Source organism: Protopterus annectens, chromosome 15.part0 (assembly GCF_019279795.1).
Source record: "Protopterus annectens isolate FY-2018-M chromosome 15.part0, PAN1.0, whole genome shotgun sequence".
Lineage (NCBI taxonomy): Eukaryota > Metazoa > Chordata > Ceratodontiformes > Protopteridae > Protopterus > Protopterus annectens.
In genome coordinates, this window is record NC_056749.1 from 463,407,617 (window position 1) to 463,479,705 (window position 72,089).

A 72,089-nucleotide genomic window follows, 5' to 3' on the forward strand; every position below is an offset into this window, starting at 1 on the left:
TTCTGGCATAAACAGAACTTGTCCACTGCCTTCATGCTTAGAACTGATATTTTCATTGGACTCATCGGAAGCATTTGAAAAAACAAACTTGTAGTACTTTCGAGTAACTGGACTTTGCGAAATAAACTTCTTGGCCTTTTCAATACTTTACTGAAGTTTGTGAAATAACTTTTCAATGCTTTACTGTACTTTACAAAATAACTTCGGACTTTTTGATGCTTTACTGAAATAACTTTTCGGGCTTTTCGATGCTTTTGGAATTTTATCAGTAAAGGCAGAAATGCTAATGTAATTTATCATCACTTGTTATACTTTTGAAATTTTATCGGTAAAGGCAGAAATGCTAAAGTCATTTACCTTCATTTGTTAAAGATGCCACTCTAAGAAACATTTGAGAACTTTACAATGTGACTGAATAACACATGAACACTGTAATACTCTTGTAATATCATCTTTTGCAAGAAAACACCTCTTCTCAGTATAAGGAACATGTCAAGCAATTAATTGCACAATGCGAGTAAATCTAACATCTGTTGCCCAAAACTCAATAACTTTCAAAGTAATTTCACTTTGTGAATAACTGCATACAGCACACTGAAATGTCCCCAAAATGGTAGTACCTTGCTAGGCAAGTCTTTACAGCACAAGAAGCACTTTGTAATGGCGGCACTTTTGCGAATAGACATACCCAGCACAAGAAAATTTCGAAATAGCTATACTTTGACTGGATTGCATGAATAGTTCCACTTTGCACACAATTAACTCTTTTAAATACATGCACAGTAATAAGCACACACTATAAGCCCTTTACACACTCTGAGATACTTTGAATACGTTTAGTTACACCTTTGATACGATACGAAGTCATAGTTATATCCAAAAACAGCACTGTGCCCAAACATATGCAGTTGCCTTGCTTTATTTTGCTTAATGTGCCCTTTTATTTTCTTATTGTAATCATTTTGCTCATTTAAACCCTTTTTATGCCCAATGTACTTTTCTTGTGCTTGTTTTACTCTAAACATGCCCAACTTTGCCTCAAACATGCTTGTTTTGCTTTAAACATGCTTGTTTTGTTTTACAGTTAATCGTTTCATCAAATACTTTTAAACATTTTCTTTGGTTAACAAACTTTTTGTACTTTCTGCTTGCCTGATTTGCAGTTTGTGCCCTTGTAATGCCCCTTTATTATCTTTTGCATCAAGTAAATAATTTGCTTTATTTATCATTACCTTTGATTCTTTCTGGTTATGTTTGTGCTCTTTTCTCTTGGTTTTATCTTCGCTGTCATCTTTACATCTCATGGCTCGGAATATTCTTCTCTCTTCCATCCCGGTTCTGACACCATGTCACTTTCATGTTAGGACACGAATAAACAAATTTTCATGTGTTCTGTTCAAACAGCTTTATTATATACAAACACATTACTATTGTTGACTATATACTGTAACTTAAGTAACTTATATACAGTTAATGACTATGAACATACACGCTCACTCCCTAGCTGCTCTTTCAAAATGGCACTAAGGTTGTGCACGTGTGCGGGTTATATACATGCGTGTACAGCCTTGCATGCTTCTTAAAAATACAAGCACACACACTTTACACTCTGATCTGCATTAAGCATTGTACATAAGTTATGTGTATATAAATAAAAAAAACTACACTTCATTGTTGTGAGTGGGAACCATTTTGAAGGCGTACTTCCTGTTTCCATTCCAGATGCAGAGGCAGCCCAGACAAACAGGGGGGCAGATGGAGTGAGAAGGAGATGATGGTGTACTGAAAGAATTGAAGGTGAAAGCAAATATCAAGACTAGAGAATGTGTACAGGATTCTGATGGTGATGAGTCAGCAAATGATGGATATACAATTACAATTTTCCAGTCAGGAGGGTTGTAGGATGTTTTACTTAAAGAAATGGTGGTGTGGTGCATCGTGATCCAGAAAATGATGGAGATGTTTCTTAGGGTTGACATTATGGGGAAAATACAAAAGGAGGATGCAAAGAAAATCCTGAAGAATAATGGTGAGATGGAAAAGAAAACATATGCAGCGAAAGTAAAAGAAGGCAAAAGTGAAGTGGCAGAAAAGAAGGCAGAAGAAAATGAAAAATGGAAGTATATGGTAAGGATTCAAAGTAAAGAAAACAAAGAAATGGACAGGTATGTCATGTGGGACAATGTAATAGCTCCTTTGCATGTAAAAGCACATGAGGTAAGAGCATTTATTCTTATTAACAAAGACACATTTTGTGACACATCTGAGACTGATTTTTTCCAATGGAAAAAGATTATAAAGGTAACAAAACTGGACATTTATGGATGGGTTGCAAAAATGAAAATAACAGTAAAGAAAAAGAGAGAAGAAAATGAACAAAGAGAAGAAATTTTAGTAGTAGTAGAAATAGAAAAATTAAATGAGGAAAAATAATAAAGGGGATATAGAAGAAGGTACTGAAATAAGTGATGATGAAGGCAAACTGGGAGGTAGTAAAAGGAAAAAAAATCAATGAGTAAAAGGTTAATAGACAAAAAAGGAAAATTTAAAGGGATAAGTACAAAAGAAAAAAAAGAAATGAAATGGATGAAAAAATGTATACAGCTAAAGATGGGGCTTGGTATAATAGTTAAGGTGTTTGACTCACAACCACAAGGTACAGTGTTTAATTCTCACCTTTGGGAGGGAAACTGGTTAGTCCTACAATGGACTGTTAAGAAAGCTAGCCTAGTAATTGGCTATGAACTTATGAAACCATGAATCTAAGGAAAAGGGAAAATGAAGAATTTCAAGTGCTTTCTGTAAATGTGAATAGTATTAAGAATATAGTAAGAAGATTAGAAATTGCACAGTGGTGTAATACATGTGATGTAGATGTAATTATATTAGAAGACACAAGATTTATAACAAATGACGAAAGATTACAAACAGAGAAACTATGGGGTTGAAAGATAATTTGGGAAATGAGAAATATTCTGGAATAGCCATATTCTATAGAAGTACAGTAAATATATTAGATGTAACTTCAGCAAAACACCATCTGAGGAGGGTGGGCCTTGGGCTAGCAATCTGAGCCCATAAAACCCGTAATTGCTACAGAAACAATGAGTGCTGAAAGGTGCTTGTTGCCTGATGTACCACATGTTGCATAAACAGGAAAGAGAGAAAGAAAACTTCAGCAAAATGGGAAGATTAACCATTGTAGATTTAAAATGGAAAGTATATAGGATTATAAAATTATATGCTTATACTAACTGTAAAGAAACAGAAAGCTTATTTCATCAGATTTTAGACTATGTAGTGATAAATATAAATATGATAATGACAGGAGACTTTAACTGTGATTTAAGAGGCAGCCATTAAAAAAACGAAATGATATAAGAAAAATGTTAGAAAAATGTTAAAAGTTATAAGATGTGGCAAGTAAAAACTTTGGGACAAACATTCATGGACTTACAAAAGGGGCATATATAGAACTGAAACAGATTATTTTATAGTATCAGAAGGTTTAGTTATAGGAAAAAAGGAGGTAGGTGATACAGGATTTTTTGATTATTTTGCAATATGGATAGAGATGAAAGAAAACAAGGAATATATAAAAATAGGCAAAGGAATAAAAAGGATAAACGAGAAAGCATGGAATGAAGAAAGAAAGAGGTTAGTAATATAGTCATGCAAAGATCATATTACTTAGCTCATTGATCAGAATGTGAAAGTTATTATGTGGGCAAATCCATCAGATGTTTTTACAAGACAATCTATGAACATCATGCAGCAATAAAGAAAACATGATTACACTAATGCTTTGGCCAAGCATGCCAGTGAATGTAACAGTTTTCGTAAGTTCTCATTTCATGTGTTAGTTTTTATTGACATTTTTAACACTGCTATAGAAATAAAAGAACTAAACAGGCAGATTGCTGTAAGAGCAGATCACCCACCTAGATTAAATGGGCTAACAAATATCAAGTGTTTGCTTAAAAACAGAATTATTTAAAACACTTTTAGTTTGTTACTTTGTTTTTATTGTTTCGATTGGATTTCACTGAAATTTAATCAATGTCTGATTTTTATTGGACTTTCAATTACTGTTGGTGTATATAATGCTTATTTGTACTTATTCTGTTATCCTCTTCTGAAGAAGTTCATCTACTAAATGAATGAAAGCGCTTAACAATATATTAGTTTGAGTGGCTCATTTCTAAGTTCTTTTGACAATTTTTTCTTTATTAAAGGGGAAACGTCAATAATTATTAATGATAGAGAAATTGTGGATGATATGAACAGAAAAGAAGAAGCTAAAATCATGATATAAGATCTTAATAAGGCATTTGACACAACTGGACATGAAATCTTATCGATAATAATGAAGGCATTTGACACAATTGGACATGGAACCTTATGGATAATAATGAAAGAATATGATATAAATGAGAATGTTAGGAAATGATATATGTCAGCATATAGTAATAATAAAGTAAAATACTTTTAAATTGCTGGTTAAGCCAAGAGGTACATATGAAGAGTGGTATAGGACAGGGATGCCCAATGATTTGTATACTTTTTCCAGGAGCTATGAATGTGATAGTATGTGAAATAAATTACAAAATGAAGGAGATGGGGTATATAACACCTGAAGGGTTGAGAATTCCAGTTCTGTTAACATATGCAGATGACATTATAATAATTGCAAAAAAACAACATTTGGAAAAAAGAAGTAATAATTTACACAAAAGGTTGTCTAGAGATGATGGGGATGGCTTTAAATAAAGAGAAAAGTAAATGTTTAGGTGATGTAGTAAAGATTGGGGGTATATATTTTACAATGAATGAAATTTCTGTGTTAGGTATACAATTTGGGAATAAAGATGTAAGTACAATTCAACGGTAAAAAAACATTAGAGATAAAGCAAGCATGTCTTTCCTGGAGAATATATAAATTATCATTCAGTAAAAAAGGCTTATTTGATAAATTCAGTACTGATGGGAAAGATAGCATACTTAGCAAGTGTATTTATGTTGCCAACCACATTTGAAAATTAATTATTGCAGATATTTTTTCATTTATATGGGGTCCTAGTTTGAACCTACTAAAAAGAGGAGTTTTGTATGTAAATAAAGAAGGAAGTTTAGGGTTAAATAACCCAGTGTTATACACTTCTTCTTCTTCATTCGGCTTTTCCCGATTAAGGGTCACCACAGCAGATTACCTTGTCCACTCATGATTGGCAGTGGAGTTTTACGGTGTTGAGTTGCCAGCCTAGCACCCAACCTTCCACAGAAGGCACACGCACATGCACGCACTCACGCCTAGGGCCAATTTTGAGTGTCCAATCTACCTACAACATGTCTTTGAGATGTGGGAGGAAACCGGAGCACCCGGAGGAAACCCACACGACCACAGGGAGGACATGCAGACTCCACAGAGAAGGCAGCCCAGCTGATGATCTTACCTGAGAACCTCTTGCTGTGAGGCGACAACGCTAACTGCTGTACCACTGCGGATGCTCTAACCCAGTGTTATACACTGCTTCATCTTTTTTCATTTATCAACTTTAACAATTTCTACAAATTTAATGAAGCAGTGTAACCCAGTGTTATACATTGCTTCATTAAATTTGTACAAATTGTTAAAGTTGATAAATGAAAAAGATGAGAGATTAGTAGTAAAACTGTATAAATCTAAGTATGATAATTTTTGGGGTATGGTAAAAAGAGAAAATGAGTGTATAAATGAAGAAATAAAATGTTACTAAGAAAAATATTTTTGTGGAAAATAAAAGTTGATGATATAGAAAATGATAGAAAAGTATTTTATAACAATGTAATGATAAAACATTACTATGTAAAGCCTTGGGAAAAATCTAACCAATGAAAAAATTAAAGCTATAAAAATAAGAAACAAATGGTGTCATCAGAAAGTATAATGCCAATGTTTTTTGTGGAGATTGGTAATGGATAAATTGCCAGTAAAAGGAAATATGCCATATAAAAAGAAATGTGATAGAATATGTTTGCATTGTGAAGAAGAAACTATGGAATGTGTGCTTTTGAAATGTAAAAGTGTAAAATGATATGGGTGAAACTATGTAAAGAAGATTTTTTTGAAGATCTAGGAGAAGTGGATAAAATAAATATGGATATGATTAAATATGGATATTATAATAATAGAAGTAAAGAATATGTTAAAATAGTAAATAAAAAATTATTTTATGCTATAGGGGTTATATGGAATGAAAGAATAAATTAAATTATGTTTAATGGTAAATGGATTTTTAGCAACAATATTAAGCAAAATCAGATGGTGATTATGGAAAAAGGAGTGGGGTCTAATAGGGCCGAATATTTAGCATGATTGTAAAGGAAATTATGAATATGTGTAAACAGATTTGTATATTTATGTATTTGTACACATGGAAATATTTTGTAAATATGAGTTATTTTTGTATACAAATGAAGGACTCCTACTCTTTTCAATAGGTGCCATGGGATCTTTTACATCCACCTGAGCTACCACCAACTCAGGCAGATGGGGCCTCGGTTTAACATCTCATCCAAAGCACAGCACACTCTGAAGTACAGTAACCCCTTATGCTGCACTGCAGTGTCAGCAACCAATCTACCTGGTGTGGGAATAGAACCCAAAGCCTTTTGAACCAAAGGCAAGTATACTACCTGTTGCACCACTGACACTGACAATGGAAATGACACTTCTTGACTAACTTGCCTTTCTGGGTCTTATGAAACCTGAGGGCATATTTCCTTTTTATATGGTAACATATGGGGAAAGTGAGAAATATTATATAAGCAGAATCCATGGATTTTACACTGAATATTTATATGTAAAGATAACTGCTTAGTGCAGATATTACAGAGAAGATGCCACCAGTCAAAAGAGACCTCTCCATTCATAAATTCAGCTGCATTTAGCTCTATACTGAGGGTGCATGAAGCCAAATCAGAAAAAAAAACTGTATCATGGTTTTATACATTAGTTTTTACTATAAGACAATTTATTTTGAAATATTCCATTCGTGAGCACAAATGCTCCCTTTTACAGTAATTAACATTAGCTGGTTTCAGTAACTCATTTTCATCACTTGTAAATAATGAATGACTAATGAGCTAAGACAATTAATGTGTTGAGTTCTGACAGGAATATGCCTGCTGATAAATCCAATAACAATATTTCATCTGATCTGCTCAGCAAGCCTGCTGGCCATATTAATCTCATTTCATTGAGCATTAATATAATACAAAAAATAATATTTCCATTAATAATATATAGTGATTGTTTTTATAAGAACCTAAATAATGTACCACATTTGATAGAAATATGGGTGTTGCTTAGTTGATGCTACATATAAACACCAAAATATTTCAATAGTTCAAAACAATTAGTGCTTGTGCCTAAAGGCCAAGTAGAGTGACATCAGACAGTTGCCTGTTGTCCTACCATGCAGGCCAAGGTGAGGGACATGAACAGGTGTCTGACGATTTTTGATTTCTTCTCTTTAATTCTGGCAATATGATTTATTAAGAGTGTTTCTAATTTTCTAACACTGGCTAATGTATTCCCCTGAAACTACAACACATTTTGCTATGGATTTGTTCAAAGAGAAAACAGTATACATATATTGCCCAAACTGTGTGGGGTTTAGCAAAAAACACATTCATTTAATGAATTATAAGAGACAAAGAGACTGTGTATTTATTTTTTAATTAAATGCAGCCAATACTTAGTGCATTCTGTATTCATATGGTATGTTTGAACACATTTCACAAAACACAGTAAATATGTGGTACAACTATGTGTCAAATTTGGCTTAGGACCATGTGTGTGTGTGTGTGTGTGTGTGTGTGTGTGTGTGTGTGTGTGTATGTGTGTGTGTGTGTGTATGTGTGTGTGTGTGTGTGTGTGTGTGGATATTGTTCTGATGTGTAAACAAGTTAGTTCATGAATGCCAGTGACAAGACTTGCCAACACAATAGATACAATCTGAGAAAAGCACTACTTCTGCAGTATTCAGCCTTAGACTGAAGATTTGTTTCAATCAGAAGTGTGTTAGAAACTTGCTCTAGGAAAGCAAGACAGTTGCTAAATAAATAAATAAATAAATAAATAAATATTAGAACTCTTCTGCTGTAGATTGCTAAGTCCATCCCACCCAGGTTAACTGCCACCCATCTTAGTTGGAGCATCACTTCATTTCCTGTCAGCTGTTGACTGCTTTGATGCTTCCTAAAGGATGATTCATCAACCTCTCTCAGTACAAGGACATATTAGCACTCGTATGCCTTTTAACCTAAATGTGCTTTTTTGGGGGGGATGTTCATCCTAAATCAGGATCAGATCATTTCAAACAACAAAATGAGCTTGACAACATGCCCATCTGCCAGTGTATAAAGCTAACACCCCTGTGGAGTGATACCCTGTGTGTTCTTTGTATGTCTGATATTGCTTGTTAGATTGCAGGCTCTTTTATTCACTGATGACAGATGTAGCATACACAACTCTGATTTCTCTGCCTGTATCCATGTCAGAATCTTGGACTCCCTGACATCTCTTATACACACAAGGCTCAGATACTGCCTTATGAGATGCAGGTGTGCTCACAGATCAAACTTAGTCTGATCATTATATGCATTTCAGCCATTAGAATGGTTTCACTGTTTCATCTACGTGGTGTAAACTCTGACACTAAGGTACTAGGTTTAAACAACTTTAGTAAAGGATGAGCAAACTCCTGTTATCTAAAATTTATTGATAATATAGACCATGTCATGATGGTTTCTTTTAGTATATTCCTTTCCATACAAGCCTAAATCCATAAACAGCTGCTGCAGCATCCCTACTAAATCTAATCTCCATTGATATACATCAGTGAGTAGGAAATGTTGAGGTACTCCCAGGTGCTCTAGAACAACTCCTGACACCTATCTGAGTCTTAAAAACAGCATGGGAGATGCTGATGTTATTGCAGTTGTTACTTAATGCACCTTCTGTTGGTTCAAGCAGCAATTAAAGATGTATGAAACATATCTCCATGCTTGCATGTTATTATTTTTCATGTTGTGCAATGCAGAATGCTAGGATGGCTACAATCGTATGCCCTGATCATACTGTAGAAACTTTAAACATTGTTTTTACAGCCTACCCCTCATCCCTTCTGACATTTGCTATTTACGTGCTCTATAACAAATTCCTTCCATTTAAACTGAGTGTGCCGACTTCTATTAGCTTCATGGTACAGGTCCTGTGAAGATTTGATGTCACCACCACCATATAGCTGACCCACAGATTTTCTTTACTAATCTTAATGGAAGCACTTGTCACTTCACTTTCTTCTTCAACATTAATATCTGGTGTAACATTTCTGTGTTGAATGAAAAATAGACTGTAAAACCCCTACCATAAATGTGCAGATTAAACATCCTTTTCCACTTACCCTTTTATCAGTACAGGCCTTGCAGTGAGATTAGTCACCCAAATTATCGAGATCTTTGAGAAATTAAACGTACTGCATTCTTGGGAATCATGGTCTTCACACAGTACATGCTAACATTACTAACCTTCATAGATTTTAAACTGTATATATGGACTTCAGTATAGCAGCTATTATTTATACTGCCTTCTTCAAGATATCTGACAAAGTCATGCCCCAACATCTTGAATGTTCTCTGTTTCAACACACATATCCTAATAGATATAGCCAGTGATGGAATAAAATGGATGTCATCCTATATCTCCATAAAAGCATAGTTGGTAATTAAGCCCAGGCTGAGTGCTTCACTAGGCCTGAATTGTTATACATTTCTCTTCTTTTCTGTCTTACTGTGCAGCATCCATTTGTATAGGATTATTCTAGGCTTTTGCTTATATAAACACTGACATGCTCATTCTTTAATCTAACAACACCCCTGCAGTACTAATACTACAGTTAGCACAGAATCTGCATATACCCAACAGTAGTTTTCCTCCTGTGCAATAATAATAAACCCAGGAAAAATATCTGAAATCATTGTGGGTATGTGATTGAATAGCAGTATACTGAAAATCAGAATACTGAAAGCAAAATCCTGAAATGTCAAATGTTGAGTTCAAAATACCAACTGATAGCATACATGTAATATATAGATACACTATGCTAGTACACAGCCAACCAACAAACAATATCACTCCTCTTTTAATGAGTCCTGGAAATGAGCATTATCATGGTCCTGTGGGGGCAGAGGGGTGCAAATCCAGTTCTTTTCACTTGGAGGGGAGTAGGTATTTTGATTTCAACATTTTAACATTTCAACATTGTGCAGTCAATATTATGACTGTCAGTATATGCCTTTCAGTAAGTTAGTATGAACCTGTTCTTATTTACCACCCAATACAGAAGTATGGATGGGATCTACCATTTCACACAGTGTAAGATGTTCATCCTAAGCATGTGGAATCATGTAAAAATGTGGTGTCCCCCACAATGCCACTCATCTCTTTCTCTGTCCACATACATTTTCACATCAAAGCACTAGAATACTGAGTTATCTATATTGTCTTCAGGACTTCTAAATGCTATTTACCTTATCTCTATTAGCATTTAGTTCTTTCCTAGACTCTAACCACTTGGGGCATGTTACCTACATTCCACCTTCACTGACTTTCATCTGTTTTAAAGAGACTTGCCTGCCTTCTCACTAACTCAGATACTCATTCCCACACCTACATCTTCTACTCTTATTTCATCTAGCTAAAGTTATGCACTCACCTCCAACACTGTATAGGTGTATTTGGTAAAAGGTCATTCTAAGCCTCACCTGGCCCATTCTGTTGTTCTACATCCTAGCTTTACAACATTACAACACATCTTCCTGCTTGTCACATGTCATTCTTCTGCACCTGCCATCATTAGTGCTGCTTTAGTGATGCACCCCGTATGAGCACATTAATCCTGTACCTGGCATAGCTCAGTGCCTTACAGAGATCTGGACCTCCTCACTGTGCCTCAGACACAGTAAAGTTAATATGATGTTTTCTTTTTACTTCTCTTCTTCCCTGTAGCTGCCACACTGGATACATTTTGCACTAACATCACAAGACTTGAATTGCTATTGTGTACTGATTCTTCTGCTTGCTGTTAATCAATCATTATTTATACATCTAATTTATTCTGTTATTGATGAATGTATTCTTCCTTTGCTTTCATTAATATTACCACTATGCATTTTCACAGCTATTTTAGTAGTAAAATAAGGACCGATGTTCAACTGCCAGTCCTATTGATAGAGGCAGATATTACCTTATAAAGATATGGCATACAAGTAAAGATTTACACTGAATGCAAAAGCAAATGAAAGACTGATGTTAAAATAAAGAAACCTGAAATGGATTTTAGTAATCAGAACTGAAGAAATTTATATGTTTTATATTTTGAAAATACGTAATAGAACTAAATACTAACAAACAAATTGCAATGTGGAGCTAAATATTTGTTGAATTGCTAATTTTTATATCACAATATTTTGTTAAATTTCATCAGCTCATTATGTACATATCAAATCCTTGTATCACTAAGTAGAATAGCACTGGTATTGTATTACGACATTCTTATAAAAAATGCAAGAAAGCTACACAAGAACTATACGGTGGTTGAGGAATGAACTCTGCTCGTACAACAGGACAAAAGTCACCAGCAAAAAAATAGAAAAATCCAATTCAAAGGTAGATAAATCCAATGCAGTAATTTATTGCAACCAAGTTACAGCCTTCATCAGAACAAATAACACACCTAAGCAAAGTAGTATATATACACACACATACCTCATACTAATTAATCAATTAAATAATCAAAGTAAAAAACCGCCAAAATATTTAAAGTTACAATTCATAATAACTTTTGACACTACTCTACACTCAATATTTCAATAACCCATATGAAAAATATGGCATTCTTACATATGAAAAAATATTAAAACGTGAAGAGAAATTCTACATACAATGTACTAATATTTAAAAACAATGTGCTAATATTTAAAACAGAACGGATGTCCTTCCAATAGGTACATACTAACAAATGTAATGTAAAATGAATACAAAGTATCTAAATATAAACCAGATATAATGAAAATCAAAACAGTAACACAATAAAATGAAAAATACTACAAAAAATATATATATATTATTCCAAAGCTAGGAAAGGTTTTATACTGATAAAATCATTGAGACCAGGTGGTCTCGTGGAGTCTGTTAAAATTTGCCATTTCGATGCCAATTTCATTTTCCAATCCCCAAAAAAGGGGTTGTCCACCTGTTCTATGATGGAAAATAAGAAACTGTGATCATCTCCCTTTTCTAATATATGCCTGTATAATTTTGGTGTCATGCTTCCCTATTTTGTACAGGTGTTTCTATTCAGCTGCCTCTCTGTTTTACCTATGTAATGTTGCATATGGTACAGACAGCCAAATATACAACCTGTTTGGTTTTGCAATTTCCTTATACATCTAATAGTAGTACAGATATCATCAAGTTTAATGATCTTATTCACATTAATATATTTGCACTGTTTACAATTTCCACATTTGACAGTGCCTATAGATGTAACTGCGTGTTGATTGGTATGACTACCTCTTTCCAATAACCTCTTCAAGTTAGGGGCTGTTTTGTAAACACATCTTGGTTTGGTATCCAATATATTGTCCTTGTCCATAACCATCAAGGTCTTCCAATGTCTTTCCAAAATTTCCTTAATAATATATGTACTGGGGGAATACATAAGGACACATACCCTACCCAGGGATACCCTGTGTGTATCCTCGTTAATAGTAGGTTGGTATAAACCAAGTAGGGCTGGGTATTTTCTACCCCATTGATTGTGAACATAATTGATGACTTCAGTGACCATCTTTTCAGGATAAGCTCTCCTAATAAACATGTCCTTAATAATTCTGAGTTCAGATTCCAAAATATGTATGTTAGACGACATCCTATTTATTACATTGTGGAATGGTGGATGGTTGCTGCTGTAATGAACGTGTCGAACGAATCACGATCGAAATTTTCTGTAAGTTCTAGAAGTAAACCCACCATCGTTTTACTCCAAATATGAAATTTCTTTGTGGCTATACTTTCATGTAAATTGTAAAAACTCCACTGTGTGGTTGAGATATACCATAAATTCCTGTAATCTCTCTTCTGATGCTTTCCACAAGATAAATATGTTGTCAAGGTATCTGACATATAGAGCGATATCCTTATAAAAGGAACTCTTGAATACACATTCCGATTCCCATTCCGCCATGACCAGTTTTTAGAGATGGGGGCACACACTGCTCCCATCTCCCCCTCCTGTCTGCCTGAAATATTCCCCTTGGAATAAGATATAGTTATGGTCCAACACAAGTGACATCATGTCACATATAAGACTAATCTTCTCCCAAGAGAAATCCGTGAACTTCTTGAGACTTATTTCAAAATATTCCAAACCTTCAGTCCTAGGGATACTTGAAAAGGTCAAGGCACATCCACAGTCAAATAGATCAAGTGGGCATCCCATACATCGTTGGTAATGGCCCCCAAACCTCCTCAATCATTTTAATATGTGTGTGGATGTAAGTCCTCTTAAGCCATCCGTCTATCAGTTGTCCTAATTTTGACCTGGAACCTGACACGATGGGGCCGAAAAGGTTGTGCAATGGATTTATGTATCTTGGGGATACCCACCATCTTTGCTAACACTGGATGATCTACTTTCATGAAGGAATATGTCTCATTGGAGATCCTATTGTCTATGAGATATTCCTCTATGATAAGGTCAATACGCTTTATGTCAATATTGACCTGATTCAAAGAGATGTTCTCATAGTTTCCAGAGTTATGGAGGATGTTGTGTATCTCAAGATTGTATTCATCAGTGTGTCAGGTTCCATGACCCTGATGTCCTTGTTGGTAATAAGGTCGGATAAACATTTTCTTTCCATACTGGTAAGATTGTCAGATTCGATGTTCCTCTTGTGTGTCATCTTGTTGTGTGTCCAATAAATGTCGTTACATACAGGTTGCTCATAGTTGAATAAAGGCATGAAGGTGCTTTTTTTAGTCAGATCGGTCCCTGCTATACCCTTAACCTTGGTGTTCAAATCTGAGTTTTTGTCAAATTGCAAAGCCAAATTCAGCTTTCTACAATATTTCTTAATTTCCTTTATGCTGTCCACTATGTTCCATCCCCTCATGGGTATGAACTTCATACCTTTACTTAGTAGTTTGTTGTCAATCTCCATGGTCGTGTAATTGAACACCTTGAAACCATCGTGTATGATGATTCTGGGATGAGAGTCCTTATCAGTATAAAACCTTTCCTAGCTTTGGAATAATATATATATATTTTTTGTAGTATTTTTCATTTTATTGTGTTACTGTTTTGATTTTCATTATATCTGGTTTATATTTAGACACTTTGTATTCATTTTACATTACATTTGTTAGTATGTACCTATTGGAAGGACATCCGTTCTGTTTTAAATATTAGCACATTGTTTTTTAAATATTAGTACATTGTATGTAGAATTTCTCTTCACGTTTTAATATTTTTTCATATGTAAGAATGCCATATTTTTCATATGGGTTATTGAAATATTGAGTGTAGAGTGTCAAAAGTTATTATGAATTGTAACTTTAAATATTTTTTTTACTTTGATTATTTAATTGATTAATTAGTATGAGGTATGTGTGTGTATATATACTACTTTGCTTAGGTGTGTTATTTGTTCTGATGAAGGCTGGGGTACAGCCGAAAGCGCTTAATGGTTACAATAAATTACTGCATTGGATTCATCTACTTTTGAATTGGATTTATCTATTATTTGCTGGTGACTTTTGTCCTGTTGTACGAGCAGAGTTCATTCCTCAACCACATTTTTGTGTTGAGTTCGTGGTGATGGCTGAGGATATGCAACTCACTGCTTCATTGTCGAAGGACGTTTTATTCGAATTAAGGTCCGATTTAACAGCATTACAGGGAGAGGTACATAAGCTTGTGACTTTATTTAGCGAATTGGTTTCCAAAAATGAGAAACCCAAGGAGGAAACACATTGCGGAGACTCTATGGAGATGGTTCAAGCACATTTGGTACACACAACCTCGGAGGACGAAGCTGACGTTAGTAACGTACGTAAAGTTCATACCACGCAGGCGCGAAAAAACGGGCAGAGACTGCCAGGCTGCAATGAAGTCAGTACACCAGATTGCGGCTTCCCCAAAGTTTTACTAGACACGGACGGTGTCTTTGACAATCCACCAGACACGCATCACATTGGGGAAACCACGGCAGCCAGTCGGGCTGATAAGTTCCGAGCTTTGGATTTAGCTCATACCGAGGATGATTTTCTTTTAAGTGAACGGCATGAATTCGTAGAACATGACTGCACTTTTGATTATAGTTTGTGTAAAAAGCGTTTGGACAATCAGTATGGTGGAGCCCGCCCGAAAATTCACAAGGACATTAGCTGTCGAACAAGGGCTGTTCCGGACAATAAAGGTACTGTGAATGCAAACTTGGGACATGTTCCCAATAACCGCAATAGATTACATTTACATGAACAAACGGACTCTGTTCAATATGCCGGTAACAAAATGTTAAAGGGCAACATGTATAATGGAGAAGATTTGTTTGAACAATTTTTATGTGATGACAATGAATATTTTGATAATGACATGAGAGCTAAGAATGGGCCAATTGGTCAGATGGAAAATAGTCATTTGTCTTTGAAAGAATGTATTTTAGATTATGGTAAAAAACTTACAGCATATAAAAATACCAAGATTGACCGTAGCTACCTAACTAAATGTATTGCACTTAATATTGTGCCTAAGGGCATGAGGTTTTTTAAATTACCGCTAGGGATTAAGTATACATTAGATGTTGAAAATGAATTCAATAAGTTATTTGAGGGATTCAGACAGGAATATATGAAACTTTTAATTAAACATTTGGATGCTAAATTGAGTATGTTAGCTGACCAATTAGAGAATATTAATATTACCATTACACAGCATAATGACTTTGATAGCATGAGGGATTTGTATGTGAAACAGTTTTATTATGTGGATAATAATGTGCAGAATATTGTGGACAGGAAGGATAAGAAAATACAACGTGATGTAGAGGCCTACAAGAGAGATAGGGCTTACGTTTGGCCAAGACACAAGGACACAGATGCACATTATAGGGATCCATCCAGGAGAAACGAACTGAAAAAATCCCATAGGGAAGAAAATTTTCAGGGGGGAAGATTTTACCCAGCTTGGAGGGGCACAAAACAATGGCACAGAATTTGAATGGGTTGAATAACATCACACACGTAGACTCTTTGATAACAGTTAATAGCTCCATGACCAAGCAGGATGTGAACCCGATTGCACAACATGATAAGGACTCTTATCCCAGAATCATCATACACGATGGTTTCAAGGTGTTCAATTACACGACCATGGAGATTGACAACACTTGTGCGCAACTACTAAGTAAAGGTATGAAGTTCATACCCATGAGGGGATGGAACGTAGTGGACAGCATAAAGGAAATTAAGAAATATTGTAGAAAGCTGAATTTGGCTTTGCAATTTGACAAAAACTCAGATTTGAACACCAAGGTTAAGGGTATAGCAGGGACCGATCTGACTAAAAAAAGCACCTTCATGCCTTTTTCCAACCCCCACGTATTCAACTATGAGCAACTTGTATGTAACGACATTTATTGGACACACAACAAGATGACACACAAGAGGAACATCGAATCTGACAATCTTACCAGTATGGAAAGAAAATGTTTATCCGACCTTATTACCAACAAGGACATCAGGGTCATGAAACCTGACAAGGGAGGGGGGGCTGTGATTTTCTCCACTGATGAATACAATCTTGAGATACACAACATCCTCCATAACTCTGGAAACTATGAGAACATCTCTTTGAATCAGGTCAATATTGGACATAAGCGTATTGACCTTATCATAGAGGAATATCTCATAGACAATAGGATCTCCAATGAGACATATTCCTTCATGAAAGTAGATCATCCAGTGTTAGCAAAGATGGTGGGTATCCCCAAGATACATAAATCCATTGCACAACCTCCCTTTCGTCCCATCGTGTCAGGTTCCAGGTCAAAAACCTTCAAATTAGGACAACTGATAGACGGATGGCTTAAGAGGACTTACGACAACATCCCACACATTATTAAGGATTCCTGGAGGTTTCTGGGGGCCATTACCAACGATGTATGGGATGCCCACTTGATCTATTTGACTGTGGATGTGCTTTTCAAGTATCCCTAGGACTGAAGGTTTGGAATATTTTGAAAGAAGTCTCAAGAAGTTCACGGATTTCTCTTGGGAGAAGATTAGTCTTATATGTGACATGATGTCACTTGTGTTGGACCATAACTATATCTTATTCCAAGGGGAATATTTCAGGCAGACCAGGGGAGTGGCGATGGGAGCAGTGTGTGCCCCCATCTTCGCGAACTTGGTCATGGCGGAATGGGAATCGGAATGTGTATTCAAGAGTTCCTTTTATAAGGATACAGCTCTATATGTCAGATACCTCGACGACATATTTATCTTGTGGAAAGCATCAGAAGAGAGATTACAGGAATTTATGGTATATCTCAACCACACAGTGGAGTTTTTACAATTTACATACGAGTATAGCCACAAAGAAATTTCATATTTGGACGTACTTTTGAGTAACAACGATGGTGGGTTTACTTCTAGAACTTACAGAAAACCCACATTTTCGAACGATTACGTTCATTACAGCAGCAACCATCCACCTCACGTATTCCACAATGTAATAAAAGGACAATGTATACGTGTGGCTAGGATGTCGTCTAACATACATATTTTGGAATCTGAACTCAGAATTATTAAGGACATGTTTATTAGGAGAGCTTATCCTGAAAAGATGGTCACTGAAGTCATCAATTATGTTCACAATCAATGGGGTAGAAAATACCCAGCCCTACTTGGTTTATACCAACCTACTATTAACGAGGATACACACAGGGTATCCCTGGGTAGGGTATGTGTCCTTATGTATTCCCCCAGTACATATATTATTAAGGAAATTTTGGAAAGACATTGGAAGACCTTGATGGTTATGGACAAGGACAATATATTGGATACCAAACCAAGATGTGTTTACAAAACAGCCCCTAACTTGAAGAGGTTATTGGAAAGAGGTAGTCATACCAATCAACACGCAGTTACATCTATAGGCACTGTCAAATGTGGAAATTGTAAACAGTGCAAATATATTAATGTGAATAAGATCATTAAACTTGATGATATCTGTCGTACTACTATTAGATGTATAAGGGGAAATTGCAAAACCAAACAGGTTGTATATTTGGCTGTCTGTACCATATGCAACGCACATTACATAGGTAAAACAGAGAGGCACCTGAATAGGCGTATTCACACCTGTACAAAATAGGGAAGCATGACACCAAAAACGCATTATACAGGCATATATTAGAAAAGGGAGATGATCACAGTTTCTTATTTTCCATCATAGAACAGGTGGACAACACTCCCTTTGGAGGGGATTGGAAAATGAAATTGGCATCGTGCGAAAGCAAATGGCAAATTTTAACAGACTCCACGAGACCACCTGGTCTCAATGATTTTATCAGTATAAAACCTTTCCTAGCTTTGGAATAATATATATATATTTTTTGTAGTATTTTTCATTTTATTGTGTTACTGTTTTGATTTTCATTATATCTGGTTTATATTTAGACACTTTGTATTCATTTTACATTACATTTGTTAGTATGTACCTATTGGAAGGACATCCATTCTGTTTTAAATATTAGCACATTGTTTTTAAATATTAGTACATTGTATGTAGAATTTCTCTTCACGTTTTAATATTTTTTCATATGTAAGAATGCCATATTTTTCATATGGGTTATTGAAATATTGAGTGTAGAGTAGTGTCTAAAGTTATTATGTATTGTAACTTTAAATATTTTGGCGGTTTTTTACTTTGATTATTTAATTGATTAATTAGTATGAGGTATGTGTGTGTATATATACTACTTTGCTTAGGTGTGTTATTTGTTCTGATGAAGGCTGGGGTACAGCCGAAGCCGCTAGTTGCAATAAATTACTGCATTGGATTTATCTACCTTTGAATTGGATTTTTCTATTTTTTTGCTGGTGACTTTTGTCCTGTTGTACGAGCAGAGTTCATTCCTCAACCACCGTATAATTCTTATAAAAAATGACAATAACAACAAGAATACCATAGCTAAAGAGTATTAAACTTTACAGACCTTAGTCAGTTATCACAGCCTATCTAGTCCTAATACTTCAAGATGATCTCAAATCACTGGTGCAAGTAAATGTTTGTCTCAGGGTGTGGCTTTGGAAGGGTCTTTTATCTTTCTGGTATAAAATATTACATTTGAGTGAATTTCTGCTTATCTTGCTAGAGCTCCATATGTGCCTGACGGAGAGTGTTTCTTAAACAATCTGAATTACAGAGCTACATAAGTATATTTTTTGCACTTTATCTAACTATTCAGTATTTTTTATCAGTACTGCACTGGTTGTATTTATTTGGTTATCAGTACTGCACTGTTTTTTATTTATTTGCATAACAGTACTGCACTAGTTTATTGTACTGCTTTTATTTATTTGTTTGACTGAATTATTTACTTTTCTTCTGTGTCTCCATTTATATATTTGCTGATCTCTGGTTGAATTTTTGTTTATCCCCCACCCAACTGCTGTTGTGTTCTTATAGTTTGTGGCTTTTGCCCGCCCCTACTGTAAATTTGATGAGAGACACTCCTCCCAGTCCCATCTCATTAGCTCATTCTGCCTAATACAGAGATCACTTGGGAAGGTCAAACCCCTTAGTTTCTTAACATTAAATTTTCTTCTGTTCCTCCTCTCTCCCTTTCCACTTTACTAACAAAAAACACTTTAGTTTCCTCCTCCTGCTCTATGACTCCAGCTTGCTTTTTCTGCTACTTGCTGTGGCTTGTTCTCTAAAGTGTACAATTGCATCTTTTCTGTTGCATTTGTTACTGCTTGTTTTTAGTCTGTTTAAATTGTAAGTGTTATTCTAAGCCTCTTAGTTTTGGTTTAAGCACTCGGGCTATAGGCCTACCCCTTAGCTCTCCCTGGCCTTTCTCTCTCAGATTCTGACAAATACGGATGGACAATTTCCTACAGTTTCTTCTGCCAGTTTGGTTGATATGGGCATCCTGAGACAGTGTAGCAACTGCCTTGTGTACGCAGACAACCACCTAATACCACCACCTAGAGACACAATTTGTGAGAGATGCAATAACATTAGGAACCTAGAGACTATGCGCGCCCCTTCATGAGCCAGTATATCTGGCACTGAGAAGGTTGTCAACACAGTTACTACACCTCAAACACAACCCACACCTACACCACACACCCAAACAAAGGACACCTCTGAGACAAAAACATATGCGATCTCCACAGCCCTCCACACCACATACCACACATAGTTCACACACCTGTGTCTCACAACCACTAAGGATTAACCATAAACCCAACATATTAGTCATAGGAGACTCCATTGTGAGACACACAGACATGCCTCTCACCAGGCTGGATAAGGAGAAAGTCATGGTTAGTTGTCTGTCAGGGGCCAGAATCCAACAAATCACACACACACTCAAGTCTCTCAACAACAGGTACTGTTATGACTTTGTCATAGTCCATGTTGGTGTGAATGACTTGAGACATACCTCCCTGGACTATATGAAGAGAGAAATGATTGAACTCACTGAATATGTGTCCCAGACAGCTATGTCTCTAGCCTGTCACCCAGAATGATGCCTCAATACAAACAGAAAATGACTGACTTTAACAATTGGCTTAGATTCTGGTGTCATTCCAGGGGATCCAGTACCTGACAGCCTGGAAAGATATGATCAACAGACCATGATGCTTTGCCAGAGATGGCCTGCATCTTTTTCACTTGCACTTCAGGCTTCAGGCAAAGGCACTTGGCTCCCCCATAGTGCCTTTTTTAGAAAAAGTGATGAGGTTAAAACTACCAACATAAAAATTTCAACAAAACACAAATTAAAGGTCATTCTGCTAAATGTTAGGAGTCTAAACATGAAACTGCACTCATTGCAAGCATTCTTAACCCTGAAAAATTCTGACATCTGCAGTCACAGAAACCTGGTTCAAAGCTGCGGAGATCACTCCAGCCATACCTGGTTACTCATCCTATCATACATTCAGACCCCAAGCTGTGGGTAGTAAGGCCAAAGGAGGTGGAGTTTCTATATATATATATATATATATATATATATATATATATATATATATATATATATATATAAAGACATACACACCTCCAGGCTGGTCAAACAGTATGATGCACAGGAGACACTCCAGGTGCAGTTAACCATTGACAAGACCCCTATACAAATCATATCTAGCTACTGGCCCCCAAATCTGACTCAAGATGCCCAATCTGTCTATCTAGACCTTTTGAATCTATAAAGATTCAACCCTTTACCCTGATCCTGGGTGACTTTAACTACCTAAACATAGACTGGAAGTACTACTTAGGCTAGAACACAAATGCTCAGAGATTCCTCAATTTTGTCAATGGAAATGCTTTGAAACAGCTAGTCGATCCCCCCACAAGAGGTGATAGTACCTTGGACTTGGTATTAACCAACATGAGTAACCACTGCAGCATCTCTGCAGTATCATCCTCACTTGTATGTTCCGACCATAAAGCGGTCACGTTCAAAGTCACCATCTCCCCCGATCCCCCTCTAGCTAGGGTCAAACAAAAAGACTTCTCCAAAGCTGATTACAGCCTCCTGAGGGATGGTATAAACAGCTTCATATCCCCCTCCCCCTCTCTAGGAACTGCCACCAGTATCCAAAACTATACCAAATTACTATACAAACATTTATATAGATGCATGGAATTAGGAATACCTGACAGGACTAAATCATCCTCCGCAAGGAAGAGTACACCTGTCTGGTGGACATCTGCAATAAATAAACTCTATAACAAAAGAAAAAAATTGCCGTCCAGGACCAAGAAGGATCAGGTACCCAAATGGAAGCAATCTCTCCTTAGCCTAAACAAGCAAATAACAGCACTAGTGAAATCCTCCAAAGCAAACTTCAAGTCCAAATTGGCCATATCTACTAGAGACAACCATAAGACCTTCTTCGCATATGTCCATAATCTCAAAGATAGCACCCAAATCTGTTCAGAACTGGTGGTCAAGGACACCACATATACAAATGCCGTAGATATAGCAAACTTGCTGGCTGACAGATTCAGAGAAAATTTCACCCCTCTGTCCCCCATCAGTAAATCAGGACATTCCCAGTACCTGCCCCCTTCTCCTTATATCTAGGGATCAGGTCATCATTGCTCTCTCAAAGGCAAAAAATACAGCCTCCATGGGGCCCGATAACATCCCAGGCTGCATTCTATATGAACTCAGGCAGGAACTTGCAGCACCATTAAGTGTCCTATTCAACCAAAGCCTAAGTACTGGCTTTGTCCCAGCTGAGTGGAGGACAGCCAGTGCCATCCCTTTACACAAAGGTGGAGCGTCCACTGATCCGGGAAATTATAGACCCATCAGCCTAACTAGCCTGATCTGCAAGGCCATGGAATTGATTGTTATGGACCTCATTAACAAGGACATTGGCAACCTCCAAACACTCGATCCCTCACAGTTTGGCTTCGTCAAGGGAGGCCATGTTTGTTTAATTTGGTCAACTTTTTTGAGACAGTCAACTCAGAAAAAAAAAACACAAAATATGAACTAATGAGTAAAAAACAGCACATACGAAGCTGGAGAGCAGCTGATGCAGGTAAAAAAGTTAAATGATGTCACCAAGTAGATTTCAAACACAAAGATTTATTCCACACAAAAATCCAGGTTATATGCACAAGCTTTCGTCCCTGCTCAGTCAGGAACTTCTTCAAAGTGATTTAGTTAGTAGGATACACTTCATTTAAATACTCGAATGGCATATAATCAGTCCTAAAAACACGCCCCCCCCTTATTTATATAACTAATAGGATATATCTTATTAAAGTAATAAATACATGAATAAATATACTCTGTCGCATACATCAATACAATACAATGACTAAAACCTACAATTTAATGTTAATATAAAACATATAAAACCACTTCTATATAAAATTCATCTTTCTAGAGCTTTTAATTTTAAAAAACATGGAAGTGAAAAACTGTCATTCAGTCCTGGCCATTGTAGGGAGTTCATCCTTAGTTGCCATAGGGCTTCTTGTTTTTCTAGTATTAATGCCCATGGTCCACTGCTTATATATGGTGTGATTACCTCCAATATTCCAAATGTAAAACTATTGTCAGGGTAATCCATATTATGCCTAGCTAATAAAAAATGAGGTGCATGTAACTATTGTTGTTATATTCATGAGGGTAGTTCACTTAACATTAACACCACCATAGTAAAAATTACCAGTAGATGTACATGCATGACAGAAAAAGTGGTATACTGAGCAGTTTGCACAAAATATCCATGTTTTTATATAGGGAAAACAGAGCGGAAACTAAAAAGCAGAATTTATGAACATGTAAGAGATATAAGGAACAAAAGGGAAACAAATGCCTTAGCTAGGCATAATATGGATTACCCTGACCATAGTTTTAAATTTTCTGAGTTGATGGCTTTTGGCACCGAGGAGGGAGATTACTGATGCTATTCAGCCAAACACTGGCTGAGCCGAATAGCTCACTTGGTAATCTGACACAATGTTTGGATATTCTTGAAAGAAGGCAGTTAAAATTGAACAATCTACTTCCTTAGTGGAACAGAAAGTACACACCACCGGAGCTCAAACAAGCAGCAGGACACAACGGCTCATTTCTGGGCATCAAAATGGACTTAATTCTGATGGTTTTCAGCCATCAACATCATAAGAACAAAGGGAACTAAATCAGAATGCTGGTGACCGGAATTTAAGCAGAATAAATGGCTCTGCAAGCAGATGAAAAGCTGTGAATATAACTGAATGGCTACATGTGGATCCAAGTTTTCTGCCTGGAAATGAATCTACCCCTGTAAGTGGCAACTATTTTAATAGTTTACAAAAGTTAGATAGTTTGCTCTTGAAAGTCAAGAAACTACAGATGGACAATATGTATTTTAAAGAATGCTTATGCTTAAAAATTGTGCCCAAAGTGGTTAGAATGTGACGTTTTCCAACAGGCTTGATTTGTAATTCTCCCTTTCACAAAGAACTGCTTAACATGTTTGACCATCATGGGTTTGAATATTTAGAGTTGGTTATTAAACATAACCAAGCTGACATTGCAACTCTTCGTAAAGAAACTGAGGACCTGAATAAAGTTATTGTCAACAATTCATCACATATGAACAAGTTATATGAATATAACCATACTTTCAAAAGTATTGAAAGTCAATTGGAAGGTATAAAAAATTGTAAAATAAAAAAGACTGAAAGGGATAGAGTGGACTATGCCAATAATGTTTCCTACCCAGAACCTCCATGTTCACAAATGTGGGGTAGTAGGCACAGGAATAATTTGGCAAATAATGAGAGTGATGGTGACAATGATTTTTTAGATCAACAGGAAGAGTTCCCACCACTGTGGCGTTTGGAACTCCTGAGAGCCAGGAACAATCAGAACACATTCCAGCAAGAAGCCCCTCAAATGAACTGGGGGAGGAGAGGCAATTACAACAATCATCATCAGAGAGGAAATATGAGGGGAAACCACAGAGGGAGGAACAGTACTTGGAACTAAATTCTAGGTCATATCCTAGAATTATTGAAAACTTTACTAAGGACTTTAAAATATTCAACTATTCCGATGTACCTATTTGTGAAGAATTACATGACATTTTTTCTAAGGGTCTATCTTTTGTACCTGAGCAAAGGCTGAATATAAGTCAGACATTAGTAGACCTAAAATTATACGTTAGAAAATTAAATTTAAATATGTTGTTCCATAATGTAAGTTACACAAGGAACCCCTTATATGTATCTAGAACCTACAACCCCCATACACCCCTCCCTACAGTTATTTGAACATCTCTGTGAAATTGATCTTCGTAGTTTAGGAACCCTGAATCCTATGAATGTACCTCAGAATTTGTCTAGTGATGAGAATGAGTTATTAAGCTCCATTCAATGTAATCAGATCAGGGTCATGAAACCAGACAAGGGGAGTGGGATTGCTATTATGAGCATGGAACTTTATAATATGAAAATTAAAAACATACTTAAAGGCTGTTTCTACAAAAGGGTATCACTTAATGAATTTAATGGGGCATTAAGGAAAATAAAGAATGAAATTAACAACATTTTTATAGAGGGGAGAATTTCTATAGAAGAATTGAATTACATGCTAGTATCCCACCCAAAAGTTTATTGTATGTTTGGTTTGCCTAAACTACATAAAGACTTACATGACCCCCCCCCCCACTGAGACCCATTGTAGACTCCGTGGTTCTGTCATACAACCTAGAGCAAAGTACCTGGATATCAAATTAAAGAATTTTGTATCTGAAGAGAAAAGTGCATGCAAAGATTTGTGGGACATTCTACAGAGAATTAATCTACTGGAATATACTGAAGGTGGTTATTTCATTACCATAGACATAAAAGACCTCTATACCGTTATACCCCATAAGACAGGGGTAGAATGGTTTTGTGAATATCTCTTGGAAAAGAATATACCACAGGTAAAAATTAATAAATTTGAACACCTATTAAGTATTGTGTTGCATAACAATTTTATTTTATTTGATAGGGAGTGCTATTTGCAAACAGAGGGCATCTCAATGGGTTCAGCTTGTGGGGGAACATATGCTAACATTGTAATGCTGCAGTGGGAGAAAAAATACTTATTTAATTCAAACTATTTCTCCCACTGCACATGTTATATGAGATGTTTAGATGACATTTTTATGTATTGGGAGGGGCCAGGAGAGATTATACCTGAGTTCCTAGGATATCTAAATGGGTGTACCCCTTTTCTAAAATTCACGCATACAGTTGGAGTTGATGAAATACCATACCTAGATGTGAGGTTAATGAAAGAGAGTATTTAAAGTGTTTAAATTTGAAATTTACAGAAAACCAGCATATTCAAATAGTTTTTACATTTCAGTAGTTCCCATCCGTTTAAACAAAAGAAAGCTGTAGTAAAAGGTCAATATGTAAGGGCTGCATGGTATCTGAATTTGAAAGTTTTTTGGATGACTGTGACCATCTTAAAGACATGTTCCAGAAGAGGGGATACCCTAATTCACTAATAAATGACGTGATGTTAGAAGTGGTAAATAAAAGAGAGAGGGGACACTTTAAGCCTTTATTATACCAAAAACAACAAGAATAAATAAGAGGGAATGATAGGGAGGTTGTGAATAACACTGTTATGCAACCCCAGGTTCAAGAAACTGGTCAAAATTTTGAGATATCTGAGGAGAGGAAATTTATCAGTGCATTCATTACAATTTTTAACAAAAGCAGTAAGAGTGTAGCTGACATTTTGTTTAAAAATTGGGTGGTATTAACTATAACAGAGACACCAGGAATATAGTGGGCAAATCTCCTACCATCGTATATAAAAAGGGTAGAACTATGAAAAACTTTTTTAGAATATACACAAGTGAACCCACAAAATGGATACATAAAAAATCTGGTGCATGTAACTATTGTTGCTATATTCATGAGGGTAGTTCACTTAACATTAACACCACCATAGTAAAAATTACCAGTAGATGTACATGCATGACAGAGAAAGTGATATATTGCGCAGTTTGCACAAAATGTCCATGTTTTTATATAGGGAAAAACAGAGCTGAAACTAAAAAGCAGAATTTATGAACATGTAAGAGATATAAGGAACAAAAAGGAACCAAATGCCTTATCTAGGTATAATATGGATTACCCCGACCATAGTTTTAAATTTGGACTATTGAAGGTGTTCAGTCTCAGCCTTACAACAGGATATGTACCCAAAGAATGGCGTACAGCAACAGTGGTCCCACTCCATAAACGTGGTGCCACAACGGACCACGGAAACTATTGCCCTATAAGCCTAACTAGCCTGGTCTGCAAAGCTATGGAGCGTATCATCATGGAACTCATAAACAAAGACATTGGGAACCTCCAAACACTGGATCTTACCCAATTCGGCTTTGTTAAGGGCAGATCTTGCCTCTTGAACCTGGCCAATTTCTTTGAAACAGTCACCAAGGCCATATACGAAGGGAAGGTAGTCCACACAGCCTACCTTGACCTTGCAAAAGCCTTCGACACAATACCCCACTCGGGCATCATAAATAAGCTCACCAGCTTAAATATCAACCCCTATGTCACAAGATGGGTTGCAAAATGGCTTAGGGATAGAGCCCACATGGTCAGAATTGCAGGTGCCATGTCAGACTCTAAACCAGTTACAAGTGGCATCCCACAAGGCTCAGTCCTGGGACCTCTCTTGTTTGGTATATATTTCTCTGGGGTACAGGCTAACACAGGAGGACTATGGCTGACAAAGTTTGCAGATGACTGCAAACTGGGGGCCATAATTGACTCGCCAGCTGACACAAGCATCCTCCAAAAAGGTCTCACAGAGACGGATAACTGGTGCCAGAGCCATGGCCTTAAGCTAAATGCCAAAAAGTGCATAGTCATCCCCTTTGTGAAAAACAAAGTGCCCACAAATTATCGCATAGGTGGTAATCCACTAAGTACGGAAGAAGTAATTAGGGATTTGGGGACCCAAGTAGATTGCAATCTCTCCTTTGACAATCACATTGCCAAAGTGGTTGGAAAGACATTCTATATAGCCCACCTTATCATGAAGGGGTTCACATCTAGATCAAGAGAGGTCATTGTGCCCCTCTACTCATCACTCATCAGGCCCATAATTGAATACAATGCCCCATTTGGGATGTACCTTACCCGACACCTGCTACAACTAAAAAGACCCCAAAAGTACCTCACCAAGAGAATCAAGGGACTCAAACAGATGACCTATGCAGTTAGGCTAAAGAAACTCCAGCTCTACTCAGTTGCTTACCGCCTACTCAGAGGCGATCTGTGCCTGATGTATAAAGCCATGTCCAACCCAGAATTAATGGACATGCTCCACCTCAAGAAATCCAAATCCATCAGAACTACATGCTCCAGTGACTTAAACCTCAGCACAGAAATAAATAGAACATGCTGGAGGGACAGATTCATATCCCAGAGGCTCTCCTCACTCTGGAACAAAATCCCAATCCATGTCAGACAGAGCCCCTCAATGACCCTCTTCAAGAAGAATCTTGACGTTTGGATGGGAGATCATAAATTTACCCCTGGGGTCTCTTCTGTGTCACTGGTAGACAGAGGCATGGTAAACTAACCTTAAATGGGCTATCTTCTGTGACCTACTATACAGAGGCACAGTCAACTAATCTAAGAAGGGTGGCGAAAGCCAAACACACTCTGGCTAGACTTGTAAATGCCCTAGGGCAGATAGCCTAGTATCAACCTATGAACCTATGAACCAGATATAAGGGGTGGACCATGGGCATTAATACTAGAAAAACAAGAAGCCCTATGGCAACTAAGGATGAACTCCCTACAATAGCCAGGACTGAATGACAGTTTTTCACTTTCATGTTTTTTAAAATTAAAAGCTCTGGAAAGATGAATTTTATATAGAAGTGGATTTATATGTTTCATATTAACATTAAATTGTATGTTTTAATCATTGTATTGTATTTATATACAAGACAGAGTATATTTATTCATGTATTTATTACTTTAATAAGATATATCATATTAGTTATATAAATAAGGGGGGGCATCGTGTATTTAGGATTGATTATATGCCATTCAAGTATTTAAATGAAGTGTATCCTACCAGCTAAACCACTTTGAAGAAGTTCCTGACTGAGCAGGGATGAAAGCTTGTGCATATAACCTGGATTTGTTGTGCGGAATAAATATTTGTGCTTGAAATCTACTTGGTGACATCATTTAACTTTTTTACCTGCATCAGCTGCTCTCCACATCCATGTGTGCTGTTTTTTACTCATTTTTTTGAGACAGTCACCAAAGCCATGGATGAGGGGAAGACAGTGCACACCGCCTACCTTGATCTGGCCAAAGCCTTTGACACTATTCCCCAATCGGGCATAATAGATAAACTCTCTCAACTAGGTATCAGTCCATATGTTACCAGATGGGTAGCTAACTGGCTCACTGATAGAACCCACCTAGTCAAAATAGGGGAAGCTACCTCAAGCAGTAGACCCGTATTGAGTGGCGTACCCCAGGGTTCGGTCTTGGGGCCTCTGTTATTTGGGATATACTTTTCTGAGGTGCAGGCCAAAACCAGTGGACTATGGCTGACCAAGTTTGCAGATGACTGCAAACTGGGCGCTATCATCAGTTCCCTTAGTGATGTGGACATCCTTTAAGAGGATCTCACCCAAAAAATGACTGGTCCCAGAAACATGGCCTCAAGCTGAATACAAAAAAAAATGCATCATCATCCCCTTTGGGGAGAGTGATGTCCCCACAAATGATCACATTAATAACAACGTCCTAAGCACGCAATCAGTCATGCTGGATTTGGGCACCCAGACTGATAGCAACCTGACTTCTGACCACCATGTTGCTTCCACTGTATGGAAAGCTTTCTACATGGCACACCTCATAAGTAAGGGTATCTCATCCAGGGACAAGGAGATCATAATATCTCTGTATTCTTCCCTTATAAGGCCCATTATTGAGTACAACACCCCATTCAGCATGTACCTCACAAAGCACATGCAGCAGCTGGACAGACCACAGAGGTTCCTCACCAGGAGAATCCAGGGTCTCAAAAATCTACCATACACAGATAGGCTAAAAGTCATATCCCACCACTCAGTTTCATAGACATTCCTCAGCAGTGACCTCTGTCTGGCATACAAGGTGATCTCGGACCCTGCCTTGATGGGACTGCTGCATATCCGCAAGTCAAGTTCTTCTCGAATAATCCACACGCATGGCCTCAACCTGGTCTGTGACATCAATAGGATTTATTGGTGGGACAGATTTGTGTCCCAGAGACTCCCCCATCTGTGGAATAGACTCCCTCTCCACATCAAGCAGAGTACCTTTTTATCCCTTTTTAAGTGCAACCTGGATAACTGGATGGGAAATAGAAAAATACATCCCTGGGTCCCCCCCCCCCATGTCCCTGCCTGACAGGGGCATAGGGTGCTGATTTGTCTAAACCTGGGCTAAACTCTTGGCTAGGTTTCTAAGGGCCTCAGGGCCAAAAGCCTAGTAACTTCCTATGATCCTATGCCAAAAAGAGGCTCTTCATCTTTATATAAAACTTTTGCTTGCTCCAGGCACTCTGCTCATATGCCACACACTTTGCAGGTGAACAAAGCCTCCCCATCAGTGTGCTCCATTACTAATTCCCCACTTTCTTCCTATATCCTAAGCAATCAGGATTTACAGATACTTACTACATACTTCCTCCGACACTTCTGCCATTTGGAAAGCTGGGACCTTAATGGACTGATCTTTAAACCCAGTTTAGGTCAGTCATTGACTAGTCCTCCAGCAACTAAGGAAGCTATGTAGATCAAGTCCATCCACGCTTATCAGATCCTAGTAAAAGTCTGCTTAAAAATAGAAAACTGTATGTTAAAAAAATCTGAGGCGAAGGTGGCTTTGCTCAATGTTAGAAGTCTTACAAGCTTTACTATAATTGAAGGATTATGATATTTATACCAATTCTGAAATTTGCTTGAAAGATACAAGCTGCATATCACAAATTTTAAAATATGCCTCCTTTCATTATTGCAGACCTGATAAAAATGTGCAGTGTCACAATATTTGTAAAAGAACATCTAAAAGCCAGGAAACAAGAAAAAAACAGGATGTGAATTTGTTAATGCAATAATTAATATCAGTAAAACTAAACATAATATAGAAATCTGCCATATAGCATTTATGTCCCCTACAATGCAAAAAGCATTTCCTGCCTAAACCCTAAAGTATAAAAAACAATGAAAGTACATTCTTTATGAAGTATTTTAACTACCAAAAATACTGACTCAGCAAACTATTCAGTGTCAGTTAAGTATGGATAAATTTGTACTGACTATATTAATCAAAACAATTTGAAATAAAAAGTAAGAAACCTAGCTAGAGATGGCAATATTTTAGATATCACTCTGATAAACAGGTTCCTTTCACTCCCCATTCATGTATTTACTCTCTGTAATTTACAAATATTATAATATAATATAATCACCAATGACTTAAGAACAAAATCAAAACAATTCATAAATGTATACATAACACAAGCAGAAACCTATAATTCAAAGTAGAAAGGGATGACGATGAAATGCAGGAAGCTCAAGAAAAAGGATAGACTGGGATTTTAGATGCAGATCTTTAAGAAGAATAACCATAACCATGCAGAATATTATATTTATAAAGTAGCAGAAAGTATTCTAAGAACTAAGCCAACATGGGAATGGAGAAAGGAGATTCTGCTGATAGGGATGACTACAATTACGGATAAAGACAATAGGCAAGCGGGGGCTGGAATTTATTGGAGAAAACTGGTAAAAGGAAGGGGAGCAAATAATTAGAAAGGAAAAGGTAATGGAATGGGAAAAGGCCAAGAATGTATTTGGATTGCAGGATAGAGATTGCCTTCCTATCAAGGGTTGTTATCAGAGTATAGGCAAAGAGAAAGAAATAGGGGGATCATAAGCCAAACACCAGCACTGGTAGAGTTTTTAGTAGAATCTAGAACAGAAGCTGCTGTTAAAAAAGGAATAATTAGTAGATCATACAAAATATTACTTGATAGCTCTAAGAATCAGAGGAGGCTAGAAAGAATTCTGAGGAGAGGTTGGATAAGTAATTCACAAAGAATCAATGGGGGATATATGTATGTCTCCCAAATATGCAACAAAATCTAGAGGATTTATGATCTTTGCTTGGAAGTGTTTCATTAGGTATTTTATACCTTAAGTAGGCTCCAAAGAATTTTTCCTCAGGTAAACAGCAAATGTTGGAGGTGTGATTGGGAAGAAGGAGGTAACTAGGAACATATTTTCTGATAATGTAATGAGTTAGCAGACTTTAAAGATTCCTGCAGACTGCTCTGTCAGAGATACTGGGTGAGCAAAACTGGTGTAACTAAGGAAATGAATTTTTGAGCTATGATACAGAATCAGCATTGCCTAGACATAGTAAGGACTTGCTGAGTCTAATTATGGTGGCTGCCAAAAAAGCAATTACTACATACTGGAAATCTAAGTCTAAACCAACTTTACTAGAAGTAGGGACTATAGTAACATAGATAAAACAACTGGAATTGGGATCTTTAGAAAAGGGTATGAGCAAATTACATAGAAAAAATGGGAATTGTGGAAACAATACATGCAGTGGAGGAACGAGGTTTTAAAAAAAAGGCAGGCATTATTTGAATGAGCAGTGTAATGTTTGACTGACAATGACTGGATAGATTATAAATGATGTATAATGTTTACAACTACAATTATGCCAACATGGTTTGTGATGTATAATGTTTTCAACTAAAAGTATGTCAATATTGGTGTTTTCATTTATATAAATGTATGAGTGTCTATGTCATACATGATAATTTAATAAATATGTTTCTTGTTTTAAAAATAAAATCATAAATTGAACATCATTCCTGACTGTACCACTGGATGTTATGAAGGAATACATACTCATTGAAACAGACTGGGATGTTATCCTCAATAACCCAAACAAATTTGCTCAGAATACTACCAATAAGTTCCATGATATTATTATTTATATATTCATGAACACATATTATTACTATGCATGCACATAGATATATTTAAAAATACTTTTAGCATCATAGAATTAAATAAGCTATATATCAGAAAATGATGTAATGCATACCTTTCAAAATGATCTTAATCATAAAACAAGTCTAGATTTAAGTACAAAAGCTACTTAACATTTATTATGAGATCTTGCATATGTAAGTCATTTTGATCTTAATTAAAAGGGAATACTTGTGGCTGTAACATTCTATTAGTAAAGAATGAAATGACCACCCATCCACAAGACAACAAATGTACTTTCTGAAATATGTTTTCTCACCTCCCAGCCCTGAGCCCCTCACTTTCTTAGCTTTGCAGAATTCCTACCCAATGGCTCCACTGCCTCTATTCAGCTGGTCCATTCATTCCACTAAGTGGGAGCTGGGCATTCCTGGGTTAGGTGAGGGCCCTATAGCCATACATTTCCTCCAATTGTGAGAGTATGGTCTTAGGGAGTAGGACAGCTGCAGTTCTCATGGAGTGACTTACTTTTACATCCTTTAGGCTGCTCCTGGGCTCACAATAGCTACCTGGTCAGTGAGTGCAGGTGTGCATGCTCCCAGTCACACTTCATATTTCCCCAGCTCAGCAAGGAAGCCTTTGCCTGACATAGTGCAAGACAGCGTGGCCTCTTACAAGCAGGTGATACACCCAACCATTCCTAGATGTTGACAATGTTGCAGCTTAATTAACCTTCCTCCCACTGAGGATCAATTATCTGTCATTGGTTTCTCAAGGTCATTCCCCTCCACCTGGTCCCTCATTTGTTCATACTGATAATCAAACATAGGTCGTCTAGATCCTAGTCAGGATGTAATCTGTCTAAGCCATGAAGCAGAGCTATTTGCATAAAACATTTTGTGCAACACTCACTGCAAACTAATGTTTCCTGTATGATCAGTCAAGACACAAATGATTAGGAAACATTGTAGGGTGCTTTTCCACCTTTCTAATATATATCAATTCTGAGGATGTATAAACTTAATGAAGAAAGAATATTATTTACTGTCTCTTCCTGAGGTTCTGCAGAAACTGGGGGTTACCCACTGCAAAAAATATTGTCCCTAGCTCCCAATATTTCAGATTTAACCAGCTTGTAAAAAAGGTATTTGTTAAGTCCATTGTAGTGAATTCCATTTTGACCAAGTGGGATCTGCTGATGTGCTATATTCCTGTGTTAGAAGAACTTAGTATAAAGCATAGAGAATTAATAGCAATTCCAGAAATACATCATGTAGGGTCTTCTGGTGTTTAAAGAAAGAAACATTGGGGAAGTATGCTTTATTTGGCCAAGTTTGGAGAATACACAGAAGTCAGAAGTAATATTGATTAAAATGAATTAAATACAACTATAAATAGTCCCAAACTTACTGGAAATAACTAATGTCAATGAATTATACACACTGAAAAAACATATATAAGGATTCACTCATGTAGAGGTAACACTAGTAGAGGTAGAAGTGAGTAGGACTAAAACTTTGCCTTTTAAGGTACTAGATGAGGAAATTCTAAAGTATTATAGTTATGAACAATATAAAATAAAAATTATATAATTGTAAATACATTAAAAAGCAAATATAAATATGTACTGTAAATTTGCAATGAATAAAAAGCTTTTACTTACACATAAAGGAGTTGTGTGCTAACTTACTTTATCTCTTAAAATATTCAGGTAGAGTATGCAGGGTCATAGGCATTTACTAGGCGTGTGATTCAAGAGACCACTGCAGAACCCATCCCAAGTTCCAAAGTGGGACAGAGCAGTTTTCAGTTAAGAGACTTACTCAGAATCACACAATAGGCAAATGGAGGCTCAGATTCTCAAACTCTGGAATGCATAAGTAGCTTGTTGACATCTCAGTCTTAGTTCTCTGTTCTAACTGCCAGACAAGTAAAGCTAAGCACTGAATAGAACAAAGCCTTCTGAGCTCCCAGCATTAAAGGTGGATGCTACATATTGAGACACTGATACTTAATTTATGCATAAGACAGATTTTTTTAAATTCAAACCATGGGATGATAAAGATAAAAACAGATCAGTAAAGAAAAAGAGCAACACTAAGGCCTGTAGAAGTTTTTAAAATAATACAAACTGGAAATCAAATTTTGAACAATGTAAAACCATTACTTATGTTAATCACTGGGTCTTGAGGGAGTGTCTTAGCATATTTGCAAAATAAGGCTATATTATCTGTACCTGATATTCAACTCTGCCAGTGTCCTAAGGCTACAATGTTGAAGCACGAGGTTAGTTTTCACTTTGAATACTTTGCTGCATACTCTGTGCTTTTTCAAGTCCAAGTTGAAAATGTTCCATCATGGATCACTACCTGGTTAACAAAGGAATAAACAACATACATACCGTGTAAAGTTTGTAAAAGTATGAAGTGAGGTTTGTGGGTAGATATGACATAAAAAGAATGAATGAGATGTATGGAAATATGCAAAAATTACTTTGTAAATATCAAAAAATAAAAAAAGAGAAACAACACTAGGGTGAAACTGTTGTTAAGTGCTTTCATTCTGTAACATTGTCAGAACTTCATCAGAACTAATACTGTAAAGTAAGACTGTGTAATAAGTAATATAAAAAGTGCACACTGTTTAACAATGGTTGACAACATCAATACATAACAGAAACATATCAAAACAGAAATGAGCCCATCAGCAAACTAGAAACAACCAGCTGTAAATATAATTTGTTTGTGTCTTTTGGCTTTTCCCGGTTGGGGGTCGCCACAGTGGAACTCCGGTCCGCTAATGATTGGTAGTTGATTTTTACATGCCGAGTTACCAGCTCTGACGCACAACCTTCAACGAAGGTACGCCCATCCGCGCATGTCTCCACGCAGAAGATGTTCTAGCTGAGAATCGAACCAGACAGCGTCTTACTGTGAGGCGACAACGCTACCGCAGCACCACCACCGCATATCTAATCAAAAAGAGTGGGGCATGTCCAAATAGGCTCATGCAAACCAGCATAATGCACATTTGAGATTCAAGTTCTCATTCAGCCCCGGAACCATCTCAGCATTTAAAAGTAACTGCCAATGGAGTTCTTTTAGCAGCAGAAAAGTGTCACAGTCACCAAAAAAAAATGATTAATCTGTTCGAAAACTAGAAATTTGAAACCAATAAAGTCATGACATCTACTACTGTGTTGCCCTAACACATTGGTTTCACCTTTTTTCCTAATAGCAGCCAAATGTTCCTTAGCTCAACCAGAAAGCCTTCTGATCGTTTTCCCAATGTAAAATGCAGGACAGGTGTTACAGACCGCTACATAAACTACCACGGAGGAATGGCAATCAAAATGTCTTTTAAAAGAGAGAATGAAATGACAGTGTCCAAATTTATATACATTTCCTATGTACATTAAAGAGGACACTATACATTTTCCACAAATAAACATGCCACAATCACTTCCTTTACTGGGTTGGCTTAATATATAGTGTGGATCATTATTTTCAAAGGAGGCTTTCAAAGTGGTGTTGTTTTATATGTAAACACAGGTTCTGTCCCTAAAGGGTTGCTCAAAGAATCGTGGGCTTTAATAATATTCCAGTTGTTGCAGATAGCCTTCCAGATGGCTGCCATGTCCCTACAGATGGGTAAAGGGAAGCTGCAGTTTGTATCAATATTTTGCCCAATATGGTCTATTTTACGATTGTTTTCAAACCCATATAATAGGATGGGTTTGTGTTTAGTCTGTCTTTCTAAGGCCACTACACTGTAAATGTCTTATACAAGCTGTCGTGTGTAATGTCTATTGAACGGCATTTGAGACAGAAACAAACATTCTGTATGAAAGATCTCTTCATCACTGATAATTCTGGAAAGTCTGAGAAGCTGTTCCTTGACAACATTTTTGTACTGTGGGCAGTATAGAAATATCAAACTCATATTCACACTGCATGAAAATTCTGGAGTAGGTGATTAATTAACAAATATGCAGAGTATTAGAAAGTAAAATGGGAGATGAGCAGTTTGGTGTCAGATCAGGATGCAGCTCAACTGACCTGAACTTTACAGTGAGACAGATACTTGAGAAGAAGCTAGAGATGAGGAAAGAGTCCAACTGGGCATTCCTAGACTTGCAGAAAGCATATGACAAGGTCCCAAGAAAGCTGATTTGGGTAGTCGTGTGGTGGTTTGAAGTCCCAGAAACACTGACAGAATTAGTGCAAGCTATGTACAAGGACCCAATGGCTTAAGTACAAACAGTGCTTGGGTTCACAGAGGCGCTCCCAGTGGCAGTGGGTGTATATCATGGTTCAGCTCTGAGTCTACTTCTGTTCATACTGGTGATGGATTACATTAGCAAACAGGACAGCGTGGGCAGATCAACAAAGCTGCTGTATGCAGATGATGTGATATTAAAGGCAGACTCTGAGCAAGAACTTCAGCAAAGGACAGGGGAATGAAATACAAAGCTGAAAGCACATGGGATGAAACTGAATACTAATAAGACAGTTGTAATGGTGGCAAATGGGGGAATCAAAAGAAGCTGAGAACAGAGATAGAAGGGAAAAGAGTGGAATAGGTTAACAGTTTCATATATCTGGGAGGGTTGGCTGAGGAGAAGGGAAATTTGAATGAGGATGTCAAAGCGAGAAACAGAGGGGCTGCAACAAACTGGCACAAAGCATCAGTGGAGTGCATGACAGAAAAATGCCAAAGAGGCTGAAAAGAAAGGTCTATAAAATAAGTACTACTGTATGGTACAAGAACCTGTGCAGCTAAGGCCCAGCAGCTGAAGAAGACAGAGGTGATGGAGGTGAAATGCCTGAGACAGCCGGTAGGATGCACACTGTGGGACAGACAAAGAAATAAAGGCATCAGAGCAGAAGTCCAATAATTCCAGTCGCAGAAAAGGTCAACAAGATCATATTAAGATACTTGCAGCACATGTGCAGAAAAGCAGAAGACAATCTGATGAAGAAAATTTGGGACAGACAGGAAGAAGGCAAGTGGAAACAAGGTGTCCAGCAAAGATGTGGAAGGATTGTGTGATAGAAGACCTGGGGCAGTCAGGCAAGAGTGTCAAAGAAGTTATGAAGTAGCCTTGAATCAAAAGAGATGGAGACAGTTTCCATGACATCCCAACCTCATGTTAAACATGGTAAAAGAGGGTTGATGATGATGAGGAAGATGGTGATGATGCCCTCCCTGCTGACTTTAAGTGATGGGATACCCTTCCTCACTCCCCAATCATCCTATTCATTCTGATGGCAGGAGTGGGGCCTGGTGAAGAGTCTTTACTGTCGTTATACTGTGTGGAAAAGGGGTTTTCTGCTTCTTTGCCAATACCTTGATCAAATGGAGGATAACATAGTACCTTCTTAACTCTCATCTGGTTCCTTCTTTTACAGAAACCTCATTCTCATGGCTGAGATCTACTCACAACATTCACACACTGGGTCCAGACATGCATACAATGATTACAGAATAATACTGTTTTATGTGTTATCAGCCATATTGTGAGATTCAATGTTTAGAATGTTCATAAGGCTGGCAACATTTGTGTTAAATACTAAAACTGGGGAACCGATCAGTGAAGATGTACTATAACTCTTTTGACTAGGATTGCAATTCCAATGCTGCCTGAAGGAGCTGAGTTTGTCATCTCTGCTCTTCTCCCCTGCCAGATGTTCTGATATCCAAGAAGCTGTTCAATAGATGCGCCACAAACACCCTGCTGTGTCAAGCAATGGGCAAACTCTTGTAATGTATATAGTGAGGGTGAGGTAAGAATTCCCTACATTGGAGGGGGTTCAGAGGGGCTTGCCTCCTGTACAAAAAGCAACTTCAAAAGAGAATAGGAATTGTCAGTGTTGTTCCATTGTTTATTTGTTGTTTTTGTTTTTCTTAATGTTGGCACTCAGTTACATGAGTTAAAATTACACTATACCCCAATCCTGCCAGTGTACTGCAGGAATATCTTCTGGTGAGTGACTTGAAGTACTTAGCTGTCAGGCATGTTTGCAGTGTTGGTAAAGCCTGTGCACTTAAAGTGAAGCTGGGAAGACTGAATAAATGTAGAAAGAATTTAAAGAGTTGTTATACTTTAAAAATCAAACAGTTGACAGCTGTGTGAACCTATATATTCTTTATTTATTTTTATTTTATTTTTTTTATTTTACATCTGTTAACCGGGAGAGTCCGACTGGATACATGTCCATTTTCAGCGGAGGCCCGGGGAGAAAAGCTCCAAGTACATAACAGACATATGAACATTGTTAATGCAAAAAAAGGAAGATAGTTGAGTTCTAAATACAATATAAAGATACATCACATCTTGGGGAAAAAAACAACAGCAGCATATAAAAACATAGGTCAGTTACAAAGGCGGGCGCCTTGTTAAAAGCGGTTAAGGATAGTGAGGTAAGAGAAAGGTAAATGATAGTGGTTAATCAGGTTTGGAACAGGGACATTGCCAGCGAGTATTGAGATGGGGTTTAAGCTTTTTTTTGAATTGTAGGAGTGAGGGTTCTGAGGTGAGCATGGTCGGTAGGGAGTTCCACATTTTACCTACAAAGTTTGAGAATAGAGAATCCCCAGCAGAATTATTGGCTTTGGTAGTTTGAGCTAAGATCTTATTGGAGGAGCATAAAGATTGCAGGTTGATATAGGGGTGAATGATGTTTTTCAGAGCTGGTGTTTTCTCTGGGTGATACAGTATCTGGTGAGCCGTTTTGAGTTGGTTGAAATGGAGTTGGCTGGAAAACTCTAACCACCCTAGTTGCTTCAAGTTAGTGCAGTGGTGCGTTCTAAAGGTGGAATTTGTGGCAAATCTAGCTATGTGATTGTAACAAGAAGCAAGTTTGTTAAGGGTTGTCTTGTTTAGGTTTGTAAAGAGGGGGGGAGGCATAGAAAAGAGTTGATAGTAGGTGTGTGCTGGCAATTGTAATTTTAGCATGAGGAGTGAGAAAGTGTTTTACTTTATAGAGAGCCAAGCTTTTTATTGACGGTTTTGATGGTAAGATTGAAATGGGTGTCAAATTTAAGGAGTTATCAATGGTAACACCTAATAGCTTTGTGTGAGCTTCTGGTGATATAGTGATTCCATTGGAGGATGTAATAGAGAAGGTGGGGGGAAGAGTCTTGTTAGTGGGTGAGAAAGTAAGTAGTTTTGTTTTGTTGGGGTTGAGAACTAGTTGTCGACTTGAGAACCATTTTTCTATTAGGTTGAAGGTGTCTTGGGTTGAAGCAGTGAGGTCTGCCAGGTTGGAGGCAGTGCTGATGATAGTGAATCATCTGCATATTGAATGCATGTGGCATGGGGGTGATTGTGGGCAGGTCATTAACAAAGATGGTGAAGAGAAGAGGGCCAAGAATAGATCCTTGGGGAACTCCAAGTGTAACAGGTAGGCATGTAGATAATTTGTCCTGCCATAGAACAGCCTGTTGCCTATTGGACAGGTAGGATTGGAACCATTTCAGCGTGGAATTGCTGAGTGATAGTTTTTAATGCATGGAGGAGTTGAATGTGGTTCACCATATCAAAGGCCTTGGAGAGGTCTAAGAAAGAGCAGATGATAGTTTATTATTGTTTCTGAAGTTATTGATGGTATTAGAAAAGGATAGTAGGGCTGATGTGGTACTGTGATTTGGCCTGAAGCCATGTTGGGAGTTAGCTAGAATTTTATTTTTGGTGAGGTGTTCCATCAGTTGTTTGTGGACACACTTTTCCATAATTTTGGCCAGGGGTGAGAGTATAGCTATAGGTCTGTAGTTGGTTAGCTCTAGTGAGCTACCACCTTTATGGAGAGGAATAATGTGGGACATTTTCCATATGGAGGGGATGAAGGCTTCTGACAAGGTACGGTTTATGATTATGGAGTCGGGATAGGAAATGGCCTCAGCTGCTTTTTGCAGAAACTCAGCTGGGAGAAGGTCAGCTGCTAGCTTAGTGGGTTTTAGTTTTTTAAGAAGAGATGCTATAAAGGATATGGGTACTGGATCGAAGGTAAATAGATGATCTGATGTAGTTGTAGTATTCTGCTGGCATGGGTAGTGGAGTGGGCTGGTTGTTTGTTTGAATTGTGTGGCCAGGGATTGTATAGTTTCTGTGAAGAAACTATTGAATGTGTTAGCAATGTTTACAGGGCACTGTTGTTTGCAAGTTGTTGGAGTGGGGGTGGTTGCCTGGCCTGGGTGCAGGAGCTTGTTTAAGCCTGCCCAGAATTTTTGTGGATTATTAAGGTGTTTGTGTTGGAGGTGGAGGAAGAAGTTTTTTTTATCATTTAAAATCATTCTTTTAGTTTCATTTCTAAGTTGCCGGAAGGTTTGGTGGGAGTGTGGGTCTTTAGAGGTACGCCATGTGACCCACATCTTGTTTCTAGATAGGATTTGTTCTGCAGGAATATTATGATCAAGAAATGTTGCTTATGAAAGTTAAAAGCAGAAGTAGCACTGAAAGTTTTACCAAAGAACAAAGAATATGCATTAATGGCATTTTCATTAAATATTACAACACTTGGAAGCAGGTTTTATAAAGTTTTACCAGAAAATGTAGATAAAAACAACCACGGTCAACTGATTAGAAAATGTTCTTTATTCCGACCAGTCATGAAGAAAGATGAGCCAAATAAAATGGAAGTGATTGCACTATTTCTCTGATCCCACATGCCAGCAAGATCACTACAACTATATATGGAAAGCGAACTAGTGGAAGTGCAAGCAAGATTCAAGAAAAGAGTGGGTAACAACAGACATCATTGCAGACTTGAGAGCCTTGAAAACATAAAAGAGTAGCTAAAGGATATCTGTGTCTGTTTTTATTGACTAATGCAAGTTCATTGACTTTGCAAACCATGAAAACTTGTGACCCATACTAAAAGGTACAGGTATACCAGAAGATCTGAATGTTCACTTAGGCAAGCCTTATATACAGAAAATATCAATTTGTACAGAATAAGGAGGGAGAGAGTTATTTGTAATCAGGAAAGGTATACAACAAGGCTGTATACTTTCCTTATACCTCTTCAATATATATACACAACAAATCAGAGAAGCAGGACTGAGTGAAACAAATCAAGGTGTGGAAGAGTTATCACCAGCCTTCACCAAGCAGTTGATGCCACACTGCTGCCAGTGAAGGTGATATAAAACATGAAGAGCAAACAATATAGTCTCAAAATGGGCTCATCGGGGCAATATCTGTGCACCAAATATCCATAGCCAAACCACGACTGGCTACTGCTGACATTGTATTCAGTCCATTGGTTACGGTGTTTCCTTCAGCAGCATGCACAGCACAATAAGCCAAAAGTAGAAAATCCAAGAAGAAAGCTAGTGCTTAGCCTAATCCCAGTGCTTCCAATTATCAACAAATACAAAATAAGAAAATCACTGGGAACTGCTGCTGTACGAACACAATAAATATTTATTAAAACACTGAGAGTAAAAAACAACAAAGTGAGCGCTTTCGGGCTAAAGCCTTCATCAGACAAAAGTGCTCTTACAAACATCACATTTTTAAAAAATACTTACACCAATCAGTACTCAGAAAAAACCCGCCTTTTTCTGTGGGTTGTCCTGATACAAACTATTCAATTAATAATTAAAGGCACATATTACTGATGATGTGTATTCAATAAAATAAAATAAAAATAAAAATGAAAATAAAAATTCAATAAAAAGCACGCCTATTTTTGAGAGTGGGTTTCAGGGGTACCATATCATTCAGCCCTGGTTTAACATGGGCTGTTAGATCTAAAATCCATTGTGATTCTATAGCCTCTGTTTTCAGCCTGATATCACCACCTCTCTTATTGAGAAAAACATTAGCAATCACCCTGAATTTAAAATTATGTGTTGGGTGATCCTTAACATGATTATATAGTGCATTGTGCTTGGGATTAGGCTAAGCACTAGCTTTCTTCTTGGATTTTCTACTTTTGGCTTATTGTGCTATGCATGCTGCTGAAGGAAACACCGTAACCAATGGACTGAATACAATGTCAGCAGTAGGCAGTCGTGGTTTGGCTATGGATATTTGGTGCACAGATAAACTGACAACGCAGCAGAATCCTCTGCTTAATTTGGGTTTCTCTGTTCTGAGGAACAATGGTGAAGAGCCGTTGAAACCGCTAGCGATGGACAAAACTTTTGAAGACTTGGCTCGTGACCTTAATTTTAAGGCCATGAGGCTACAACGACTACAATGGCAAGCCTACCACTTGGAGGCTTGTCTGGATTATGGAATTGTCCCGAGGGGCATGCGTGTTATGTGCATGCCAACACAAGGGGACAAGTATCCAGATTTATTAGCTAAGTGGCAGGCTATCAATATAAAAACAAGCTTTCAATACATGGAGTTGTTGATAACTTTTTTCTCTTGAGAAGTTGCAGATTTGAAATGTGAGGTATCCAATGCAAAGCAGAAGTTGACGGACAATTTCCGGGAACTACATCATAAGACCCGATTGGAGCAGATACATCAGGGTCTTCTGGATAATGATGATAAATTAAGAACTTTGAAAATGGGTAAATTAAGGCGAGACTATGAAGATTTTTCGAGGGGTAATATCTTCGTGGTCAAGAATACCCCTCGATCCTCTAATAATACATGGAGGTCACAGGGACCCAGAGGAGACCTATGAATGCAGAGGAGCCGGGCGCGTCGCTTGACGCCTAATACAGAGACACTCACAGCAACAACAGTTCCGTTGACGCTTTGGGAACTGCTAATGGGTAATGAAAGAGTGGTAGCTATTGACAGCAAAATACGAGCTTCCCAATCTGCACAAACTTCGAATGTGATTACTGCTTGTGACTTAGCAGTCACGGGCAAAGAATCGGCGAATTTAGAAGGGCCGTTGAACACTGACTGTAATCAAAGTGATTTAGTTAAGGGAGGGACATTGATTACATCTGTGACTCCCTTGACTAGTTTGCAAGATACTTTTAATGAGAGGGTAGAATCAGTGCCTGTTTCAGAGGACATGGGAGCGCGTCCTAAAGTGCTATTAGGACAGGATTATTTTTTGGGCATGTTGCCCATGAATGTCAAGAGGAAAGGTCCGTGGAAGCGGTCACGGAGCGACGACAGGGACTAGATGAACAAAAGGAGGACTTTGAATTGACCTCATGTTGTTTTATTCATGGTATTGTATTTAATTTATCTAAATATACACTAAATGCTGCCAAAATATATGTTTTGAATAGAGGAATGGCATTTGTACCAAGTAAACCTTGTATGTATAGTGATATAGTGCTGGATTTAATGTTGTATTGCTGAAAGGTAATGTTGAATAAGATATATGGAGGGGCACAGGGTTCTAGTATGGGCCTACGAAAACCCAGTAGCTATATTCCCCCATTTTCACCAGCACTGAATTTATTTATTAACAAATGTGAGAGTGATTTGTGTAAGCTCTTGCAAGAAAAAGGGAAAAACTGTTTTTATAATTTAACTAATGAGCAAAGACAGGCCTTAGAGAAACTTAGTAAAATCAAGATCTGACGATAAGGATGGCAGACAAAGGAGGGGGAGTAGTTGTCTTGGACACTGACTGGTACAATAGGAAGATATTAGAACTGTTATCAGAAAGAGAGGTCTATCATATGATGAATCTAGTAGAAATTAAGAACATCATAAGTAAGGTACATGTATGCGTAGAATGGCTATTTGCTAACATGTACATAACACAGGACCTTAAAGATTTTTTTCATGTAGATAAACCAGTCATTCCAGTGTTCAAGGCTCTACCCAAAGTACACAAGTCACTGATTGACCCACCACTTAGACCTATAGTGTCGGTAGGGCTGGGTCACTGAGAATTTATCTATATGGCTGGAATGCACACTTAGACCCTACGTTGATCTCATGGATAATGTTTTGAAGGATACTGCACACTTCCTAAAGATCTTGGGTGAGATGAATAGGGAAGGCAGACAGGAAGGGATTATGTTAGTAAGTTTAGATGTACATAGTTTATTTACAGTGATAGGTAATGAGTATGGAATATTGGCCTGTGTAGGGATTCTAAGGGACATGGGTGTTGCAGAGAGAGAACTTTTTCTCATAGAGGAGTCATTGAAATTAGTTCTGGAGAACAATGTTTTCTTGAGCAATGGCACAATGTATAGGCAAGCACAGGGGGTAGCTATGGGAACCCCCTGTGCTAATTCCTATGCTAATTTAGTTCTCTCTTATTGGGAAAAACAACATGTATTAAACAACAGTGACTGGAATCAACACATAGGGGTCTACCTACGATTTGTGGATGACATCTTTATTTCTTGGAAGGGAGGTGAACAAAGGCTGACCTCCTTTGTGGAATTTTTGCATTCCACTACTTCCTTCCTGAGATTTGATATAAAGAGCTCGTTTGTGGCCCTGGACTTTTTAGATGTTACTATTGAACTTACATCTGAAGGTTTTAGTTCAAAACTATTTAGAAAAGAGAGTTGGAAGAATTCCTTACTCTCTTTTGATAGTATGTCATCCTAGGTTCACCTTTTCCAACATAGTGGAAGGGCAGGTGGGCAGGATATCTAGGCTTAGTTTGATGGATGACCAATTTGAGAAGGAGGTAGTGAATTTGAAGAAGTGTTTTCAGGATAGGGATATAGACATGACTTAGTGGAAGCAGCAGCTATAAGAGGCAGTGATAATAGGAAAGGGAAATATAAGCCATGGCTTAGTATAGATACAAGGTCAGAAAGTAATGACAGCAGTCAAAATGGCTATAATAATAATGATAGGAACAAGGACATGAAACCTAGAGTGACTTTGACCTATGGGAGTAACATTCAAGGGGTATGTGACATCATTAAGAGGAATTGGAATATCATTACAAGTGATAGGAACCTGAGTGACATAGTAGGGGAAGTCCCGCAGTTTAGTTATAAGAGGAACAAGAATCTGAAGGATATACTCTGTCGAGATAGGGGCAATAATGATGTCACATGCTTACCTAGGTCCCAGGGCACTGTGCCATGTGGTAGTTGTAAGGCCTGTGAATATATAAATAGGGAGACAGTTTTTATACATCCATTAACAGGGAAGAGTTTTACATTTAAGGGGAAAGCTACCTGTAGGACCACTAATGTGGTATATATGGCAGGATGTACATCATGTCAAGGATATTATGTTGGCAAGACCAACAATGTGTTAAAGACCAGGATCCTGCAACATTTAGGCTCCATTAGGAATCGTGATGAGCACAATGCACTATATAATCATGCTAAGGATCACCCAACACATAATTTTAAATTCAGGGTGATTGCTAATGTTTTTCTCAATAAGAGAGGTGGTGATATCAGGCTGAAAACAGAGGCTATAGAATCACAATGGATTTTAGATCTAACAGCCCATGTTAAACCAGGGCTGAATGATATGGTACCCCTGAAACCCACTCTCAAAAATAGGCGTGCTTTTTATTGAATTTTTATTTTCATTTTTATTTTTATTTTATTTTATTGAATACACATCAGCAGTAATATGTGCCTTTAATTATTAATTGAATAGTTTGTATCAGGACAACCCACAGAAAAAGGCGGTTTTTTTCTGAGTACTGATTGGTGTAAGTATTTTTTAAAAATGTGATGTTTGTAAGAGCACTTTTGTCTGATGAAGGGTTTAGCCCGAAGGCGCTCACTTTGTTGTTTTTTACTCTCAGTGTTTTAATAAATATTTATTGTGTTCGTACAGCAGCAGTTCCCAGTAATTTTCTTATTTTGTATTTGTTGATAATTGGAAGCACTGGGATTAGGCTAATCACTAGCTTTCTTCTTGGATATGTACAAGGACCCAATGACTTAAGTACAAACAGTGCTTGGGTTCACAGAGGCGCTCCCAGTGGCAGTGGGTGTATATCATGGTTCAGCTCTGAGTCTACTGCTGTTCATACTGGTGATGGATTACATTAGCAAACAGGACAGAGTGGGCAGATCAACAAAGCTGCTGTATGCAGATGACGTGATATTAGAGGCAGACTCTGAGCAAGAACTTCAGCAAAGGACAGGGGAATGAAATACAAAGCTGAAAGCACATGGGATGAAACTGAATACTAATAAGACAGTTGTAATGGTGGCAAATGGGGGAATCAAAAGAAGCTGAGAACAGAGATAGAAGGGAAAAGAGTGGAATAGGTTAACAGTTTCATATATCTGGGAGGGTTGGCTGAGGAGAAGGGAAATTTGAATGAGGATGTCAAAGCGAGAAACAGAGGGGCTGCAACAGACTGGCACAAAGCATCAGTGGAGTGCATGACAGAAAAATGCCAAAGAGGCTGAAAAGAAAGGTCTATAAAATAAGTACTACTCTATGGTACAAGAACCTGTGCAGCTAAGGCCCAGCAGCTGAAGAAGACAGAGGTGATGGAGATGAAATGCCTGAGACAGCCGGTAGGATGCACACTGTGGGACAGACAAAGAAATAACTGCATCAGAGCAGAAGTCCAATAATTCCAGTCGCAGAAAAGGTCAACAAGATCATATTAAGATACTTGCAGCACATGTGCAGAAAAGCAGAAGACAATCTGATGAAGAAAATTTGGGACAGACAGGAAGAAGGCAAGTGGAAACAAGGTGTCCAGCAAAGATGTGGAAGGATTGTGTGATAGAAGACCTGGGACAGTCAGGCAAGAGTGTCAAAGAAGTTATGAAGTAGCCTTGAATCAAAAGAGATGGAGACAGTTTCCATGACATCCCAACCTCATGTTAAACATGGTAAAAAGAGGGTTGATGATGATGAGGAAGATGGTGATGATGCCCTCCCTGCTGACTTTAAGTGATGGGATACCCTTCCTCACTCCCCAATCATCCTATTCATTCTGATTGCAGGAGTGGGGCCTGGTGAAGAGTCTTTACTGTCGTTATACTGTGTGGAAAAGGGGTTTTCTGCTTCTTTGCCAATACCTTGATCAAATGGAGGATAACATAGTACCTTCTTAACTCTCATCTGGTTCCTTCTTTTACAGAAACCTCATTCTCATGGCTGAGATCTACTCACAACATTCACACACTGGGTCCACACATGCATACATTGATTACAGAATAATACTGTTTCATGTGTTATCAGCCATATTGTGAGATTCAATGTTTAGAATGTTCATAAGGCTGGCAACATTTGTGTTAAATACTAAAACTGGGGAACCGATCAGTGAAGATGTACTATAACTCTTTTGACTAGGATTGCAATTCCAATGAAATTAGAGAATCCACTGTCTGCTGCCTGAAGGAGCTGAGTTTGTCATCTCTGCTCTTCTCCCCTGCCAGATGTTCTGATATCCAAGAAGCTGTTCAATAGATGCGCCACAAACACCCTGCTGTGTCAAGCAATGGGCAAACTCTTGTAATGTATATAGTGAGGGTGAGGTAAGAATTCCCTACATTGGAGGGGGTTCAGAGGGGCTTGACTCCTGTACAAAAAGCAACTTCAAAAGAGAATAGGAATTGTCAGTGTTGTTCCATTGTTTATTTGTTGTTTTTGTTTTTCTTAATGCTGGCACTCAGTTACATGAATTAAAATTACACTATACCCCAATCCTGCCAGTGTACTGCAGGAATATCTTCTGGTGAGTGACTGAAGTACTTAGCTGTCAGGCATGTTTGCAGTGTTGGTAAAGCCTGTGCACTTAAAGTGAAGCTGGGAAGACTGAATAAATGTAGAAAGAATTTAAAGAGTTGTTATACTTTAAAAATCAAACAGTTGACAGCTGTGTGAACCTATATATTATGATCAAGAAATGTTGCTTATGAAAGTTAAAAGCAGAAGTAGCACTGAAAGTTTTACCAAAGAACAAAGAATATGCATTAATGGCATTTTCATTAAATATTACAACACTTGGAAGCAGGTTTTATAAAGTTTTACCAGAAAATGTAGATAAAAACGACCACGGTCAATTGATTAGAAAATGTTCTTTATTCCGACCAGTCATGAAGAAAGATGAGCCAAATAAAATGGAAGTGATTGCACTATTTCTCTGATCCCACATGCCAGCAAGATTACTACATGAATACTACAACTATATATGGAAAGCAAACTAGTGGAAGTGCAAGCAAGATTCAAGAAAAGAGTGGGTAACAACAGACATCATTGCAGACTTGAGAGCCTTGAAAACATAAAAGAGTAGCTAAAGGATATCTGTGTCTGTTTTTATTGACTAATGCAAGGCCATTGACTTTGCAAACCATGAAAACTTGTGACCCATACTAAAAGGTACAGGTATACCAGAAGATCTGAATGTTCACTTAGGCAAGCCTTATATACAGAAAATATCAATTTGTACAGAATAAGGAGGGAGAGAGTTATTTGTAATCAGGAAAGGTATACAACAAGGCTGTATACTTTCCTTATACCTCTTCAATATATATACACAACAAATCAGAGAAGCAGGACTGAGTGAAACAAATCAAGGTGTGGAAGAGTTATCACCAGCCTTCACCAAGCAGTTGATGCCACACTGCTGCCAGTGAAGGTGATATAAAACATGAAGAGCAAACAATATAGTCTCAAAATGGGCCTGCATCTCAACATAGAAGAGGGAAAGATTCTGAATACTTTTAAAATTAATAATTTCATTCCTGACTGAGGCAAAATAGAACAGTACAGAACTTCCTGCTTCAATAATAGTAATGGAATGAAAAGCAGTCAAACAATTTAATGACAGGCTGTTCTTGGAAGGGTCTATGAGAGATTTAGGTAAGCTCTTGAAGTGCAGAGATGTATCAATTCACACAAAGATCCAATTTATTCAAGCTTTGGTATTTTCTATAATGGTATATGGATGCAAAAGTTAGTGGAAAAAAATAGGAAGTAAGTTGATGCCTTTGAGTATTGTCTTGGCAAATTACATGGAAATTACCACATTGATAGTACACCCCTAAAAGTAGACCAGATGGTCAGGGGATCTGAACTTTGACCACCAAGTCTCTATTGTGTGAGAATATCATTCTATGCTGCACAGCTTATAGGCATGACATCCAGATCTAAGGAGGCCATTCTTCCACCATACTCAGCTCTCATCATACAAGTCATTGAGTACAACGTACCCTCTGTCATGCACCTGACCAGGCACTTGCAAAAGCTTGAGAGACTGCAGGGGTTCCGCATATAAAGCAAACAGGGAGTAAACAACAAGTCTTTTGTGGACTATCTTAATGCCTTATCCCTGTACTTAGTCTCCTGCAGATCGCTTTGTGGCAATCTATGCCTAGCCTAGAAAGCATCCTCTGATTCTACACTAATGGAGTTGTTGCACATTTGCAAAACAAACAACATTGGAAATACCCGTTCTAAGGACCTAAACCTCATCTGTGATATAAACAGGACATGTTGGAGGGATAGGTAAGCTCATCCTAACCCTATACAAATGTAACTTGGAGCAATGGATGGGAAATCACAAATTTATCCCTGGTTTGTCACTTATGTCCCTAATGGACAGGGGGCAACCTGTGAACACTTGATGTGTACAAGCCTATATCATAACTGTAAAATTCCTTGGAGGACTGAGACAAGTCAGTAATATCTGACAAATTTGGGGTAAGCTTGTCTAGGCTTAAACTGGCACTTGGGCTGATATCCTAGTAACCACCTATGAACCTATAATATGTCATATACCAAGGACTGCTCAAAAAACAAATCATTTTGTAATGAAGGACCTCAAATCTGAGCTTTCCCTAGATGAGTAAATAAACAACTTCAACTTTCATACTTCAGATTTATCATGCATAGAGAGAGAGCATCAGAAAAAAATCTAAGCTTAGCAATGTTAAAGTCTAATGCAAAATAGGAAGACTGGATTAGCACAATAACTACTGATATGGATATCCCCTATCAGTGATCTGCGATGTCCCCTATCGCTGATCTGCAGCATGAGTGAAAATCAAACAGTCACTTACAAAAGCTTGAAGTGAAGGCACTGGTCAACAGTAGAACAGCATATTCAAGAGACACTAGTATTCCTTAAATTCAGATATGACTTGTTGGTGAGAATATTCTTTAAACTATATTCTGCTCTGAGCATTCTTGAAAGTTTAGTATGAATAATGAGTGATCACCTTGATTTCCACAGCAATAAAGCATTTTACATTCTTGGTGGGTAGAACTGAGCTAAGTTAGGTTCTGGATCTGAACAAACATTGCTGTTAGTTTTGAAAAATAAAGATATAGAGATTTTTACTTTAATCAGTTTTAATATAGATTATGAACATTACTTTAATGATCATCAAAGTGATTTGATCTAGTTAGGGCAATATTAATTGCAAAAAGATATGAGGTAGGGGATACAAGGCAATCTACAAAAATGGTGAACTATATCCTAAGGACTGAGCCTTGAGGTGAACTGCAATGAACTGATTTTGGTTTAAAATGTTTGGACTGGAGTATTACTGTAAATGTCCTATTCTGAATGCAGTTGGGCAACCATTTTCTCTGTTCAGACAAATAAAGAAATCAGTATCAAATACCTTAGTGAGGACAAAGAGCTAGGCACCAGTTAAGTTACCTGGCTTCATCCCAGGGTACCTAGCAAATGGTATTCATGAGGGAGATAATGGATGCATGTTGTGTCAGTTATGAAACCAGAAGGAGATGAAAAAGGATACTAAAGCCTGGCTTGGCATTATAGAAGCAATGCCTGTGTTCTGACTGATTTCAAATCCAGCGTGATGAAGAAATGCACTTGACAGAATACATTCAGCTTATAATGACTGGTAGGGGCCAATAAAGTAGGTGAGTTTCTAGGCAGCATGAGTAATACTATCATTTTCTAGTATCTGTATTTTGGCTAAGGAAAATTATCTTATAACTAGCATTAAGATAGTCTCATTGTACCTTGTACACAGACGAAGATTACATGCCTGGCCAAAATGTGGAAAATTGTGCTTCATTGCCAAAGTATGCTGCACTTGATTGTTGCATCTGGGATGTCTGGAGCTCTTCAGAGTCATGGGCACACACTGCTACTTACCACTTTGTTAAACATGATAAACAGTCAGTTATTAAGTACCAGATGTGCAACTAGGCCTTTATAATGAGGGATGTATATGACAGTGCCAACTTGTAATCAGCCAAGGACACCGTTCCCTCCTTTTAATGACCACCTTTTGATTCACTAACTGCCGAGGGAGATTCTGCTAAATAGGCCCAGCCTGCTGAAGTAAACTACCAGGTAAAAATCAAAATGAACAAATATGAGAAGGCTTTAAAACATAATTAATGGCACATATGTTTAGGGATAATGGGTAATGCTCTAAAATATGAACTGTGAATACTTAATAATCTTGATTTGCAAATATACCTGCAGAATGGCTGTCCTTTACTTTCTTATAATTTCATACTTTACATTACTATATTTTATATATTGTATCTGTCTTATTTATTATATGTTTATGCTAGCAAACCCCAAGTTTCACATACATTTTGAACTCATATTTTCAGTTTTGATAAATATTTGCAATGAATTTACAGCTGAAGAGACTCCATATTCATTTATTTTCTTAAAGTCATTCAGGGGCAGTTAAAATGTACCAGATATTCCACTGACTGAGACTCCTATATGAGATTTTCCAGAGTCTTCCAGCCAGTGTAATACATTCTGCAGAAGGTTGTTAGAGGACAAAGATTAGACTACAACTCGGGGTGCAGATGAATTATTGTGAAATTTTGGATTTGCTAAAGCGTGAGTTTTTGACTGGCCCAATGACTTACCACACTCTTCATCAGATTGCCATTTATGAAGTCTGGATGCTAGGAGGGAGAATAAGCAAAAGAACCTCCTCAGGACAACAATCAAAAGTCATTTTGGGGTCACAAGTCTAAGACAGATTAGGAAAAGTATTTACAGTGCATTATCAGTCTATGCTAAGGGATAAACAAATCACTAAAATTACTCAAGAGACTATTTGCCAATATTTGTTTATTTATGTATTCTTACTAGTACACTTACAAAAATCCATTTGATACCTCTATCTAAAATTGAGCTAACCTTCTATAAATCATAAAATGAAGTGCAACCACTCAGAGAAGCATATTTTATACAAATTAGGTGTTAGAAATGATACTTTCTGAAGTAAACCACCACTCATTGGCTTGTGCTCTATATACTTTGGATGAGTCAGAATTTGAGACCATGGTCCTCCACAGAACTACAGAAGTCTTTCTCGATTCCCTTATCCGTGCACCTCACATCAGTCACCAAATATGGGTACATAGAAACACTGAAACTGTCTCTGCAAGCCTTCATGAGGTTCTATGACTGGCAGTATTTTTTGGTTGTGAGACTTATTTCAGGGAAGGATAAGTGGGAATATATGAATATTGTATATTTATTTATTTGTATATGTTTGTTGTCCAGGGTAGAGAATGGATCCAAGAGGACTGTTTTCAGCCTCAACTCAGAGGTTAGTGAATACTGCATAGATGTCGCATTTGGGACCTAAGTCTACATTTCTGACTTTCTGAAAAACAGTATAAAACAATTTAATAATTTCCTCTTAATCAAGTATATAATTCTTCAAGTAGGGCCTCTAATTCTTGGTCATAAGCACTGTTACCATTTACACTACTACACCTCAGTGTATTTCCATGCTAACACTCGTAGTGTTTACTTTCCCTAATTTGCTGATTTTATTTGATATAATACAATGTACCTCTTCTAATCATCCTGCTGTATAAATGTATTCTTAAGTAGTTCAAGTAGTAAACTATAATTATTTTATTTCTTTATGCAAATACCCAGATATCTTCTATCAGTCATAATATGTATTTTCAGATTATTATTCTTTCATTTATCAGTGGCTCAGTTGCAAGTCAATATGCAAATTAAAACCATTACTGTGAAAGTGGAATTTAGTTATAGCATACTCTTACAATGAATGCATTCTTTGTTTTCTGACTTACAGCTGTGATCTACTGTCAGAGAGAGGAACACTAAAGCTACTCTTACGAATGACATAGAAAAGCCTCAGTGAAGAAAGATGGAAAGCAAAGACCTTCTAGTTCATTTTTTTCATGTATATAAATTATTGGTGCACTTAGCTTTGTTTCCCATTCTGTGCTGATATCTCATATGTAATAAATCATGACACTAAGGGTGACCATTCCCCAGTGTGAGTTGCCCACTTCAGAAAACTATCCTGCACCTAATCTGTCAGTGACTTACACCTGTAATCAAGACTGCAGTCTTCTATTTTATGTTAGAAGTACAATAATATAATAATAATAACAAACACTCCACATTTGTCTTTGTTTCTTGTAATATTCCAACATCTCAAATATGGTAAATCATGGCACTGTGTTAATTCAGTCTTCTACTGCCAGTTGTTCCACCTCAGGATACTATTACCTGTCCAGGCTACCATCTTCTGTTGTGAAGCCACAGTTTCACATAAAAAGCTCCCTGGCTATTCTTTATGTTGCCTCCTTTATATATTATACTTCTTTCATAATGTCACTCTGTAGGGTGTCTAGTTTTCCAACACCTGTTGTGTCATTTTAGGACACACTGGGATTCTCTACATGCACCAAAGTCAGTACTTGTTATAAATAGAATTATCCCGTACTGTAAACAGAAAGAGTGGCTTAATACCATACCCCTCCTGGCTTTGACCACTTTCATCTGCCCACCGTAAACTATATATCCAAATCAGGGGGTGCCAGTTTCTTTTCCATTTTGTGTCATGGATGAGTGCACAGTCCAACAGGTTCCTGGTTCTAAATGACAAACTCCTTTCTTTTTATGTTTTAGTATTTTTTCCTAACAAGGATCTAGTCTCCTTCCATAACCCTCTATCAGTGACCTCACTATCCTTCACACTGTCCCTCCAGCACCACCCCAGTCAGTAACCTAACTTGCTGTAACATTATCTTTAGTAAATGACTTCATTCTTTGAAGCTGAGCCACGAGTGAAGATAACATGTTATGTTGCACTAGGGAGAGCTTTCCTGGTAGAGTTTATGTCAGTTGGTCATTTAGCTATAGCTTTTTTAACATACTGGCATAAATTTGTTGTTTACTAGGTCTCACCTCATAAACCCTGACAGTGTTACTGCAAAGTTTAAGCCAAGAAAGGTGACTGAAAACTCAAGGGAGCAATGAATATCTGGGTCACAGGTGAATGGTTACTAATTCAATACATTAGTCCAAATACAATTAATAATGTGAGGACAGCATAGTGGTATATTAGTTAATGTTACTGCTTCACATCACTTAGTTCTCCAGTTCAGTTCACAGAAAGAGTACTTTCTGTGTCTCTTTACAGGTATTTTGTATTACCCCCCCCCCCCAGATGTCTGCCCAGTACCACATGTCCTGTGGTTAATCATCCCATTCATTCCCAGAGAGAGAGAGAGAGAGAGAGAGAGAGAGAATTATGAGAGGTGAGCATCAAGGTTTTTGTTGTTATGGCCCTGAACCCATCCTCAGCAGCGGTTCTTTCAGCACCTGAGACACTATTCAACCTCAGGTCTTTTGGGAAGTGGGAAGGTCTTCATCCCTATACATCACAGAGACAGGCTCTGTTTCGATTTTTACTGCATACTCTTGACTCCTCCCTTATTCCAAAGGCATACCATAGGTGTATGGCAATTCTTCAAAATATGTGTATGTATGTATGTGTATATCTTATAATAGGCTGGCATCTGGGAAAGGCTTTGGATTCTCTATAATGCTGAAAAGGATAAAGCAAGAAATCAGAATTTGGATGAATGCACAAAAAAAAAAAAAGAAATACTTGAGCTGAAATTTTGAATAATGCCAAAGTTATGCGACTATATGCTATTCTGAATTCACCTAACAACTCTAATAATTTTCAGAACTTTTGTTCAACACCTAAATTTTTTGGATTCCTAATCTAGATATGCATTTCCAATTCTGAAAGGAAACTGTGCAGATAGGTACCAAAATCAACTTGTTAAAATGTATAAGTATATTTACTATTGATATTTATAGTACAGTATTAGGAAGTGTACTGAGATCCAGATAAAAATGTTATAAACTATTTTGTCAGGCACTAGTAATTTGTCAAATGAGGCCACGCAAATTTGGTAGTTTTCAAATGTTATTTAAGACTAACAATGTAGCCATTTGTTTAGAAATCCAATGTAGTAAATGTCATTTTGTTCCAGTGGAAAACAATCTTACACACCTCCAGTAATGTGAACTTTTTGTAAAAAAAAAAAGCAGCTAAACATCCTTTAAATGTATGAGTCTGTAAGATGTCTCATGAAATCTTGGCAGTAGCTCTCCCCCAAGTTTTAACTCAGTATTTGTAAAACTTTTGAAACTATGTGAAGGATATAGGTCAGCTCCATACTCATTGGATGCCAACCTACTCATTAACCTAGTTTGTAAATTCTTAAGATGAGCCCTGATAAAACTGTAATAATGCAAACAGGTATTGCTATCCTGCCACAGCTGTCTTCCCCCAGCCAAGTCCTGTAGCACCTCATTGATCTTCCTTCCCAATTTTTTCCCAGCACCTTTCTGCTTGGCTCTCATGGCTCACTCTACCACCAAGTAGGGAACCCTTAGTGAAAGTGACTGGGGAAAGGGGCAGAGAAGAGATCAGGCACCCAGTACAATACTTTTCTGAGAACTGCAGAGATTGGTTTTGGTATGCCTATTCACTGTACCACCTAAGTCCTTGGTCTCCATCAAGTAATGCTAGTCCTTAGTGGAAACTCCACTCCTCTGCCTGGAGCAGGACAACTGGCAAAAATGCTGCTCCATGCTATTCCACTGGTTGACCCCTCAGAGACTGGGTTTGCTAATTGACTCTGAGCTGCTCAGATCATAGTCAGGTCTCTGTCCCTCAGAGCTACAAAGCTGACATGGACAGATATTGTCATCAGTTAACATTTTCTTTGTGTCGTGCTTCATAGAATTTTGATAAATGAATGCCAGACACTGCTACTGTACTACAGTCATAATGCTAGGAAATAATTTTACATTGACTTGACATTGATTGCAGTGTGACTGGTGCAACAGGTAGCACAATTGCCTTTCCTGCTGGAACACCAGAAGGCTGTGGGTTCTGTTCCCACTCCAGGTGATTTGATTGTTGACACTGCAGAGCAGCAGTGGGGATGCTGTATTATTGAATGTGTTGTCCTTCTTATGAGATGTTAAATTGTCAGCCTGATTTAGTGGTAGCTCAGATGGATGTACAAGAACCCACAGCACCTATTGAAAACAGTATGGGAGGTTTCCTGATGCTCTGGCCAAATTTCCCCTAGAAGTATAAATACCACCTCAAGTCTTCCCTAAAGAAAAGCCATAAGTCTAGTGGGACTAACCCGGTCAACTAAGGATAAATTAAAAAAATAAATTGATAATTATTTTTCATGTGTTTTCTTAAAATTTTGATTCCAATTTTATAGCAAAAAATGGGCCCTTCTGTACAAGCCAAGCAAAATAGGAAGAATTTAATTTTACCGAGAGCAAGGAATTATAATTTCATTGGATACAGTATGAATATATATGTTACAAAGTGCTTATGCTGCTAGCTTTTTCCTGTTTTAACTCAAATCATGATATCCTTTTTGTAGTGCTATCAGAAGAACGTCTCACCTTAGCCACTATTTATGAACATAACCTAATAAGATCTGTCAAAAAAGTGGGAAAGCATCTCATTTATCCATTTCTTTCCACAGCAAGCAGTAGAAGCTTGAAAAATGTCTGTGAGCGCAATATAAGATTCATTTATAGTCTATAAGTACATTTTTATTAGATGAAAAGACTGGATGACATTCAAAGACTCCATTATAATGTTTTCTAGACAGGCTGTTTCTATGAAATAATAATGTATGAGACAACTGCATATTCTGCAGCAGTTTCTTCTTGATATGCCAGATCATGAAGCGGCACCGTTTTCTTTTAACCAGTCATTCTATTGTTCAGAATTATAGTATGTCTAAAATATTCAGTATTTCAGTGGGTTCTCATTTAATCAGATGAGCTTCATATCATGAAGATGCATTTGTTAAAAAAATGCTGAGTGCGGTGCAAAAGGGGGGGGGGGCAATCAAAGTAATCTGTTCATATTCTTCCTTTTATAATGCTTTACTTCAGCAGGAATATTCAACTATAGTTCGGAGATTACATCACTTTACAAAGACATAGGTTGAAGAGATCTGATATGCCCTGAAGCACGTTTTAGTCAAACTGCTCATAAAATTCAAAACCGTTCCTACAGCTGGGCATTGCCATTCTAACCTTGTGACCCCTGACAGCACTCTGGCTGGCATGATTACAAAGATTTACCATGTTCACTAGTCTTCAGAGCCCATGAATTCCAATTGGCATTTATTGACTGAAGGAACTAATTAACATGACAAACCTTTGTAACTGTGCCAGCCACATCACAGCATTACAAGGAGTAGTAACAGCACTCACAAAGTCATAATGGCATTGTCCAACAGCATTTTTTTTAAATTAAGGAAAACTTTCATGTTAAAATAAATATTTATTAGAAGCAGCCAAAGTACATTTCACATAGAAAATTGTACTTCAAGATATGCTAATTGTTTTAAGATGACACCTTTCATTATCAGTTTGATTCATCTTACTGTCAACACCTTATCAAAGATCACTGAGCTTTTTAAATACTGACATCACAGGCAGTTTAACTAAAAAACTTCAGCTGTGAAAATTGGGACCTTAGTGGCAGATAAGCATCTTAATTTTGTTTTTAATTAACAGATCTAACTTAATGACAGGACAAAAGACTCCTTCTATGACAGTTTTTTCTTCATTTTTTTACTTTGTTCTTTTGGAAAAAAATGATTTTCACAAATGGCTGAGATTTTTTTTGACAGTGCACTGTCAATAATCTGTAGCCTAACTTAGCCAGCATGGCTGCAGTGCTGAATTACATAATATACTTATTTATCATAAAGCAGGCACTTTCTACAGTTCTAGAAGTGAGAAGCCTTTAGTATCTTCTCTGTCTAATTAAAATCTTTTACAAGGCCTTGTTACAGCTCATGCCTCATAGCAGGATGCATTTCAATGCTTAGCTTTGAATGCCTGTACTATAGGTCATCACTTGTAAGTCACTGTCTACTGTAAACATAAAACACTTGATCTGTAAAATTTTTTTCTAGTGGCATTCATCTTTCTTAAGTACATAGCTGTACTGTAACCCCATAGAGATTACCTTACTTTTCACATGACAAGGTTATTCTTAGAACAAAGTTTGAATAAAACATGCTTTCATCTTTATAGGGGTCTGATTTTGTCATTTATTCCATCAGCAGAGGGTCATGAATATAATGCATCACAGGGTCAAATAAAGTGTAGTTTTAAAATGAATACTGAAGCCGCTGGACTATGGTACACAAACATTTCTACTTTTATCTGTAACCAACGTATACAGGAAGACTGGAAATTGTGGTTGGGGGTGTATTCAACTGAAGTATTTTGTGGAAAGTGAAAGAAGATGCTGAGAGGAAGGCGATTAAATGCATAAAGTAGAGAAGGAAAGCGTGAAGCAGCAACCATCAGTCCTGGGTCATAAAGAGACTTACGGTGGCTGTATTGGAGAAAAGGAAATCATAGAAACATCAAATACCTACAGAAGTACATATAGCTAGAAAGCAGAGACTAATCAAGGAAAGCAATCATATGAATAAATGTAGTGGAAGTTGACAAAAGATATAAAGGGGGAGGGGAACTGATAACAGTTCCGTAAGTAAATAAGAAGAAAAAAGACTGCATCAGACAATGACTTAACAGAGAAGGAAAATAAAGTATATGGTAATATGTTTGACCAAGCAGAGGTCATTTCTATCAGAAGTATCCCAGACAGAAAGAGCAATACAAAGACATGGAGAAATATATTGTGTGTGTCCACTGAAGAAACAGTAAATGAGTTTGAAGAGTTTTGGGTGGGGTAGGGACAAGCAAAGACCTGTGTTGCTGACAAGTAGGGATTCTTAAAGGACTTATGAGCCGGTGACATAGTAGTGTTAAGTTTCAGATATTCCACTTCACAAACAAAGGTCAGGACATGATCTAAGTGCCAGGTCAGTATGCATAACATCTTGTTAGACAAGATCCATCCATCCAGCTATCCACAACCCCTTTTCCCATTTCGCCCATAGGGTTGAGGTGTCATTTCATCTAGAACCAAGGTTTACACTGCTGGTTAGACCTGCCACAGTAGTTCTTCCACACCACACACTCACACCTATGGCCAGTGTGTCCAATCCACCTACTGCATGTCTTTGGAATGTGGGAGGAAATCGGGGCACCTGGAGGAAACTCATGAGAACACAGGGAGGACATGTAGACTCTGCACAGAAGGCACCCCAGCAGAGAATCTAATCCAAGAACCTCTTACAACACTATCTACTGTGCCACTGTGCCAAGATAGTGGAAGGAAAAAAGGTAGATGATTTGATCAATGTGGGTTGCTCGAGGGATCAAACCAGTTATCAGTATCACAAAAGAACCATTCTCAATTTAATTTAGTCTAGCTGTATGTATGACTCAGTCAGCACAGAAACTGATCAAGGTGATCCATTTCAAATGATTAATCTGTAGTTTAGTGGGGCTTTTTACTAAGTTCCTTATTAGAATCCGACAGAGACTAAAATAAAGTAATGTTAACATCACAGTAGAAAGAATGACAGTGAGATATGTTTATTTTTTTCTTGAAAGTGAAGGAGAACAAGATGTCAGAAACTTTCTTCCAGCTTTAATAGAAACAGTAGTACTCAGCTTTCTGGCATAGGAACAAACAATAACTGGCAAAACTAGTGACTAAAGTCTGAAAGGAGACCCAGATGCTGTAAACCCACTATGAGAAGGGAAGATGGTATTTAAACAGCCCACCTGCATGCCTGTCTTAAAGAAAGAATAGAAAACTATGCTAACTTGGCATCACCTAGGGAAGCCCAGGAAACTTAAGTCATACAGATTCAAGAAAAAGGCAGATCATATCATCACTGCATCTTGGTAACAGATAAATGTCTAGCATTTTGAGTTTAGGGATACTGCATGGAAAGGTCTGGATAGACTGGAGTTTAAATGTAAACTCCTAGCCAGTGAACAACATTGTAACACCTAGGCCAACTCTGAATCCATATTTTAGAATCAATGGTAAAGTGCAGCAGGTAGCAGGTTAAGGTATTTGTTACAATAATCACCAAGGCTGGCACTGCTATGGAACAAAGGATAGCAAATAACTAAAATGCTTACTTTTGTTTATTTGTAGGTGTTGTACAAGTGTCACTGTGATTTATAATAATTAAAGTTGGTTTGGCAAACGGGATTACAGTTATTGGAGGGATTCTACAAGGTTCACTTTCTATTTCTGTACTTTTTAATGTTCCTGTATCTGACATTATTGTCCAAACTTCACAGCACCCTTAATCTATTTAATGGTGTGTAAGACGTGGTCACTGGAATAATGATATTTTTATTGAGGTTTATGTGAAAAGAAGGCAGTTACATTTCATTGTGAGACATATAGGTTTACACATTTAAAAAGAAAATGGAACACTGATTACAGATTAAATGAGGCTTGATGTTTTTGTAGTTACAATGCTGCTATTGATTCTAAACTAAATCATTTATGAAACTGTTTAGTTTTATTTATATGTTTATAGATTTTTCTGACTGGGTAGATGAACTGATGTGTTCATATCTTATTCAACCATAACTGAGGTCTCACCAAGACAAAGTAATTATAATAAAATAATCTAGAAATAACTGGTAAAACAACAAGTAAAAAATCCTTTACACAAGTGATGCGAGTCAGAGGTCAACTAAATCATATCGCTTTAGTTATTGTATAGCAGACATAACACTCTACTTGGATAATGGCTAAATCTGTTTTAATGTTTACACCTAGTACTACATTATGTAACATACTGTGATCTGGAAGAAAGATGAATTGCTATTAAATGGAAATATTCATTTAAATGCATTTTAAAACAAGATGTTAAATGTCTACAGCCACAAATAGTGCTTACAGATATGCTTATATTATACAGTTGTTTAAACATGAGGAATCAGATGACTAGTTGTCAGCTTTCTGGTGAGTTCTAGGTCAGTATTGTTAACTGTCAGTAATGTTCAGATTTCCTTGACATGGCGCCACTGTGTTCATATACTTTGTGTGCCATAAATGATAGCTGTGCTGTGTGGCTGATGTGCAAACCAAATGCACTATGATTAAAAAAGAGGTAAATGATGGTAGATCGTGGACAACCTAGCACATGGCACAAGTCCATAGACATGGCTGCAGTGCTGCTGCACACACTGCAACAGATTTTAGAGCCAGGGTACTGCATGTGATTCTGAGCCATTACTGACTACTGTCATTTATTGCTTGACACAATGTGATGGGTGAGTTGGGAGCCTGAATAGGAGTGTAGGATTCTAATAAGGAATCCTACTTGAAGAGCTGATCATATGTATATGTGCCACCATTTGACATGCAAGGGGAGCCAATTCCAGAGCAAGAAGAAGTGATGGTTGATTAACCTACCCCTACATTTAGTTTTATTTAATTCCTGATAAAGATTTAGGTCTATTTTTCTAGTGTTGACTACATTATTTGACTTATTGCTCAAAATAAGGCCAAGGATAATAGGATCCCTGAAGGCACAGTAAGCATAGCGCAGATCTCCCCTCAAGAGCCTCTATGGCAATGAGTACAGGGACAGGGATTCCAGCATCCCTGGTGGCTAAGATTTATGAGGCCTAAGATCTGTTTATTAGAAACCTTTGTGGCTTTCCAAGCTTTTTTGATCTGTCTAGTGAGATACATGTCAAGGGGTGCATTATATTCAGTAATAGGTCTTATTAGACCAAAGTACAGGGGAACAATAGCTTCCTTGGTGTTAGAAGATATGTTCTTAATGATTTCTTTTGAGATATAGTTGCATTTTATTACTATGGTTGCTACATCAGATAACAAAGGAGAGGGAGCCATTGACCATGGTGTCCAAGTCCCTGATCACTGATTAGAGAGTTGGGTGTTACTGATTCAGTAGGTTGTACTGATTTGTTGTATTCTGAAAGAAATTATATTACATCTCTTGGCATTTAGTTTGAGCCCCTTTTTGGTGCACCAGGAGATGACTTTTGTTAATTCATTTTGAATGGTATTAGTATTACTGGTTTACTTAACAACTAACCCCAGCTAACAATCATTGGTGAACACAGTCAAACAGAGATCTTTGATGTCAGTATTTAGGTCAGAGAAATAAATGCCAAGAAGGAGGGAGTCCAGCTTGGAACCCTGGGGAAAACTACTGGTCTCCTTTTGCTCAACTGTGGAGGTATCATCAATCCTGACAACATGTTTTCTGACCTAAAGTGAGTTAGCAATTATCTTACCACAAACAGATCAATATTTAAGGCCATGGGCTTATTTACCCTCCCATCATGTTGTATAGGTTCATAGGAGGTTACTAAGCTATTGGTCCTAGGGTCTTTATAATGCTAGTCATGTGATACCCCTGTTCTCTTAATGACCAGGTTGTATGGTCTATATTTGGAGCATGAGTCTACGATCAGCACTGACTGCCCTTATCCAAGAAGGACATAGGTGACATCCCTGGGGTAAATTTCCCATATAGTTCTCCATGTTAGACTTAAATAGAGTCATTGTGTAGCTATGTTTGAATTGGGAGTTTGTTTCAGAGGAGTGGCAATCTCTGTAAAACATATGTGTCTCTCTAGCATGTCCTGCTAATGTCACAGACTAGATTAAGATCCCTAGAGTGAGTGAATCTTGTCCCATTTGACTTGTGGATGTGCAGCATTTCCATTGGGGCAGGGGTCAGAGACTGCTCTACAGGCCAGGCACAAGTCGCCTCCCAGCAGCCTATAAGATACAGAGTACATTGACAGGGTCTTCAGTTTGTACATGTAGGTCATGTGTTGAAGGCCCTGAATTTTCTTGGTGATAAACCTCTGAGGTCTCTCCAGCAGCTGCAGGTGTCTGGTGAGGTACATATACAAGGGAGTGCTGTACTCTATTAGTGGTTTGATGAGAGATGAGTACAGGAAAGCTATAGCATCTTTAGTTCTGGATGCAATGCCCTTACTTATGAGATGTGCAACATAGAAGACCTTCCTTACTACAAGGGACACATGATGATCGATGTTAAGGTTGCTATCAGCCTTTTCAATATGTGTTCCCAAATCTTTCACCACAGAATTTGAGCTTGGGGTGGTACTGTTAATATTGTAATTTTCAGGGACTTCCCCTTTGCTGAAAGGGATGATAACACATTTTTTTTTTTAGTTTAAGTCCATGGCGCTGGCACCAGTCATTTGTCTCTGTAAGCCTTTTTTGTAGTATGTCAACATCATTGGGGGACTCAATGATTGCACCCAGTTTATAGTCATCGGCAAACTTGGTAAGCCACAGGCCATCTATTTTCAGCTGATCTTCTGAGAAATAGATTCCAAACAGTAGGGGCCCATCACAGATCCTTGTGGTGCATCACTGGTAACTGGTCTGCTGGTAGAGCTGGACTTCTCAACTTTGACTGTATGCGTTCTGTCGGTGAGCCAGTTGGCTACCCATCTAGTGACATATGGGTTAATTCCCAGCTGGATGAGTTTCTCAATGATACCTGAATGGGGGATTGTATCAAAAGCCTTGACTAAATCAAGATAGGTTGTATGTACTGTTTTGCCTTCATCCAGGGCTTTGATAACATTCTCGAAGAGGTCCACCAGATTTAATAAGTATGATCTACCCTTAACAAAGCCAGATTGGGCTGGGTCAAGAGTTTGAATGTCACCTATGTCTTTGTTGATAAGGTCCATGATGATTCTTTCCATGACCTTGCAGATAAGGCTGGTTAGGCTTATGGAGCTATAGTTCCCAGGGTCAGTTGATGGACCCCCTTTGTGCAAGGGAATTACTGTTGCTGTTTTCCACTCTGCTGGGACAATGCCAGTACTTAGACTGTGGTTAAACAGAGTGCCAAGTGGTTCCTCTAGGTCCTGTTTTAGCCCATTTATTAGGTAACCTGGGATGTTATCCAGCCCCATAGAGGCTGTGTTTTTGGCCATGGAGAGTGTGGTTATGACCTGATCTTTGAAGATACTAGGTAGAAAATTGGTGACAGGTATGCTTTGGGGTATGTCTGGTCGGGACAGGGGGGGTGCAATTTGCACTAAAGCTATCTGCTAGCAGATTGGTGATGTCCTCAGGGACAGTTTAATGGTACCATCCACTATCAGTTCGGCACAAAGCTGGGTCTTTCCTTTTAAATTTCTGACATAGCTAAAGAATGCCTTGTGATTATCCTTAGCTAGGGATGCTGGTTTAGCTTCATAACTGGCTTTAGAGGACTTTAGAAGGTATTCAGTTTGCTTGCTCAAGCTGTGGAGGGTGTCCTTCCTCTGCTGAGTCAGTCCCCTCTTGTTCTTAGACAGTTTCTTCCTCTTGTTTTGTAACCTATTTATGCTTCATGTCCACCAAGGTGGCTTGTTTTTTTGTGAGGACCTTGTTTTGATCTGTTCAGGTACAGATAAGTCTATACATATGTATAGGCGTTTATACATGTTATTTGTGTACACCTCTGTATATGAGTTATTGCTGTCAGTGGTAGCAGGGGGTCTGAAACTATTTATGCCACCGCTTAGGAGGCTATAGTTTGCTTTGGAGAAATATTTCATCGTTATTGCTCTTGATGGAGGGGCCAGGTATGATCGTTACTTCCAATGAGACTGATTTAGGATCAGACCTTACTAGGGAGGGCACAGGGGGTAGTTCAGAGACCCCCTATGTTGGTGAGTACTAAGTCTAGGACATTACAGCCCCTTGTGGGGGTGCAGACTATCTGTTCCAGTGTATTTGTATTAACAAAGTCCAGAAACCTTAGGGTGAGCATGTTTGTGCTCATATATGACTTCCAGTCGATGGAAGGATAGTTGAAATCACCCATGACCAAGGTGTTTGGCTGTATAGTGAGTGACTCAAGTAGGTCCAGGTAGGCAGAGTGGTTCTCATGGTTCATCGTGGGGGACCTATAGCTAACAATGATATTGAAGGGGGATTTACCTACAGTTAGTTGGACTTGGAGTACCTCAAGGGAGTCACATAGTTTGACCAGTCTTGAGGTGTGTTTGTCTTTAATGAAGATGGATAAACCCTCCCCTTTGGTTCTTTCACATTCATTTTGAGGTCTGAATGTGTGGAAGGCATTGTAGACTTGCACGGCCAGGGTGATCTCCGCAGCCTTGAACTATGTCTCTGTGAGTGCACAGACATCAGCATCTTCCAAGGTAAGGAGTGCTTCTAGTGAGTGCAGTTTCTGATGTAGACTCCTAGCATTAAGCAGCATAACCTTGAGTTTGTCTCTAGTGGGTTTTTTTATGTTGGGAATTTTGTTTTTATGACATTGCCTACAAAAGGCACTATGCAGGAAGCAAGTACCTTTGCCAGGAAGTGAAAGCCAAGAGGCAACAAGTGAAGACCATCCCTGGCAAAGCAATTGTTGAAGTCAATCATTTTTCTTTATATTGAGGCATCATCCTGGGTGAAGGTAGAATGCTGCTTAGGGATAGGAACGGACACATAATCTGAGAGCTGTCATGTCTCTCTTTTCATATAGTCCAGTGAGGTATGTCTCAAGTCATTCTCTCCAACATGGACTATGACAGAGTCATAATGGTACTTAACAAAAGCACACAAACAGCAAAATACAAATAAAAAAATACAAAATGACACCAGCACCTTTCTTCTTTATTCAGCAACAGTGATCTGGCACGTCCGCAGTTCACCTTCAAGGATCACAGTATAGCAGTTTCAGCTGACATATATTACAATGCATACAACCACTTAACAGGATCCAATAATTCAATTACATCAATTTAAATCACAATTAATTTATACAAAATTTATCTTATATAGACTTAACTAAATATCTCATATAAATATACAATACTACTATAATCATATAAATAAACAAACATCAGCACAGATTGGTACTTGTTATTGACAGCCTCGAGTGCATATATGATCTGATGGATCCTGGCACCTGACATACAGCTGACAGTGACTTTCTCCTTGTCCAGTCTGGTAAGGGGGACATCTGTGTGTCTCACTATGGAGTCACCTATGAGCAAGACAGTTGCTTTTGAGGTGTTTTGCCTTAGGGGCTTATTGGGTGAGATACTGTTGTGTGTATTATTATGTTTAGTGGATTCTGTTGGGTCTACAGTGTTTGCAGTAGGTTTGTGTTTGGGAGGTGTCTGATCTTTAGGTTGACTTCTAGTGAGTACCTCCGCGTATGTGGGTTTCTGTGTTGTGAGCTGGTTATGTGCAAGAGTTGAAATGTGTGTGCTGACCACCTGTTTGATATCTGGTTTGTTGTTTTATGGTATCAACTCCTTTGCTATTTACAGGTAGGTGGCATGAACAGTGTGTGACCACTGTCCACTGCCTGTGTGATTTTTCAAAGATGCTCACAAGATTAAGCAGGCATGACCTGCCCTTTACAAATCTGAATTGTTGCAGGATGAGCCTGATCACATTTTTAATGCCATGATTTATGAGGCTGGTGATGATGCACTTCATTGTTTTATAGACAAGACACATAAGGCTAATGGGCCTTTTGTTACATGTGTCATTGGTAAGGCCACCCTTAGAAGTTGCATCACTACCACAGTGCTCCATAATTTGTGGACATAGCCTGTAATAAGGTTTTACATGCATAATTTAAAGAGAGGATTCACAAGGGCATGATTAACACTGTTTATTAAACAGTTTGGTATATTGTTGAGACCTGTGGAAGAGGTGTTTTTATGACACATTTATTAAATTATCACTTAAGACATAGGCAAACATTCATTTATATAAAAGCAAAAAAAAACCCCCCATGAATCAACATTTTTCCATTTACAGACATTATATACCACACTTGTTCTTGTGTATAACTATCAATCCAACATTACATAAATTGCTCATTTCCTGCCTTCCCTTAAACCTCGCTGTTCCTCCAAAACATTATTCAGCATGCATCGTTCACATAATTTCCATTTTTTCTATGAAACTTGCTCCTACCCTTTCCCAAAGATCTCATTTCCAGTTCTTTTACCTCTGTTTCAATATTCCATACTTCAAATAAAGTTGGTTTAATCTTTGATTTCCATTTTCTAGTAATTGCTTTTTGGCAGCCACCAGAATTAAACGTAGCAAGGCTTTACTATGTCTAGGCAACTCCGATCTTGTGTCCCAGCTCAGAAGAATCATTTCCTTAGTTATAGGCATTTGCTCACCCATTATTTCTGACAGAGGTCCCTGTAGGGAAGTTTTAGTCTGCTAACTCATTGGACTCCCAAAAAATGAGTTCTCGGTTAACTCTTTCTTCTACATCACATCTCCATCATATGCCATCTACCCAAGGAAAAATTCTGTGGAGTGTGCTTGGGCTATAAAACTACCTATGCAAACACTTCCAAGCACAAATCATTAATTTCCTAGACTTTGTTGCACCTTTGGGAGCCATACATATGTCCTCCCATTATCCAGTCTCTCTTCCCAATCTTTTCTAAACTCCTGTGATTGAGTCATATAGTTATTGTACAATATTTTATATGCCCTACTAATTATCCTTTATTAACAGCAGATTCTATTCTAGAGTTAACTAAGAACTGAAACAGAACAGGTCTTTCACTTAATATTCCACTATCCATTTCTCTGTGCCTATACTGTGATATCAATCCCTGATAGGGAGAGCAGTTTCTAGCCTGTAGTTCAAATGTTTTCTTGGCCACTTCTTAGGTTCATAGGTTCATAGGTTCATACTAGGCTATCTGCCCGAGGGCATTTACAAGCCTAGCCCATAGTTTTGTCCCTTTAGTATGGGGAACTATACCCATTATTTTGCTGTGCCTCTGTTGAGCAGTGACACTGAGGTAATCCCTGGGGTATATCTGCGATCTCCCATCCATTGGTCAAGATTTCTCTTGAACAAGGCCAGCGAGGTGCTCTGCCTCACATATACCGGGATTTTATTCCACAGCATAGGGAGTCTTTGGGTGATGAATCTATCCCTCCAGCACGTCCTATTAATAGCCGTGTCGAGGTTTAAGTCTCCGCCCTTGTGGCTCTGACGGATCTAGATTTTTTGAGGTGAAGCATATTCATCAAATCTGGGTTTGACATGCCCTTGTATGTTAGGTAAAGGTCGCCTCTGAGAGCAGCGGTGGGACTGAATAAAGCTGGAGTTCTTTCAGTCGGGCAGCATAGGACAGATGTTTGAGACCCTTTATCCTTTTGGTGAGGAACTTTGGTGGCCTCTCCAGGTGCTGAAGGTGTTGGGTCAGTTACATTCGAATGGGGCATTGTACTCAATCATTGGTCTGATGAGTGATGAGTATAGGGAGACTATGACCTCCCTTGATCTAGATGAGAATCCCAACATGATAAGGTGGGCAATGTAGAAGGTCTTCCTAACTACTTTAGCTACATGGGTGTCGAATGACAGACTACTATCAACCTGGGTCCCCAGGTCCCTGATAACTTCTTCTGTACTCAGTGGATTGCCACCTATTTGGTAGCTAGTAACCTTGTTTTTCCCAAGGGTATGACTATGCATTTTTGGCATTTAACTTTAGGCCATGGCTCTGGCACCAGTTATCCGTTTCTGTGAGACCCTTCTGAAGGATATCTGTGTCAGATGTGTTTTCTACTATGGCCCAGTTTGCAGTCATCTGCAAACTTTGTCAGCCATAACCCTCCTGTGTTTGCTTGTACTGAAAGTAGATGCCAAACAAGAGTGGGCCCAGGACTGAGCCCTGTGGTACACCACTTGTGACAGGCTTTGAGTCTGACATGGCGCCAGCAACTCTGACCCTGTGGGTTCTGTCACTCAGCCAGTTTGCAACTCATCTTGTGATGTATGGGTTAACATTTAAGCTGATGAGTTTTTCAATGATACCCGAGTGGGGTATTGTATCAAAGGCCAGATCGAGGTAGGCTGTATGGACTGCCTTTCCTCATCAATGGCTTTGGTGACTGTTTCAAAAGTCAACCAAGTTTAGAAGGCATGATCTGCCTTTGACAAAGCCAAACTGGGATGGATCCAAAGTCTGCAAATTCCCTATGTCTTTATTTATGAGGTCCATTATGATCCTCTCCATGGCTTTGCAGATAAGGCTTGTCAAGCTAATGGGCGGTAATTTCCAGGGTCGGTGGAGGCACCGCCTTTGTGAAGTGGGACCACAGTTGCAGTTCCAGAGGTAAGACTATGATTAAACAGCTGTCCTAGCTGTGGGTTTAATCACCATCAGGTCCCATGGATGCTGTGTTTTTGCTTTGGAGAGAGCAGTTCTCACTTGGGCGTTGGAGATGTTTGGGGGCTGCAATCGCTTGGTATAGATATCTCTCCTTTGGGGGAGGGAGAAGTTTGCACTGAACCTGTCAGCCAGTATGTTGGCAATGTCTGTAGGATCAGTAATCTTCACATCATTTTGAACTAGTTCTGAGCATATCTGGGAGTTTCCTCCCAGGTTTCTTAGCTAAAGAAGGCCTTATGATTGTCTTTTGAGTCTTTAGCTATTTTTCTCTCAAAATTTGCTTTGGATGATTTTATGAGAGCTCTTAGTTTTTACTTATAGTGATCAAGGGTGTCTTACCTTTTAAGGATTTTGCTCTATCTTGTAGTAGCTTCCTCCTTTTGTTGTAGAGTTTGTTTATGGCTGGGGTCCACCAGAGTGGACGCTTGCCTTTGGTACAAAGAGTCTTTGTTTTGCTTGGGATTGCCTTATCCATGCAGTCCTGCAGGTGCTGGTAGAAGGCATTTGTAAGTGATTCAGCGGCTTGAGTACTGTTTTCCGGGGCCTTAAAGGAGACCACACTAGTCTTTAGAAGTGTGAAGTTGGCTTTCGAAGTTCTTTACTGTGGTCTTTTTATTTCAGGTGGGGTGGGATGAGGACCTCCAGCGAGATTAGTTTGTGATCTGATCTCACCAGTGAGGGGTATACTTCCGGTGTTGAACATTGTGCTCCCATGTTCGTGATGATGAGATCAAGTATGTTTTCTCCTCTTGTGGGGATGGTGACTAGTTGTTCCATGGCATTTGAGTTTATGAATTCCAGGAACTTTTGGGCTAGGGTGTTTGGGCTTGAGTAGTGTTCCCAGTCTATATTAGGGTAATTGAAGTCACCTAGTATGATGGTGTTTGGTGATACATTTATCCCTCTAGTCTTTTCAGGAAGGCCATGTGAGGTTCCTGAGTTTGTGAGGGTGGCCTGTAACATGCTACAATTTGCAGAGCAGTCTTGCCTATGGTTAATTGCACCTGGATGGTCTCCGATGCATCGACCAGTCTTGAGGTGTGGGTGTCTTTGATGAATATGGATACCCCCTCCTTTCTTGGTATTGTCCGGATTTTGGGGCGGAACGCATGATAAGAGGTAAAACCTGATAGTGCTGGGGTGCTCTCAGGAGCCTTGAACCAGGTTTCTGTCACTGCACAGACATCGATGTTCTCCATACTGAGAAGGGCCTTGCATTTTGAGATTTAGACTTCTGGCATTGAGCAGCATTACCCTTAGTTTTTTCCTTTTTGTGTTCTAGGGTGGTAGGTTTAGAATTTGAGCCTTGCCTAAAAAGGCACTATGGGGTGGCAAGAGCCTTTGCCAATATCCGGAATCCCAGGGTGACAGGTGGGCTTGTCCAGCATGTCATCCCAGGCAGACAGACATTGATCCCCTTTGAATGACACCAGAGTTTAAGCCAATTGTTAAAGCTGATCATCTTATCTCTGTATTGTGGCATCATTCTTGGTGAAGGTAGGATACTGCTCAAGGTCAGGGTCATACCTGCCTGGGCTACATAATCAGAGAGCTCCTCAATGTCTCTTTTCATGTAGTCCAAGGAGGTCTCAGGTCGTTTACACCAGCGTGAACAATGACTGAGTCATATTTGTACCTGCTGTTGAGAGACCTGAGTGCTTGCGTTATGTGGCGGATTCTAGCGCCCGACAGGCAGCTTACTGTGACCTTCTCCTTACTCAGTCTGGTGAGCGGGACGTCAGTGTGTCTGACTATGGAGTCACCAATGACTAGTGTGTCTGGCATTGTGTTTGGCCTTAAGGGCTGTGACTCTTTGACACTCTGACTGTGAGGTCTATGTGTTGCAGGTGTTGTGTTCTGAGGTGGTGGTTGTTTGGGTGTCTGCTTTGGTGGCCTCTGCTGTTTTGGTAGATTTT